General features: G+C 48.7%; 2 pseudogenes; both read left to right on the top strand.

The window, feature by feature from the left end:
* The first annotated feature begins 299 nt into the window (after positions 1-299).
* Positions 300-27,692, top strand: LOC147081958 (interferon-induced protein with tetratricopeptide repeats 5-like; annotated as a pseudogene).
* Positions 27,693-47,084: 19,392 nt separating this feature from the next.
* Positions 47,085-51,987, top strand: LOC147081959 (interferon-induced protein with tetratricopeptide repeats 5 pseudogene; annotated as a pseudogene).
* Positions 51,988-69,778: the final 17,791 nt, after the last annotated feature.

Consider the following 69,778-nt stretch of genomic DNA (forward strand, 5'->3'; position numbering starts at 1 on the left):
TGCGCACCCCCACCAGGAGTACTTTTAAACCGCAAGGGGATCCATTCCATCAATGTGCAGCTGGTGTCGTACCACAAGAAAAGGTTTATGCAGGTTTGCGCCAGATTCCCGGGGAGCTGCCATAATGCTTTCATCCTTGAGCCGTCTAAGCTCTCTGACCTCTTTGGACCTGCAGCAGATTTAAGGGGTGACTATTAGAAGACAAAGGATACACCCATCAAACTTGGCTGATGACACCCGTGAGAAATCCAAGAGCACTATAATAAAAGCCATATGACAGCTAGATCAGCATGCTCAAGATGCGCTTCAGGTGCCTGGACAGATCTGGAGGCGGCTTTCAGTACTCACCAAACAGGGTCTCCAGAATGATCGTGGAGGTGCAGGAGAAACAAAGTGCTGAGCACATATCATCTGCAGATAAATCTGAGGAGGAGGAAGAGGAAGGCGAGAGAGGAGAAGGAGGGTTAAGATGGCAACCCCAAAGCATCACCAGCTGTTCACATTGCTGCCCGTGATGATAGGGATTCCCTTACAGCTCTAGGGTTCAGTTCTCTCCTAGAAGAAGAGGCTACAGATTAGTTGCCACCACTGGACTGATGCAACAATCATATCCAATTGCCACTCTCCCCGCCCAATGCCACTGAGACAAAACAGTCCTATGACCAACCCTGCACCCATTGCACACCCTGCATTGCTCTCTGTCAATTCATGTCTTCCCATTCATCAACAAGCAACTGAATAGGGGAGTTGCCACCTAGCAACCAAGAATGAGCAACACAGGAAAGTGGTTCAAAGTAATAATTTTTATGTAATTCTGCTAAACAACGGAAACTTAACAACATACCATTTTGTCAACATCCATGTGCATTGTTTAAGGATGCTAATGGTCTGCTCTATCAGATTCCATGTGGCAGCTTGGCTCTCATTGTATGCATGCTCTGGTTGGGTTGCGAAGTGCACTCATGAGCCAGGTGGTCAGTGGATAGCCCTTGTCACCCGATAGGCACCTCTGTGGCTCAAAGACTGAGGGAACAGCGAACTGCTGCAGAATAAAAGCATCATGACTGTTGCCAGGATACCGGGCATTCAGCATCATGATGTGCTGAGCAAGGTCACACACCAACTGCACATTCAGCGAGTGATAACCTTTGCGGTTGTGGTACATCTCAGCATTTAGATGTCGACATCATGGCCTTGATGGAAACCAGACTGAGGGATGAAGGCCTCTTCCCCCTAAATGAATCTTCCCCGCCAGGCTATACCTTTCACCACTGGCTTCACCCAAACGGCTGTGGTGGTGTGGCTTATCACCAAATTACACCATAGTCTGTCTCCATGCTCCTCTGGCACCTTCTCCTCCTTTGAACATCTCACCTTGTTCTAACACTCTCGCATCTCATTTAAAATCCTCGTTCGTTAATGCCCAGCCAAATATCAAGCCAAATTTCCCAGCAAGATTTCTGCATTGCTTTCCTGCCTTAGTCACTACACCGACTGGCTTCTCATCCTCGGTGATTTCAACCTCCATCTCAACTCAGCATTCTCTCTCCTCTGAGTTCACTGACCCCCTATCCTCCCTTAATCTCTCCCTCCATTTAAACTCCCTGACCCATATTCATGGCCACCCCCTCGACCTTGCCACTTCACCTGGCCTCGCTACTCCCACCATGTCAATCGCAGATAAGGCCAACTGTGATCTCTTCCTTGAATTGCTCACCACCCACTTCCCCCTTTCCCCTCCCAACTCCACTTCTTTCTGTGTCCAGCCCTGGAAAAAACTCTCTTCAACTCACTTACAACTGCATTTTCAAATTCCCAACTGCCTAGCCTCCATTCACCACGACATTTCTGCAGCTACTGATCTGCACAATCACACCCTCACCTCCACCTTTGATGCCCTTGTCCCCATTTAAACCATTACTCTCTTTCACCCTAATTAATCTCCCTGGTATGGCCCTCATCGCCGTTACTTTAAGTCCAAGGGATGCAGACTTGAATTTTATGGTGGACAAATGGTTTAGCTATTCATCACCAGATCTGACTGGACCACATAAAGCACTATCGGGCCCTGCTCTCCTCGGTCAAAGCTGCTCACTATCCCAGGATCATCCTGCAATGATAACCCCTGGCTTCTATTCTCCATGACAAACAGTCTTCTTAAATCCTTCTCCCTGCCCATTCCACCCTCATCTCCAATAACAAGTATAAGAAGGTCATGAACTTCTTTGTCACGAACATTGAGACCATCCGTTCAGCGGCATCTGCCGCTTCCGTCCCTTCACCTAGCCCACCGGGACAAACTTCACCTATGGTTTCCCCCTGTCCTAGCCCTGAACTTGTATCTTTCTCTAGTTTCTCTCCAATCTCCCCTCATGCCATCTCTAAGCTCACCTTGTCCATGAGGCGCACCTCCTGCTCACTCGACCCCTATTTCCACCAAATTGATGACCACCCAACTTCCCTTCCTGTCTCCCATATTAGCTGATATTGTTAAAAGTTCCCTCTCCTCAGGTACTGTCCCCATCCCCTTCAAATCTGTTGTCATCACCCCTCTCCTCAAAAAATGATCCCTAACACCTCTGTCCTTGCAAACCACAGCCCCATCTCCAAAATCCTTTCCTCTCCAAAGTCCTTGAATGTGCTGTCGCCTCCCAAATCCATGCCGATCTTTCCCGCCACTCCATGTTTGAATCCCTGCAATCAGTTTTCCGCCCCAGCCACAGTATTGAAACGGCCCTTATCAAAGTCACAAATGACATCCTATGTAACTGTGACTGTGGTAAACTATCCCTATTCGTTGATCTCGATCTGTCTACAGCCTTTGACACGGTTGACCACAACATCCACCTGTAACGCCTCTCCCCCGTCATCCAGCTGGGAGGGACTGCACTCACCTGTTTCCATTCTTATCCATCCAGTCATAGTCAGAGAATCACCTGCAATGATTTCTCTTCCCGCTCCCACAGCGTTACCCCTGGAGTCCCCCAAGGATCTATCCTTGGCCCTCTCCGTTTCTCATTGACATGCTGCCCCTCACCGACATCATCCCAAAGCACAGCATCAGATTCCATATGTACGCTGATGACACCCAGCTCTACCTCACCACCACCTCTCTCGACCCCTTCACAGTTTTCAATTGGTCACACTGCTTGTTCAACATCCGGTACTGGATAAGCAGAAATTTCCTCCAACTAAATATTGGGAGTTTCCAACACAAATTCCGTTCCCTAGCCAGCGACTCCATCCCTCTCCCTGAGGCTGAACCAGTCCATTCGCAACCTTGCTGTCATATTTGGCACTGAGCTGAGCTTCCGACCACATACCCGCTCCATCTGTAAGTCTGCTTACTTCCACCTCGGTAACGTCACACCAATCCACTCCTGCCTCAGCTCAGCTGCTGCTGAAACCCTCATCCAGGCCTTTGTTACCTCTCGCCTTGACTATTCCAACACTCTCCTGGCCGGACTCTCATCTGTCACCCTCCAGAAACTTGAATTCATCCAAAACTCTGCTGCCCGTACCCTAACTCACACCAAGTCCCCTTCACCCATCACCCCTTTGCTCACTGACCTACATTGGCTCCTGGTCCAGCAACGCCTCAATTTTAAAATTCTCATCTGGTGAGAAGGCAGATTGTAAAACAGTGGTGGTTAGTTGCATTTAACAGGTTCAGTTTCTAGTTTCACATTCAGGAAACAAATAATCTGGAAATGATAACACACCGAGCACTGTGCTCGATCAACACACCATTGGAGCGAAAGTTGAAGAATGAATTTGTTGAATTTTCCATCCAATCAGAATTATGAGGTAAAGATCATTTAAATTTATTCTGTATTTAAATTTGCATTTGGACTACTGAGCAAGGAGTTTGTTTCCAGAAATAAAATAACATACACAGCAAGTCAGTTGCCAGCTCGGCTCTCCCTTTCTAACTGACTTTGTGGTCCCAATTTTAAATCCCTCCCCCGCCGCCTAGCGGAAACCGGGCAGGGGGGCAATTAAAATGGAGTGTGGTACTTACCACTCCTTTCCTGTCCTGATTTGTGGGCCAGAAGAGTCACAAAAGGTAAGTTTGCCAAAAAAAATGATTTGGTTTCCTTGTGGACCAGGACAGGAGGGGCAGAACTGCTCCTCAGGGCCCCACAATGAAATCTTGAATCTCCCTTGCCCCAGGACTCCCCCCTCACCACTTACTTGGCTGTCCTACTGGTTTTTCAGCTTCAACTACAGCGTGGTTCCTGGCCAATAATTCACTCTCCCGGGCCGTAGTCCATTTTTCCACAGCTTCTGGATCTTATGGTGAGCTCCAGCCTCGCCACTGATTTCTGGCCCGCGATCGATTCTACACACCTCCTGGCTCTTCATTCCCACGGAAATACCTCCAGCAGTGCATCCTCCGACACTCCACCCTTCAAATAGTTTCTAGACTCACTCACCCTCCACACCTGTCTCCGAACCTGGACATCAGTTCGTCGATGCTCCAAGCTGACTCCACCCAACTACCTCAAATTTATCCCACCACGGGACCTCTGAATTTAACTCTGGACTCCCTCCTATTGTCTCCTTTTTATTCCCCATTTATTACCAGGACAGATCAATCCTAACCTTGCTATGTAACCAAGGCTCTGTAAATGAGTTTCCCTGTGTCCATTCACGTGCGCATTTTGGCTGCCGCTCCAGACCCGAGCCCATCACTTCTATTTCTCCTTTTTTCTCCCCCTTTTTTTTTCTAATTGCAACTGGGCAACCTGGAAGTGCCTTAACAGACTTAGGAGCGGTGTAGGTTGCTCAAAGTTGTCACTAAGCAAATGGGGATATTCAACCAGCCGACAACTTGTGAATGTGGAACTGAGGCACAGACTATGCAACATCTCCTGCAGTGCCCATCGTTAGAGGAACCCTGCACTATTGCAGATCTTGCCGAATCCAACAGCAAGCCGCAAAAATGTGTCCAGTTCTGGCTGGGCTATGTATAGACTGTCCGTGGACATAAGAAGAAGAAGACCCCTCCTAGACCCCTCCCTCCTGTCATTTTTCCCCTCTCGGATACTCTGTGCTCCCAAATCCCTACCCCAACCCTTCAGCACTCCTCCACCTTCCTACTCTCCTGCCACCGTCCCAGGCTCGACTCCCTCTTAGATAAGCCTATTGCTCTCTTTGTGCCTCTTGTGGCATTTTCAAGGCACTCATTACCCCCTTCTTAGGAGCAGCAAACCCAACTGCCTCATCCTGCTCTCTCGCCAACCTACCCGCCCAGCGCAACCACTGGGGGGTCATCTTTCCAACTCCTTCCCGTCCCGCTCACCCCTCCCAAGGCTGAACCTGTGGACTCTGCCAGCGGATCAGCTATCAACGCCCCTCTTTGCATTTCCCTCGAGAATGTCTGTTCAATTGTGAACAAGGCCCTTGCCATCCACGAAATTATTGTGGATGATTGCATCGACATCATGGCCTTGACAGAAACCGGCTGAGGGGTGATGACAGTTTCCCCTTAACTGAAGCCTCCGCGCCTGGCTATACATTCCACCACTTAACACGCCCAAACCGCAGTGGTGACAGTGTGGTTCTTAGCACCAAATTACACCTTGGTTTTTTCACCCTGCTCCTCCAGCACCTTCTCCTCCCTCAAGCATCCCCCCTTGTTCCACCCTTTCGCCTATTATTTAAAATCTTCGTTCTCTATCACCCACCCAAGTACCATGCCAAATTTTTCACTGAGATATCTTCACTGCTTTCCTCCCTCAGCCTCTACACCAAGCGACAACTCATTCACGGTGATTTCAAGTTCATCTCAACTCCATCAGGCTCTCTTCACTGTCCTCCTATCCTCCCTTAATCTCTCCCTCCATATAAACTCCCCTACCCATATTCACGGCCACCCCCTCAACCTTGTCATCTCGCTTGGCCTCACTGCTTCCATCGTGTCAATCAAAGATAAGGCCATCTATGATCACTTCCTTGTATTACTCTCCACCCACATCCCCCAAACCCTCAAACCCCCCGGAATTAATTCTCCCCAAGTCACTTACAATTGCACTTTCAAATTCCCAACTGTCTAGCCTTTGGCCCTCCATTCACCACGACATTTCTGCAGCTACTGATCTGCTCAAACACACCCTCACCTCCACCTTTGAGGCCCTTGTCCCCATTTAAATCATTGCTCTCTTTCACCCTGGTCATTCCCCCTGGTATGGCCCTCATCGCCACTCCCTTAAGTCCAAAGCATCCAGGCATTTATAGCGGACAACTGGCTTAGCTATTCATCACCTGATCTGACTGGACCACATAAAGCACTATTGGGCCCTGCTCTCCTCTGCCAAAACTATTCACTATCCCAGGATCATCCTGCCATGATAACCCCTGCCTTCTATTCTCCAATACAAACAGTCTTCTTAAACCCCAATTCCCTGCCTCCTCTACCCTCACCTCCAACAAAACTATGAAGAGCTCATGGACATCTTTATCAGTAAGATTTAGACCATCCTTTTAGCTGCCTCTCTCACTTCCCTCTCTTCACCCAGACCACCAGGCTAAATTTCCGCTAAGGTTCCCCCTTGTCCTAGCCCTGAACTCACAGGGGCAATTTTCCCAGTCCTGGGGAGGTGGGTATGGAGGCCCGACTGCTGGGAAAATGGCAGAATCTGGGTGTGGGCACCCATCCTGCCCCCAACCCGCCTCCGTGCCATATTCCCATGAGGTGGGTACCCGACCCGTGCCGGGTCCTGTCTCCTCAAAGCGGGAAGGGGATTAGTGCCAATTAATTGTTTCTTAACAGGTAGTTAACAGGCAGTTTTTTTTACTAATCCCTATTTTGAGCCCTAAAGTGTGGGCTTCCCAATGGCTTCGAACCTCACCAGGGTCAGCAAGGCGAGCCGTGGGTCTGCAGGGGTTGGAGGGGCCGAAAAGTACACTGTGCAGGTGAGTGATGAGTGCAAGTGTGGAGAGGTAAGTGTGTGAAGTGAGTCTAAAGTGTTTTAATAAGATTACTTACCTTTGCTTCTTCCTCCAGGCTTCATCCCTTTCGGCTGTGGAGTTGCCTCATCTCCACGGCAGAGAAAGAAGAATGACCGCTGCATTCTTAAATGCAGCAGCCTTCTGCTTTCTGCTCAGGAAAGCTTTCTAAGTGAGCCTTGAGTAAAGGACTCAACTTAGAAGACAGATTGTCAGTGTTTGACAGCTTCACAGAGCTGTCAAACGATGACAATTCATCTGTCAAAAAATCTTGACAGATGAAACATCATAGGCTGACATTCTCTGTCACCAGCTTTCCCTTAATTGGCCTGCTAAGTCCGCTGGGCGGGCAAAACAAGGTCACTCAAGGGAAAATAGCGTGGGTTGGCCGGACATCAATAGAGGCGGGACTAATACCCGACAAGCAGCTTTCCCGCCTCCATCACGTCCCCATTGATAAAATCACCCCCTAGATCTTTCTCTAGTTTCTCTCCTTTTTCCCCTCATGCTCCCATCGAGCTCAACTTGTCCATGAGACCCACCTCATGCTCTCTCCACCCTATTCCCACCAAACTGATGATCTCCCAACTTCCATTCCTGGCCCCCATATTAGCTGATATTGTTAACGGTTCCCTCTCTGGTACTTCCTCCTCCCCTTCAACTCTCCCGTCATCAGCTCTCTCCTCAGAAAACCAATCCTTGTCCCCTCTTTGCATACCAGCCTCCTTTTCCTCTCCAAAGTCCTTGAACAGCTGTCACCTCCCAAATCCATGCCCATCTTTCCCACAACTCCATGTTTGGACCGCTTCCATCAGATTTCCTCCACGGCCACAATACTGAAATGGCCCTTATCAAATTCACAAATTGCATCGTATGTGGCTGTGACCATGATAAACTACCCCTCCTCATCCTTCTCGACCCGTCTGCAGCCTTTGACACAGTTGAACACTCCATCCTCCTCCAACACCTCTCCTCTGCAGTCCAGCTATGTGGGACTGCACTCGCCTCATTCCATTCTTATCTATCCAGTCATAGCCAGAGAATCACCTGCAGTGGCTTCTCTTCCCACTCTCGCACCATTGCCTCTGGAGTACCCCAACGACCTATCCTTGGCCCCCTCCTATTTCATATTTACATGCTGCCCCTCGGCAACATCATCCCAAAATAAAACATAAGGGCCTAGAAATTCCCTTGGGTTTGCGCCCATTTAGGGGCGCAAGAGTGGGTTGCACCGGAAGTTGCGTCGCCGCTGAAATTAGGTGGGCCTTTAAATCGGCGTAAGCCGGTAGCGCTGCGCCGGCACCGATGACGTCATCGGTGTGCGCAGCGCCCCGGTACCGCCCGAAACCACGCCGATCCCCATCTTCAGTAGCGGCCGCCTCTTCCTTGGCGGCCGCTAACAACGTTTTGAAAACCTGGCCGTGCTGCAGCCTTAGAGGCGCTATTTAAAGCGGAGGTGCGGCCGGCCGCTTTTTCGGCGGCCACCTGCCCGCACCTCCTTCCCCGGCCTCCTCCATCCCCCCCCCCCGCGGCATTGCCGGCTGGTTTCCGTGGAGCCCGGCACTTCGCCGTTGTGCCGGGCTCTTTTGCCGGCACTTTCAACGGGGCTCCGGCCGTTGCAGGCACCTCCCCCTTAAGAGAAGGGGGAGGCCTGCAGTACAGCAGCCTGCCGCTCCGCATCGGGTGGCGCAGCGGGACCGGCAGCGCTGAAATTCACTTTCAGCGCCCCAAGCGGGGCGGGCACACCCTGTACCAGCGCCCGCTTCCGCTTTGGGGCGCTGAAAGTGAATTTGGGGCGGGCACAACTGGCTCGGCGGCGGGCGCTAAATTTCCGGCGCAAACGTGCTGGTGGGGCGTCACCGAATCTATAGCCCAAGGTTCCACATGTACGCTGATGACACCCAGCTCTACCTCACCACCACCCTCACTTGGCCCCTCCACGGTCTCTAATTGGTCACACTGCTTGTCCAACATCCAGCACTGGATAAGCACAAATTTCCATCAACTAAATATTGGGAAGACCATCGGTCTCCGCCACAAACTCCATTCCCTAGCCACCGATGCTATCCTTCGCACTAGCAACTATCTGAGGCTGAACCAGAGCATTCAAACATTGGTGTTGTACTTGACCCTGAGATGAGCTCCCCACCACATATCTGCTCCATCACCAAGACCGCTTACTTCCACCTTGGTGACATTACCCAACCCTGCCTCTGACTCAGCTCATCTGCTGCTGGAACCCTCATCCATGCCTTTGTTACCTCTAGAATTGTGTAATCCAGTGCTGTCCTGGTCGGGCTTCCATCTTCACCCTCCATAAACTTTCGCTCATCCGAATCTCTGCTGCCCGTATCCTAACTCACACTAAGTCCCGTTCACCCATCACCCCTGTGCTCTCTGACCTACTCTGGCTCCCAGTCCGGCAACACCACAATTTTAAAATTCTCATCCTTGTTTTCAAATCCCTCCATGGCCTCGCCCCTCCCTATCTCTGTACACTCCTCCAGCCCTACAACCCTCTGAGATCTCTGCGCTCCTCCAATTCTGGCCTCTTTTATAACCCCGACTTTAATTGCTCCACAATTGGCGGCCGTGCTTTCAGCTGCCTTGGTCCAAAGCTCAGTAATTCCCTCCCTAAACCTCTCTGCCACTTTACCACTTTTACCTTCCTCCAATTTGAATAATTGTCCTTTACCCCTACACTTTGCTTTCTATTTTTTCACCAATTTGCTACTAATTCATCTATTTGTCCTCTGACTCCACATGCCCTAACCTTTATCATGAGCCTACCGTGTGGTACCTTAATGAAGGCCTTTTGAAAATCCAGGTATATGACATCGGCTGCATTACCCTTGTCTACTCTTTCTGTTACCTCTTCACAGAATTCTATCAGGTTAGTTAGGCATGACTTAGCCTTTTGGAATCCATGCTGACTATTTTTATTACATTTTCTGTCTCTAGATGCTCTACTATCACTTCTTTTAGTATAGATTCCAGTGTCTTTCCTACCACTGATATTAAGCTGACTGGTCGAAAGTTCCAAGGTTTTGTTCTATTTCCCTTTTTGTATTTTGGAACACCATAACTGCCAGCCCTCTGGCACTATCCCCTGGTCTATGGAACTTTGAAATATATAAACTAGTGCCTCTGCTATCTCCTCCCTAGTTTCCTTGAGTCTGTGTGGTCGCATAACTTCTGGACCTGGGGTTTATCATTTTTTAGTTCAGCTAGTTTGTCAATTATTTTCTCCCATTCTATCCCAGCTGTATTAATATTCTTTTTAAGCTCATCCTCTAGTGAAGTATCGATTTTGTTAGCTTCTTTTGTAAAACTGAGGCGAAGTAGTTATTCAATACTTCTGCCTTTTTCTGTCATTACCTGTGAGTTTATCTTGCTCATCCTTCAGTGGACCAATCACTACTTCAATTTCCCTTTTGTTATATATGTTTCTATAGAACACTTTATTAGCTCTTTTTATATTTCTGTTTGTTTTGCCATTCCTCTTTGCCTTACTGATTGTTATTTTAACTTCTCTCCTAAGTTCTTCATATTCCCTTTTGTCCTCCTCTCCTTTAATATCAATTTTCGTTATTCGTCCACGGTGCCCCATAATTAGCTTTTTTGTTTTTAACTTTTAGTGGAATATGTTTCTCTTGAATGCTATCGATTACCCTTTAACGATTTCCCACTGTTTTTCGGTCTCTTTGTTTTGCAAGATTTTTTCCCAATTTATCTTCTTTAGTTCCACCCTCATATCCTCATAATTTGCTCTTTTCCAATCAGTTACCTTAGTCTTTGACCTACTTATGTCACTCTCAATCCTATCTGGTTTGGTTCATTACCCATTACAGCAGCGATTCTTTTCTTGTTGGACTTCTTACGTACTGAGTGAGAAAGACGTCCTGTATACACGGTAAAAACTCAATTCCCTTTTCTCCTTTTGCTACTTCTTCCTGCCAGTTTTGTTGAGGGTAGTTGAAATCCCCCGTGATTATTATTCTATGCCTGCTACTCAACTTGTAGATTTGCTTACATATTTATATCTGAAATTCCCTTCCACTATTTGGTGGTCTATAATATTCCCCTATTAGAGTGATGGATCCCTACTTAGCTTTTAACTCAATCCATTTGCATTCTGTATCTATCATGCTAGTCACATCCTAGGCCCTAAACTAGTTCCATCCTTTATTTCTACTGCCATTATGTTTTCATTAACTACTACAGCTACTCCACCTCCCCTCATTCCTTCCCTTTCCTTCATGAATGTGTTGTATCCTGGAATATTTAGTTGCCAATCCTGTTCTCTATGTAGCCATGTTTCAGTCATCCCGACTATATCCGGGTCCTCTCTACAATTATTGCCTCCAGTTCATCCATTTTGTTTTGAATACTACGTACATTGCTGTACAAACAATTTAAATTGTTTTCATTTATTATTCCTCTCTCTTTGTTTTTAGTAGTTATTTTACCTTTATGCTCTATGTCTTGATCTGATCACTGGCCATTCGTGTTAACTTTGTTCCTTCCATTAGTTTGTCCTTTACTTTCTTTCCCTGGTTCTTTTATTGTTAGATTTCTGTAATTTCTAGCAGTTCCCTCCCCGCACCCCCCACCTCTTCCTCCATGTTATTAGCTTAAAGTCTTATTTAAAGCCCTCGTTATCCTTTCCGCAAGGACCATGGTCCCAGCCCAGTTCAGGTGCAGCCCATCCCAATGGTACAGCGTCTGCCTGTCCCAGTACTGGTGCCAGTGTCACAAGAAATGGAAGCCCTACTTCCCACACCACTCCTTTAGCCACGTGTTGACTTTCCTAATCTGTTTGTCTTGATGCCAATTTGCACATGGTTTGGTTAATAATCCTGAGATGGAGGACAACAACAGCATCCGCCCCCTCCCTTTCCAGATTCTTTTCCAGCTGTTTTGAGTTGCCCACCTGAGAGGGCAGGTGGGGCCTCGGTTTAATGTCTCATCTGAAAGATGGCACCTCCGACAGTGCAGCACTCCCTCAGTACTGCACTAAACTGTCAGTCTAGAATAAGTGCTCAAGTCTCTGGAGTGGGATTTGAATCCACAACCTTCTGACTCAGAGGCGACAGTGCTACCCACTGAGCCAAGTTTGCTTCAGCTTGTCTTAAGTTGTCCTTCATTTTGAGAATGTTATTGTTAATTTTTAAGCCTCATGAGCTGGTTTTACACTCAGCAGAAACATTGGCGACTTATTTATTATTTGGGTCAACCCAAACACTTTGATCCACAGAACTGGCTCATATTTTGTTGGGGGATTAAAGATTACCCCATTTCTGTTCATACATGTCACCAATTTTGAAATTCAACCAAGCGAAATTTAGCAGGAGGTTAGCGGCGGCACTAACCGTTAGCGCTGCACCACCGCCGATGATGTCATCGCCGTGCGCAGCGCCCCGCTCATGCCCCAGCTGTAATATTGGGTGGCGCCCCCTGACTTACCGCCGGACGCTATGTCCACCAGGGTCAGTGGGGCCTACCTGCGGCCAGGGCAGCGTTAGTTAAAGGGGAGGTGGCGAGCGGCCATTTTTGTTGCTGGCCGCCTTCCAACACCTGCCCCCATTGCTGTCCCCGGCCCCTGTGAAGCCCCCACACGGGGTTTCGGCTGCTCTCTGTGAGCCCGGCAGTACTCTTGTGTGCTGTTTGCTGGCACTCCCGAACCCTGGTGGCACAGCTGGGCGCTGGGACGCGATGCGCCAGGCCCCTCCCCTTTAATCTCCAAAGGGGGCGCTACCCAAGTTTTACCTGTAGATCTCTTTTCTCTAGAAACAAGAAAGCTGTTGGGTGACCTGCTCGAGGTCTTTAAGATTATGAAAGAGTTTGACAGGGTAAACAGGAGAATATGTATCCACTTGTTGGGGAGACCAAAACTAGGGCCATCAATATAAGATAGTGACCAGTAAATCCAATAGGGGATTCAGGAGAAACCTGTAGAATGTAGAAGTCTCTACCACAAGGAGTAGTTGAGGTGAGTACCATAGATACATTTAAGGGGAAGTGAAATAAACAGATGAGGGAGAAAGGAATAGAAGGATAGGCTGATAGGGTTTGATGAAATGGAGTGGGAGGAGGCTCGTGTGGAGCATAAACAGCAGCACAGGCCAGTTGGGCTGAATGGCCTGTTTCTGTGCTGTAGACTCAATGTAATTCTTTGTATCTATTAACCAACATCACTTAAACAGATAATCTGAACATTATCACAGTCACACGGAACATGGGGAGACTGGGGGAGGTGGCAGTGCATGCAGGAAGGTAAAGAGAGGCAAGAAAGCCCCGAAAGCTGTTTGGAGAGGAGACGAGTTCAAGGGAGAAACTCAAGAGAGCAGCGTAGAGATGACTAGAGACCCGAGAGCAGCCTGGAGAAGGACAGCAGCTGAGAAGGAGAGGGTCTCCCAGCGAGATCAAGGAACCTGCGCTGAATCGCCCTGCAATACTCATTGGCAATAAAGCACGATAATGCCAATCTATTCCTCCCCCTTCCCTCTCACTTTTTCTCTCACCATTTCCCACTTTCTCTACAACAGCAGCTCTGACAGGAAAGTGAAGGGAGCAAAATACAGGGGTTTGGCAGCGGGGAATGGGGGACAATGTAGGGAGAGGTAACAGGGAATGGGGGGTAATGAAGGGGGGGTAATGGGGAATAGGGGTAATAATGTAGGTGGGGTAACGGGGAATGGAGGGTTCTAGTGTTCATTGGTCTTTTAATAATGTATAAATATTAAAAGGGGAGTCAAACGAAGGGTGGGCCCATTAAGGATCAAAAATGAGATCTTCATGTGGAGGATGAGGTATTGAACGAGTACTTTGCATTTGTCTTCATTAAAGAAGAGGATGCTGCCAATGTGACAGTAAAGAAGGAGGTAATAGAGAAATTGGATAGGATAAAAACAGATAAAGAGGAGGTACTTAAAAGGTAGGCAGCACTCAAAGTAGAAAAGTCACCCGGCCCAGATGGGATGCCTCCTAAGTTGCTGAGAGAAGTAATATTGGAAATTGCGGAGGCTCTGCCCTCAAACTCATTGAAACTTATAAAATTCTAACAGGACTAGACAGACTAGATGCAGGAAGGATGTTCCCGATGGCTGGGGAGTCCAGAACCAGTGGTCACAGTCTAAGAATAAGGGGTAAGCCATTTAGGACTGAGATGAGGAGGAATTTCTACACCCAGAGAGTGGTGAACCAGTGGAATTCTCTACCACAGAAGGCAGTTGAGGCCAACTTATTGGCCCAGAAATTCAGGTCTCCACGGGTGAGTACGCACTGGGTACTCACCCGTAGGCCCAACGAAAGTGTCGGTTTCGTGCATGCACCGGAAGCTGGAAATTCCGTTCCCTTAAAGGAAGGGGTTCAGGGGTCAAACGCGTATGCCGGAGAGGCAGGGCGTGCGCCTGGAACTTACGTTTTTTTCCAAGTTTCTCCAGGAGGGTAAGTCTCTAACAGTTAGGCCTAGAAATTCGGTATAGCCGCGTTTGGGGCGCTAGTCCCGGCGATGCGCAAAGTTTAGTGCCAGGCGCAATTTAGCACCACCTAGCGCGATATTGGGTTGCAGCGCCCCTAAAGGTGATTGCGGCACTAAATCAGGTGCTGCACGCTACTCTTAAGGCGCTAACCTGGCGGCGCAACCCAATTTCGCGGCGGCGGGGCGCAGCAAAGATGCTTTCAATAATCACTTTCCCTGAGACACAGTGGCGCCGGCCAGCTCTTAAAGGGGCAGGGCAATTGGCATCACCAGACACACTCACTGCCTTGTAGGCCTTCAAAGCGGTGGGAGCCTACCTGTGGTGCACCAGCCTAGCAAGACATGGAAAGGGTGAGGCAGAGGGCGGAACGCCTCACTGATGGGGCATTGGATGCTTTGGTTGGCGCAGTGCAATCAAGGCCAAGGAAGATGGTCGTACTGTGATTTATGTTTTGGACAGTCTCCCGGGTGTGAGAGTCAGTTATGTGTCAGTGTATTACTTTTGCTTTCTGTTGCCATAGCTTTCTCATGTTTGAAGGAACCACATTTTGTGTAATGAAACACTTTCTTCATTTACAATGGCCATGCCTGCTATTTACATGCATTTTGCCCTTCACAGGCTTGGGGGTATCAGACCGGCTCCATTCCTCTTCTTGGAATGGCAGCAAGCATTCCATGAGAGGGGCCTAGAAGCTACATCTGATCAGCCTCTGACGCGCAGCCTGAGAAGAGCCGCTCGCGTAGAAGTTCAGGCCAGCAGACATCTTCTCAGCCACCGACAGAGATGTCCTGCACCTTATCTGAGGCTGCAGATCTGGCTGAAGCAGCTGGCACAGCTCAGTCACTACCTCCTTTCTAAATCGCAGCCTTCTGACACACTGCTCCTCCGGCATGTTCATGTAGGAAAACTGCTGTCGGAAAACCCTGCCAGCGTAAGGTCTGCTGTGGCGATGTCTGTTGGCCCTCCTCCGTCTGGCAATGCCTGCCCCCCTCTCCCAGCGTCTCAGTGCCCTTTCCAGATGATTTAGCAGCAGGACGTTCCCCTCCAATGCAGCCCCCATAATAATTGCCCACAGGAAGGTTCCCCATTGTCAAGGCTCACCAACAGCAAGGTGATGGTCAGAAGGCTGAAGATCATCTGCCTGCGCTGGCTCGGTGGTCAAATGGCTCTCAGTGTGCAGCTCAGCAACTGTTTGTAGCTCTCGAGGAAGTTGTGCTCCAAAAATGGCTGCCGCTTTTAAACCACACCAGTCCCCTTTAAATAACGCTCCTCCAGCCCGAGAGCGACTTGGTAAGGTCCAGGTAAGCTGTCACTATTAGCGCCAGGCGCTACGGAGGGGAGCGGCGCCACCGAATTTCCGGTCCGGGGCATCCAAAAGGCGTTGCACACTCAAATGACGTCACACTCAGCCTGCGCCCATGAGCGGGCACTAAGATTTAGCGCCGGCGCTAAATGCATGCTCAATATGGGGCGAGGCGCTAGGCGCCTTGCGCCCGCCCGGAAATTGGCTAGCGCCCCACTTGTCGGCCTCTTTAGGCGTTAATCGGTGGCGCTAACAACCGAATTTCTCCCCCTTACACTTTTAAAAAGCAGGTGCAATCCTTCTTAGATATGGGAGTGGTGCCAGAGGACTGAAGCATTGCAAATGTTACACCCATGTTTAAAAAAGGGAAGATGGATAAACCTGGCAAGTACAGGCATTTGATACAGTACCACATAATAGACTTGTTAGCAAAATTGAAGCCCATGTGATTAAAGGGCTGCATGGATACGACATTAGCTAAGGGACAGAAAGTAGAGAGTTGTAGTGAACGGTTATTTTTCAGACTGGTGTGAAGTGTACAGTGGTGTTGCCCAGGGGTCGGTATTAGGACCACTGCTCTTTTTGATATATATATATGACCTGGATTTGGGAATACAGGGCATAATTTCAAAGTTTACAGATGACACGAAACTCAGAAATGTAGTCAAGAGTCAGGAGGATAGTAACAGACTTGAAGAGGACACAGACAGATTGTTGAAATGGGCAGGCACATGGCAGATGAAATTTAACACAGAGAAGTGTGATTAATTTTGGTACGAAAAATGAGGAGAGGCAATATAAACTAAATGGTACAATTTTAAATGGGGTGCAGGAACAGAGAGAGCTTAGAGAAGGGTCGGTAACCAGAGGAAACAGTTTAAAGGTTTTAAGGACCTGTCCCACAGACTAGTCAAGCAACATAATCATACTCATAGAATAATACCTTTCAGCCAATGTCCCAAACTCCTCCATCACCATCCCTGGATATGTCCTGTCCCACCGGCAGGAGAGACCCACCAGGGGTAGCGGCACAGTGGTATACAGTCGGGAAGGAGTGGCCCTGGGAATCCTCAACATTGACTCTGGACCCATGAAAGAAAGAAAGACTTGCATTTATATAGCCCCTTTCACGAATGTCTCAAAGCGCTTTACAGCCAATTAAGTACTTTTGAAGTGGAGTCACTGTTGTAATGTGGGAAATGCAGTAGCCAATTTGCACACTGCAAGCTCCCACTAACAGCAATGTGATAATGACCAGATGATCTGTTTTTTTGGTTATGTTGGTTGAGGGAGAAATATTGGCCAGGAGACTCGGGATAACAACCCTGCTCTTCATCAAAATAGTGCCATGGGATCTTTTACGTCCATCTGTGAGAGCAGACAGTGCCTCGGTTTAACATCTTGAAGGGATAATTACTAGTCCTAACCCTTTTAGGGCTACCCCGGATCAGGCGTATTCCCCAGACGTTCACCTTCAACTAAAGTTAGAGGTAGCCGAATCCTAAAGACGCTTAATTGGGTCTAAAGGTCCGGACTACCTCTCCCTAAAGGAAAGGAACAACCTGAAGATGTTACAGTCCTCCAGAAAGCATTTTTAATAAGTTTAGCTATACTGTAACCTTCCGGATATTATGAGGGTCCAGAAAACTCCCGCAGAATTCTGCAACTCCTCACCAAAGAGTGTACAGAGATTGAGTTCGTGAGTTTGATACAGAAGTACTATGTGAGACAATTCTAAAAATATATAGGTTTAATAAAGAACCGACATGTAATTTACAGTTGGTGATTCAATCACAGAATTAACAGTTCCAAATACAACAAGCTTTTACAATCTTATTATCAGAGATCCTTATTCTCAAATCTTAACTTCGTTACATTTCTTAGTCTTATTCCAGGATACCACCAAAATCAAATACGGTACCTTTTTGATCCCCGAGACTCAAAGAGTTGTAGACTTACAAAGCTTGCTTCTGAAGCCGAGAATCGCTTTGCCCCTTTAAGCGGATCTGTCTTCCTATTTGAAAGTCTAATTTTTATACCCTTTCTCAGTGGTATTTCCTTTGAAGTTTTCTGCTGATGTAAGCTAATTATCTCTAGTCATTTTTCTGTTGACCTTTGCTATTCTTACAGTCAGATCAGCTGGTACCATTACAGACTCGTGTCTCTACCTTTAGGTGTTCAAAGCTTATCATAAAAAACGGTGTGGAGCAGATGCATCTACTGATGTCATTCTTACCAAAGCCTTCTGTTTGTGTCTCTTTCCAAAGTGTAAATTAAAAACAGCTCAATCAGGGGCACCATTATCTTCTTAGTTACCTCAACTGGTTGTAACACAGACTCATGTCACCGTGTTTCATTTGATGTTACTTTTACAAATATCCCCATACACAATGATGGAGCCCAGCATGTGAGTGTAAAAGACAAGGCTGAAGCGTTTGCAACCATCTTCAGCCAGAAGTGCAGAGTGGATGATCCATATCGGCCTCCTCCTGAGGTCCCAACCATCATAGAAGCCAGTCTTCAGCCAATTCGATTCACTTCACGTGATATCAAGAAATGGCTGAGCACACTGGATACAGCAAAGGCTATGGGTCCCGACAACATCCCAGCTATCATGCTGAAGACTTGTGCTCTACAACTAGCCGTGCCTCTAGCCATGCTGTTCTAGTACAGCTACAACACTGGCATATATCCGACAATGTGGAAAACTGCCCAGATATGTCCTGTGCACAAAAAACAGGACAACTCCAATCCAGCCAATTAATGCCCCATCAGTCTACTCCCAATCATCAGCAAAGTGATGGAAGGTGTCGTCGAGAGTGCTATCAAGCGACACTTACTCATCAATAATCTGCTCACTGATGCCCAGTTTGGGTTCTGGACCACTGGGCTCCAGATCTCATTACAGCCTTGGTCCAAACATGAACAAAGGAGCTGAATTCCAGAGGTGAGGTGAGAGTGACTGCCCTTGAAATCAAGGCCGCATTTGGCCAAGTGTGGCATCAAGGAGTCCTAGTAAAACTGAAGTCAATAGGAATCGGGGGGAGAACTCTCCACTGGCTGGAGTCATACCTAGCACAAAAGAATATGGTTGTGGTGGTTGGAGGTCCGTCATCTCAGCCCCAGGACATCGCTACAGGAGTTCCTCAGGGCAGTGCCCTAGGCCCAATTACCTTCAGCTGCTTCATCAATGACCTTCCCTCCAACATAAGGTCAGAAATGGGAATGTTCGCTGATGACTGCATAGTGTTCAGTGCTATTCACGACACCTCAGATAATGAAGCAGTCTATGCCCACATGCAACAAGACCTAGACGACATTCAGGCTTGGGCTGATAAGTGGCAGATAACATTCGCGTCACACACAAGTGCCAGGCAATGACTATCTCAAACAAGCGAGAGTCTAACCACCACCCCTTGACATTCAATGGCATTACCATCGCCGAATCCCCCACCATCAACATCCTGAGGGTCACCATTGACCAGAAACTTAACTGGACCAGCCACATAAATACTATGGCAACAAGAGCAGGTCAGAGGCTAAGTATTCTGCAGTGAGTGTCTCACCTCCTGACTCCCCAAAGCCGTTCCACCATCTACAAGGCACAAGTAAGGAGTGTGATGGAATACCCTTCACTTGCCTGGATGAGTGCAGCTCCAACAACACTGAAGAAGCTCAACACCATCAGGACAAAGCAGCCCGCTTGATTAGCATCCCATCAAAAACCTTAAATATTCACTTCCTCCACCACCAGCATACCATGGTTGCAGTGTGTACCATCTACAAGATGCACTGCAGCAATTCGCCAAGGCTTCTTCAGCAGCACCTCCCAAACCCGCGACCTCTACCATCTAAAAGGACAAAGACAGCAGGCGCATGGGAACACCACCACCTCCAAGTTCCCCTCCAAGTCACACATCATCCTGACTTGGAAGTATATCACTGATCCTTCATCGTCGCTGGGTCAAAATCCTGGAACTCCCTCCCTAGCAGCACTGTGGGAGTATCTTCACCACACGGACTGCAGCAGTTCAAGAAGGCAGCTCACCACCACCTTCTCAAGGGCAACTAGTGATCAGCAATAAAGGCTGGCCTTGCCAGCGACACCCACATCCCAGGAACAAATAAAGCAAAATTGGCAAAAGAACCAGAGGTGATATGAGGGGGAAAAAAATTAAACCGTGAGTTGGAATGCACTGCCTGAAAGGGTGGTGGAAGTGGATTCAATAATAACTTTCAAAAGGGAATTGGATAAATACTTGAAGGGGAAAAATTTCCAGGGTCTGTGGGGAAGGAGCAGAAGAGTGGGACGAGTCGGACAGCTCTTTCAAAGAGCCGGCACAAGCACATTGGGCTGAGTGGCCTTCTTCTGCGCTGTGTCATTCTATACTTCTATGATTCTGTGAAATATTGTGATGGGATCTTTCATGTTCACCTGAGAGTTTAAAATATCATCCAAAAGAATTCACCTCTGCCAGTGCAGGACTGCCTCAGTACAGTGCTGAAGAGGCAGCTTGGATTTTGAGCTCAAGGGCTCGATTTTCCAAGCCCTGAGGAGGTGGATTTGGGGGCGGGAGTGGTGGGAAAATTGCAGAATCGGGGGGGCAGGAACCCATCCCGCCCCCAACCCGCCTGCGTGCCAATGTCCCAGGAGGCGGGTACCCGACCTGTGCTGGGAGCCGCCTCCCCGAGGTGGGAAGGGGATTAGTGCCAATTAATTGCCTGTTAACAGGTAGTTAATAGGCAGCTTTTTGCCTAATCCCTATTTTTAGCCCTGAAGTGTAGGCTGTCCGACGGCTCCGAACCATGCCAAGTTATCGAGGCGGACCGTCGGTCTGCAGGGGTTGGAGGGGTCAAGATGTCCGTTGTGCAGGTGAGTGATGGGTGCCTGTGTGCAGAGGTAAGTGTGTGAGGTGAGTGTAAAGTTTTTAAATAAGTTTTACTTGCCTTAACTTTCTCCTGCAGGCTTCCTTCCTTCAGTTCTCGGGAGTCCCTCAGCTCACCGGCACAGAAAGCAGAATGGCCGCTGAACTGTCAAAAGCTGCAGCCTCTGCTTTCTGGTCTGGAGAGATCTCTAACTGAGTCTCAGTAGAAGGACTCAAGTTAGAAGACAGATTGTCAGTGTTTGACAGCTTCACAGAGCTGTCAAATGCTGATTTTTCATCTGTCAAAAGCTCTTGACAGATGAAATGTCAATCGCGGATGTCACCAGTAACCAGGTGTCCCTTATTTGGCCTGCTAAGCCCGCTGGGCGGGCTTAACAAGGTCAATCAAGGGAAAATAGCATGGGTTGGCCACAAGTCGATTGAAGCGGGAATACAACTCAAAAAGTGGGAGTCCCGCCTCCAAAAGCTCCCCATTGACAAAATCAAGCCCCAAGTTTCTGGAGTGGGACTTAAGTCCACAACTGTCGGACTCAGAAGTGACAGAGCTACCACTGAGCCACAGCTGACACAGGTCCTTGTTCAATTGAATGAGTTTGGTTTTCCCAATGGCTCATCTGGTTAAAGCAGTGAGTAGCTCAGCCATGTAATCAGAAAGATCCCAGGATCCGACTCTGGATTCCTGCTGGCTGCAAGTTCCCTAGTATCAGCGGCCTGAGCCTTTGACAATCTTTGCTGGGACCCTCTTGTGCCTATTTTCAGGGGGGCTGCGAGGCTGGCTGGTGGGGAGGGGCAATGGGGTTGTGTTGTTAAAGTGCAACATGATGGTATGGGACAGGCTCTATGGTCCAGCTGGTCTTTTCCTGTCTGTTGTTTTCATTTGTTCATGTGTTTGAGCTTCTGGTTGTAATTTGAGTTGTCAGCTTTTTTGGAGCTGCTTATTCCTTTGTTCCTAGGTTGGCCAGAGTGTAATCATTTCCCCATCACTATTCCTATCTGAATGTGTAACAAAACTGTTATAAATCTCATCGTCATAAAGAAACTACTCATGAAATAAAGCTGGACGGCCAGCTGGTGGCGCCGTCCAAGGAGTATAAGTACTCGGGCATGGGCCCAGCTTTTCAGGGACATTTTGTAAGACAGGAACTGGCGAAGTACAACTAAACCTCCATGTTCTGAAACAAGTTGATTAAAGCCTTGCTTTATACTCAAACCAAGTGCGTAGTGAGTTTTATTACGTCAAAAACTGATAAATATTTAAACATATTTCTTACAGTGATATTGAGAGGAACTCACTGAAAGCGAAATTACTTCAGCTACAATGTCACTTCACGTGGAATCTGCAGGTGGAAAAGGTTGAGTGGGATGATTTGCAGGAACGACTAAATTATACAATAAAGTCTGATATTGTGAAATATCAAGCCATGGCTTACAATCTACTTGCTTTTGTAAACTGTATGCGAGGCAACTGTGAGGAGTCGTTCAATAATTTATGGGAAGCTGAAGAGATTCTGAGGAAGAATCACGAATTTGAAATTGAAAAATGGATCATCATCACCTATGGAAACTATGCCTGGGTATATTATCACATGGGAGAACTGGCAGAGGCCCAATCCTACCTCGACAAGCTGGAGAGGATCTGTCAACAATTTACTGATGGCTCTCAGTATACAGCACTGATACCTGAAGTATACGGGGAGAAGGGTTGGTCACTGTTGAAATTTGGCAGGAAATATTATGAAGAGGCAAATGAATGTATTGTGGCGACACGCCACCACTGGACATAATCCGCTCACGGCGGCACAGACAGTCTAAGCAGAAGCCCCCAGCCGGGGGCCCTTTCCTCCAGCAACTTGTTTCCCGCAGGGACAGGCTGCCGGGAGCACTTCCTGTCTGGGAAGTATTTAAGTGGATGCGCGGGCTTTTCTAGTTCCTGTTTGTCATGTGGTTGAAATAAAGCAGTTGTATTTTCGATAGCTCTGGTCTCGACTCCCACGTTTGCTGCGGTATCTCAACACTGGTGACCCCGACGCTCAGGACGAATCCTAAGCTAGCATGGCGGATACAAACGCAGTCACGGTTAAATTACCAGACTTTTGGGAGAACCTCGCCGAAGCCTGGTTCATTCAAGCTGAGTCCAGATTCCGGCTGAAAGGCATTACAGTCGACGCCACGAAGTACGACTACCTCGTCGCCTCGCTCACCTACGCTACAGTCCCCAAGGTTTGGGCAGCGCTGCAGAATCCACCAACGGAGGGCAAGTACGAACATCTGAAGGCTGCGCTACTTAAAAAATTTCAAACGTCCTCTTACCAGCGCCACTGCCAACTCCTGGACCTCCCCGGCCTTGGTGACACTTCACCATCAGACCTGCTTTCCCACATGCTGTCCCTCTCAGACGACAAAAATCCCGGCGCCCTTTTTCGCACGCTTTTCATTCGGCAGCTCCCCGCCAGCATCCGCCCGCTCATTGTGGAGTCTGAATCCACGGACCTGAATGATATAGCCGAAAAGGCCGACCGGCTGCTCTCTGGACAGGCCGCTCGCGACGTCGCGCCCGACCTCACAGCAACGACCACGCGGTCTTCCCGGGCCGCTAGGCCCGACCGCCCTACCACTCCGGGTCACTGCTACTACCACACCCGTTTTGGCGCTAGGGCTCAACGCTGCACGCCACCGTGTTCCTTCAAACCCCCCCCCGCACCGGCCCCCGCGATGGCCGTGGGGCAGAAGGAGCCCCTACTGTACGTCACTGACGACAGAACCAACCGCCGATTTCTGTGCGACACAGGGGCCCAGCACAGCATCACCCCCGCCTCCGCCCTCGAGATCCAACGCGGCACACGGGGTATCACACTGGCTGCAGCCAACGGCTCTGAAATCCGCACATATGGCACCCGCATGGTCACGCTTGACCTCGCGGGCCGCCACTACCGCTGGGAGTTCCTCACAGCCAAGGTCCTCTGCCCACTCATCGGCGCCGACTTCCTACATGCCCACGGCCTCCTTGTCGACATTCCGAGGCACCGCCTCGTCGACATCAACACTATGGCCCACATCCCCGGCGCCTTTACCCCGGCCCGTTTGGCCGGCCTGACGACCTACTGCCTCGCCAGAGCCACGGACGACTACTCGGCACTCCTAGCTGAGTTTCCCGCCCTCACTAACCCGACCTTTTCGGCCAAAGCCGCCAAGCACGGTGTGGAAAACTATATCCCCACCACCGGCCCCCCAGTTTCTGCCCACGCCCGCAGACTCAACCCGGCCAAGCTGGAAATCGCGCGGGCCGAGTTCACCAACATGGAACAACTCGGCATCATCCGCCGCTCCAGCAGCCCTTGGGCCTCGCCCCTCCACATCGCCCCCAAGCCCGGCGGAGGCTGGCGCCCTTGCGGGGACTACCGCCGCCTCAACGACGCCACCACCCCCGATCGATACCCGGTGCCACACGTCCAGGACTTCTCGGCCCGACTGGCCGGACGAACCGTCTTTTCCAAAGTCGACCTGGTGCGCGGTTACCACCAAATCCCCGTACACCCCGCGGACATCCCCAAAACGGCCGTCATCGCCCCATTCGGCCTGTTCGAGTTCCTGAGGATGCCCTTCGGCCTCAAGAATGCAGCACAGGCTTTCCAGCACCTTATGGACTCAGTCCTCCGGGACCTGAACTTCCTATTCGTCTATCTAGACGACATTTTCGTGGCCAGCTCCTCCAAACAGGAACATCTCGAACACCTTCACATCCTGTTCGGGCGCCTAGCCCAACACGGGCTCATCCTCAGCCCGGCGAAGTGCCAATTCGGCCTAACCGAGATCGATTTTCTCGGTCACCACATCACCCCTGCTGGGGCCGTCCCCCTGCCCAACAAGGTGCAGGCCGTCCAGCAATTCCCCCGCCCCACAACCATCAAGGGCCTCCAGGAGTTCCTCGGGATGGTGAACTTCTACAACAGGTTCACCCCCAGAGCTGCAGCCCTCATGAAGCCCCTATACGACTCCCTCCGAGGAAAATCCGGCAAGATGGACGTAGCCTGGACCACTGACACGGCAGCCGCCTTCGACGCCACCAAAAATGCGCTCGCTGACGCCACACTGCTCGCGCACCCGAGGGCCGATGCCCGGGTCGCGCTCACCACCGACGCCTCCGACCACGCGGTCGGGGCCGTGTTCGAGCAGTGGGTCAATGGCGCGTGGCAGCCACTTGCCTGCTACAGCCACCAACTGCGCCCCCCGGAGGTCAAATACTCCACTTTCGACCGCGAGCTTCTCGCACTCCACCTGTCGGTCCGCCATTTCAGGTTCCTCCTGGAAGGCCGTCCCTTCACCGCGTATGTGGACCACAAGCCACTCACATACGCGATGGCCAAGCACACTGAACCCTGGTCCGCTAGGCAGCAACGCCAGCTCGCGGCCGTCTCCGAGTTTACTACGGACATTCAGCACGTCTCCGGTAGAGACAACGTGGTCGCCGACTGCCTTTCCCGTCCCGCCGTCTGTGCGAATCACCTCGCGGTCGAATACCCACAACTAGCAGCGGGCCAGCTCACGGACCCAGACCTCCTCTCGGCGGCTACCAGCCTGCCAGGGCTACGCCTAGCCAAGGTCGCGCACGGGCACGAAGCCACGGCAGTCACGTGCGACGTCTCACTCGGCCAACCCAGGCCGGTCGTCCCTGAGACCTGGCGCCGCCGCGTCTTCGACGCGCTCCACGGGCTCGCTCACCCGGGTTCCCGCGCATCCGTCAAACTCCTCTCCAAGCGCTTCGTCTGGCGCGGCCTCAGCAGAGATGTTCGGACTTGGGCCACCTCCTGCCTCGCCTGCCAACGGGCTAAGGTACAGCTGCACACCAAAGCACCCCTGGGAGACTTCGAGGTACCGAGCCGCTGCTTCGACCACGTACACGTCGACATCGTCGGTCCCCTGCCGCCATCGCAAGGCCAAACTTATCTCCTCACGATGGTCGACCGCTACACACGCTGGCCTGAGGCAGTGCCGCTGACCTCCACCACCACAGCCGACATCGCCAGGGCGTTCGTTAACACCTGGGTTGCGAGGTTCGGCGTACCGGCCGACATAACCTCCGACAGAGGCGCCCAGTTCACCTCCGAACTCTGGACGGCCACAGCACGCAACCTCGGGGTGACGCTCCACCGCACCACGGCGTACCACCCGCAGGCCAACGGACTTTGTGAACGCTTCCACAGGTCACTCAAGGCCTCACTCTGCGCCGGCCTGCAGGACAGTACCTGGACTGACCGCCTACCGTGGGTGCTACTCGGCCTACGCACCACAGTCAAGGAAGACCTCCAGTCCTCGGCAGCGGAGTTAGTCTACGGACAACCGCTGCGCGTCCCAGGCGAATTCCTTCCGGAGCCTACCAAGCCTTGGTCGGCCGAACAGCAGCGGCTCGACTCTTTCTCTTCCGCTCAGCAGTTCGCCCCACTTCCGGTCAACCGACACGGCGAACTCGCACCTCACGTCCCGCCAAATTTACAGCAGGCGCGCTTCGTCTTCGTGCGACACGACGCACACCGCGGGCCCCTGCGACCCCCGTATGACGGTCCGTACGAGGTACTACAAACCGGGGACAAGGTCTTCAAGCTGCGACTCGGCGACAGGGTCGAGACAGTCTCCATCGACCGGCTCAAACCAGCACACACAGAACCAGGGGAACAGGTCCCCGTGGCCCAGCCTCCAACTAGAGGCCGTCCCCCCGGCAAGCCAGCACAGCCGGCGGCGAACCGCCCGACCCAACCAACCAGACCGGCGACCACTCAGAGCCGCTGCGGCAGAACCATTAGACCACCGTCACGACTCGTCCACTCCTCCTAAGCGGATTCTGGGGGGAGCTCTGTGGCGACACGCCACCACTGGACATAATCCGCTCACGGCAGCACAGACAGTCTAAGCAGAAGCCCCCAGCCGGGGGCCCTTTCCTCCAGCAACTTGTTTCCCGCAGGGACAGGCTGCCGGGAGCACTTCCTGTCTGGGAAGTATTTAAGTGGATGCGAGGGCTTTTCTAGTTCCTGTTTGTCATGTGGTTGGAATAAAGCAGTTGTGTTTTCGATAGCTCTGGTCTCGACTCCCACGTTTGCCGCGGTATCTCAACAGTATTGAGAAGGGTCTGGAGGGGGATCCTGATGACATTGAATGGAATGCAGCTTATGCAACTTCTCTGTTTCGAATTAAAGAAACCTTTGGATACCCACAGCGTCCTGAACACTGCAAGGTAGTGAAGCAGTTACACCGCGCGTTAGCACTGAACCCAAATGACTCTTTTGTCAAGATCATGTTGACTCTAAGACTACAGGAATTCAATCAAACAGACGAATGTTACGGATTACTTGAAGAAGTAATGCTGAAGTCTCCTGATGATCCATATATAATTCAATAGGCAGCCAAAGCTTTAAGAAACAAGGATCTGTTGAATATTCCTTACAGCTATTGAAAAAGGCACTGAAGGTTAAATCATCTTCTGCACTCCTTCACCACCAGATTGGCTTATGTTACCAAACTAAGCTGATTGCACTGCAGAGAAAATCTTCTCAATACTTTGTTCGTGAAGACAGCAGAAAATTGATTAAACTTTGCAAGTACCATTTGCAAACAACGTTTGATCAGAAACCCTCGCTTACTTTTGCAATACTTGATTTGGCGGAACTCCATGCAAAATGTGGAAAATATTCCAAAGTCAATGATATCTACGCCAACCTGCTTAGAAATAAAGATTACAACCTTTTGAATAAACAATTAATACTTTGGAACTATCGACAGTACCACCTGTATGAGAAGGGATCCCAGCTGAATGCCATTCATCATTTCAAGGAATACTTAAAACTCAAAGTTAACACCTGGAAGAACGAGAAATGCCGTGCAAAATTGAAACAAATTGCTGAAGATCGAATGAATAAATATTCAAGAGACAGTGTAGCCTTTGGTATATTGGGGCTAATACACCAGGTTGATGACAAGAAATCAGAAGCCATTGAATTCTTTGAGAAAGCCCTGGAGTGTGATCGCGATAATGAAGAATTTCAAAGTGCTCTACGTGAGCTGCGTCAAGCTACATAGAGCAATGTTAAAATGTGTCTCCGATTTACCTGTGAAACTGAGTCCCATTTTCAATGTGTTGTTTTGTAGTAAATAGTTAAAAATAATCTTAAGATTAGTTGACAGACTTACCATTTGACACTGGGTTATGTTGCTATTCATTTACCCTGTCATTCTGCATTCACGTTTCCACTTGCTGTGGCCACAGTAATGGTAACCTCAAATTTCTGAATTTATGACAAGGTTTGAACATATTATTTTATACTGATTCCAATGACTAAAACTGAAATGGACATGGTTGGATCTTTGGTCGATGGTGTGAACGGGCACTATCGAATTAGACGCCCATTATACTCCACACCTGATTTTCCTTTCCATTGTAATCAATAGAAGAGAAAATCGGGTGGGGTGTGTAATGGGCGGCTAATTCAATATCGCCTGGTTTACCCCATCTCTCATAGTTAAAATTACCCATTGTGAGTTTGTATGCCTTCCAACTTTTATAGAAGAAAAGACCAGAGAGCAGTGGTTAGTCAAGGGTTAATTGATTGAGTTGCTTTGTCAGTTTGTGTCGGTTACAGTAAGTCTTTGAACCATTGTTAAAGCAGTTTAGTGACTAACCAGCACCATTGCCCTTTTGTAATCAAGGGTGTTTCTGTGGAAGGGTGAACCTTGTTTGGGCCGTCACTGCTGGTCACGTTGTTTCAATGTACTTTGAATAATCGTGTTTCATTTCCTGTTTTAGAAGGTTTGATAATATGTCAGGATTTGCTGTGGATGGAAATTTGTAAATATTTGTGAGGAGCCAAACGTGTGCCTGGCACTTGACTCTGTGAAAATTCCTCATTAGCATTCAATAGTATTTCCTCTAACATTGTATTTAATTGTAGAGAACTATTAGAAGGGGTTACACCTTTGTTACTGATCAAAACTAGAATGGTTTCTTTAATCTGCATACCTGAAGTCAAAGAGAATTTGAGTTTAAGAGCTGACCCTTGAACTTGTGATGGGAGAGAGATCATCTGACCTTTCACTGAGAAGAGGAGCTCCGGTAACGTTAACCAATCGGAAGCAGCAGAAAGAGGAGTATTTGACGGAAGAAGAATTTTGAAGCTAAATGGACTATTGTAGGAATCTCTGCACTCCTAGCAAAGAATCTATAAACTCACTAGTAGTTAACAAACTGAGTTTAATGTACTGAAACTTTACAAAACAAGAAAATGCAAGAGAAGCTCTAAACAGGCCTATTCACTATCACTCCACACGAGAACTGGCTGGAAACGCCCTCTACCACTGACATCATGACGTCATCACGCTTCCTGCCGTTGAGGACGTCACATGACCCACGTGATGACGTCATCGCATCAGATCGCGATTTTGTCGATCTAGCTCTGTTTAACCAGAGCCAACATTAAAAGGTAATAAACATGATTAAAGGCAATTATACAAGTCACTGTGAGAGTCTCTTAGTGGCTTTGCCACATACGCCCCCCCAGAATTGTCTTTAACGAGAAGAGTCAATCACTGAGGAGGTCGGACAAGTCTGTTGGACCAACACCTAAATTCCCGGAAGCGCCGATCGCCATCGTGGCCGCGGGGGAAGTACCGGAACCGTCGTGCTTGACTCGCGGTGGTCTATTCGACGGTCTGGTAACGAAAATGCACGGTGGGCGGCAGCAGCGGGCCTTCGGGCCGAAACGAGCATGGAGTAGTAACAGTAACCGGTCGTCGGAGGCACCGAGGTCGGAGCCAGATCCGGGCCCCTCGTGGCGGGGCATTGCGCGATGGCGCAGTTTTGTTGCCGGACTGCATAAGTCTTATCCGTCTCTTCGGCGAGCGTGACGCAGTCTGCGGTTTCTGCTTGGGCGAGGGCTGCCTGGACTTGCTCGGGCAGCTGAGTAAGGAACAGCTCGCGAAACAGAAAGCACTGGGGCTCGGACCCCAGGAGAGTCAGCATGTGGCTCATTAGCTCCGAGGGTTTGGAGTCACCTAACCCTGGTAGCGTCAGTAAACGGCGAGCGCGCTCCGCTTTGGTAAGACCAAATACCTGCAGCAATCGTGTCTTGATGGCTACATACTTGTCAGCATTCGGGGGACTCTCCAGAAGGCTGATGATTCTCGACGCCATCGAGCTATCGAGGGCGGAGACCATGTGGAGATATCTGGTCTGGTCCTGTACAACGTTGCGGAGTTAAAATTGCGCCTCGGCTTGCACAAACCAAGAGGCCGCCTGTTGTTCCCAGAATTGGGGGAGCTTCAAGGCCACTGCATTGGCCTCCATTACTGGCCCGTGTTCCGCGTTCGCCGCGAAAAACGATCGCGAGGATTCGGGGTCACCAATGTAGGAGTCTCTGCACTCCTAACAAAGAATCTATAAACTCACTAGTAGTTAACAAACTGAGTTTAATGTACTGAAACTTTACAAAACAAGAAAATGCAGGAGAAGCTCTAAAGAGGTCTATTCACTATCACTCCACACGAGGACTGGCTGGAAACGCCCTCTACCTCTGACGTCATGACGTCATCACGTTTCCCGCCGTTGGGGACGCCACATGACCCACATGATGATGTCATCGCGTCAGATCGCGATTTTGTCAATCTAGCTCTGTTTAACCAGAGCCAACATTAAAAGGTAATAAACATGATTAAAGGCAATTATACAAGTCACTGTGAGAGTCTCTTAGTGGCTTTGCCACACTATAACTATATTCTATGGTTGCAAAAGCACTGGAGAAAATGAACCAATCCCTTGTGATCTCTGTAAAGGGCAGTTATAATTAATCATTGTGTTCTACATTAATTAATTATGAATTTACTTTAAAGTGTAAATAAATGTTTGAATGATTCTAAGCCTCTTAATACTCAGATCTGTCTGTATAGGTTCCAGTGCCTGAAGATCTACTGCAAAGGTGGATATTATGTTGCACGAGGGTTGCCTTGTTTGCGAGGGCACCCACCCCCTAGGAAAACAGTGCAATATGCCTCGAGTTAGCCTGAGGTCTAAAGTTTAAGGGCCAAAGTGATCTTCACAGCTACTGGCAGTGCCCTGTCTGCCCTCATGTTTGCCTACAGGGCAGATTGCAGCACGTGGCACAACTCTGGCACTGCCTCCTTGGTGAATCGGAGCCTACACACACCGAGTTCCTCAGACAAGTCCAGGCAGGTCAGCTTCTGCCTGTGTTTGCATGTGGAAGGATAATAGCAAGTGGGCACAGGTCCCTGTGATGTAACTTCACATACCTGACATCCTGTATTCCTTCTCTTCTTCCTCAACAAAGCGTCAGCATAAGAAATAGGAGTCGTTAAAGGAGCAGCGAGTTTTTAGGAAAGCTCTTTTCCTGAGGACCGTTCCAAATAGGCTAACAAAGCAAATAACATTATCCACCATCAAAACTATCGCTGAGTATCCATTCCTCATCGATGGATCATCTTGGGACATTTACTGTAACATTAAAGGCACTAAATAAATGCCAGCTGTTATCCGTTATTGTGAAAAGCTACCTCAATATGGTATCTGTGTGACTCGCTTAATGAAAATATTGGTATAAAAGTCCATAAATTAACTGTTTCAATCTGCAGTTTAAGCAAAAAGTTACAGAGCAGGCTAGAATTACAAATGCACCCTCAGAGAACTGGAAACAACATTCCAAATGATTTACACTGGCAGAGAGACCCCTAGTGGAGAAACACATGGACTGGATTTTCAAACATAAGAACATAAGAAATAGGAGCAGGAGCAGGCCATTCGGCCCCCGAGCTTGCTCCGCCATTCAATAAAATCATGGCTGACCTGATCTTGGCCTCAACTCCACTTTTCTGCCTGTTCCCCATAACCCTTGACTCCCCTGTAGTTCAAAAATCTGTATATTTCAGCCTTGAATATATTCAATGACTCCACCTCCACAGCTCTCTGTGGTAGAGAATTCCAAAGATTCATGACCATCTGAAAGAAGAAATTCCTCCTCATCTCCGTCTTAAGTGGGCGACCCCTTATTCTGGAACTAAGACCCCTAGTTCTAGATTACCCCACGAGGGGAAACATCCTCTCAGCATTTACCCTGTCAAGACCCTCAGAATCTTATATGTTTCAATAAGTTCACCTCTCATTCTTCTAAACTTCAATGAGTATAGGCCCAACCTGCTCAATCTTGCCTCCTAAGACAACCCCTTCATCCCAGGAATCAACCGAGTGAACCTTCTCTGAACTGCCTCCAATGCAAGTATATCCCTCCTTAAATAAGGAGACCAAAACTGTACACAGTACTCTAGCTGTGGTCTCACCAACACTGTGTACAGTTGTAGCAAGACTTCCCTACTTTTATACTCCATCCCCTGTGCAATAAGGGCCAACATTCCATTTGCCTTCCTAATTTCTTGCTGTACCTGCATGCTAACTTTTTGTGTTTCATGTACGAGGACACCCAGATACCTCTGTACCGCCGCATTCTGTAGTCTCTCTACATTTAAATAATATTTTGCTTTTCTATTCTTCCTACCAAAGTGGATAACCTCATATTTTCCCACATTATACTCCATCTCCCAATTTTTTGCCCACTCACTTAACCTATCTATATCCCTTTGCAGACTTTTTGTGTCCTCCTCACAACTTGCTTTCCCACCTATCTTTATACCACCAGCAAATTTGGCAACAATACACTCGGTCCCTTCATCCAAGTCATTAATATAGATTGTAAATAGTTGAGGCCCCTGCACTGATCCCTGTGGCACACCAGTAGTGACAGTTTGCCAACCTTAAAATGACCCATTTATCCCAACTCTCTTTTTTCTGTTAGTTAGCCAATCCTCTATCCATGCTAATATATTAACCCAATGCCACGAGCTCTTATCTTGTGCAGCAACCTTTCCATGGCACCTTATCGAATGCCTTTTGGAACTCGAAATACACTGCATCTACTGGTTCCCCTTTATCCACCCTGTTCGTTACATCCTCAAAGAACTCTAATAAATTTGTCAAACACAATTTCCCTTTCATAACATCACGTTGACTCTGTTTGATTGTATTATGATTTTCTAAATGTCCTGCTCCTACTTCCTGAATAATGGATTCCAGCATTTTCCCAATGACAGATGTTAGGCTAACTGGCCTATAGTTTCCTGCTTTCTGTCTCCCTCCATTCTTGAATATGAGCGTTACATTTGCGGTTTTCCAATCCGCTGGGAAATTTCCAGAGTCTAGGGGATTTTGGAAGATTCCAACCAATGTACCCACTATCTCTGCAGCCACTTATTTTAAGACCCTAGGATGCAGGCCATCAGGTCCAGGGGACTTGTCAGCCTTTAGTCACATTAGTTTGGCTAGTACTTTTTCTCGAGTGATAGTGATTGTTTTAAGTTCCTTCATCCCTTTTGCCCAAACAAATGTAGAAACAAATACTAAAAGTTAATTTTAAGATGTAAAAACAAGAAGGACTATAACAATAAATGTGAAACACAGGACTCTGGCTTACTGGATATACCATGTGCTGCCATGAGATCTCATCGGTAAGTGGAAGAATAATATTATCAGATCACAGCTCAGCCTATAAAGCACAGGACAAATTCAAACAAATATGTGAACAGTTAGAACATAAACAATAGGTTTATAGTAAATGTAGACTTTATTCTTCCTCTGGGAATCAAAACAAGAAGGAATCTTCTCCGGCAATCTTGACATTAAATTTGCACTTGACACACTCTTGCTCTATTTCTTACATACCACAGAGTTCTCTCAATAGTCCTGTATTTCTACTTGCTTCAGACTGGGCAGGCGGCCAAACACAAGTGTTTCCTCTGCCCACCTGGGGCTCTCATGCCATGCCGGAGCTCCGAGTAGAGCGCTTGTTTTGGGAGTCTCGTATCGGGCATCCATCGGAGCTGATTGAGCGTGGTCCAAGCTTCGAAGCTGGGGATGTTGGCCTGAGCAAGAACACTGACGTTAGTGTGCCTATCCTGCCAATGGATTTGCAGGATCTTGCGGAGGCAGCGTTGGTGGTACCTCTCCAGTGCTTTGAGGTGCCTGCTGTATATGGTCCATGTCTCTGAGGCATACAGCAGGGCGGGTACCACTGCTGCTCTGTAGACCATGAGCTTGTTGCCGGGTTTGCGGTCCTGGCCTTTAAACACTCTCTTCCTCAGGCGACCGAAGGCTGCACTGGCACACTGAAGGCGGTGATGGACTTCGTTGTTGATGTCTGACCATGTTGACAGTAGGCTCCCGAGGTATGGAACGTGGTCCACGTTTCCAAGGCCTTGTCGTGGATTTTGATAATCGGTGGGCAGTACTGTGTGGCGGGGGCAGGTTGGTAGAGGACCTTTGACTTACGGGTGTTTATTGTAAGGCCCATGCTCTCGTACGCTTCGGTGAAGGTGTTGACAATGGTTTGGAGTTTGACCTCCGAGTGAGCGCAGACACACTACTTAAAGGCAGTCTACACGTCTTAAAGGGAAGGCGCATTCTGCCTACATTAGCTCATTCAACTGGCTGAGGACAGGGGGAAAAAATAATTAATAATGGCACAACAGGCAAGAGAGCATGCACAAAGTTTCTCTGATGCAGCACTGGAGGCCTTGGTGCAGGAGGTCTATAGGAGGAGAGGGGTCCTCTTTCCACAGGGGCCAGGAGGTCCTCCAGGCAACAGACCAAAGTGCAGCGGGAGCAGTTAGACACTGTGGTGAATGCCAGTAGCGTAGCCCCGAGGATATGGACGCAGTGCAGGAAGAAGTTTAATGACCTCACACGAGCAGTCAAGGCCAGTGAATTCATCATCAAATGCCATATCCCACGAACTGCACCAGTAGCCTCCAACACTGCACAAATCACCAAACCCCCATCAATCACCGACCGACTATCTCTATCAATCACAACTCATACTTCACATTCATAGCTTCAACTTACCCTCACGCATTTACCACTCCTGCAAGCCTCACGCCCACATCTCGCAGCTTACACACACTCACACACTTCCCTTTCTCTTGCAGGAAAAGGTGGCACATAACCGGAGCAAGCAGAACTTAGCCAGTGGTGACAAGCTCACCTGCATCACCCCACCCCCTTGGAGGAGACGGTGCTGGCCATTCTTTGGAGGGGCTTGGCTGAGCACATGGACAGGGGCGTGGCGGAAAGAGCACAAGATGCCGGTATCCTCATACGTTATCCTCCATCTCAAATCTCACTTCTCCCTCATCCTACAATCTACTCTGATTTACAATCTGCACATGGTGTAAACATGCACCTCTTGAATTCCCCCCTCCCCTTACCACAACCTACCTTTGTGCCTTTTTCAGATACCCAAGTAATCCAGCCTGCTCAGCCAGTGGTTGTAGAAGAAGAGGGAGAGGAGAGTGATGAAGAAGAAGACACACGATCACTCGAACTGAAAGTCGCAGCCCCCAGCTCAGATTCTGACACTCCGTGCCATTTAAATGGTAGATTAGAGGCGGAATCTACATGTGGTGAGTCACCGGGCACAAGAGGGCTGCAGTGAGGGCAGAGGACAAGGGTAGCTCAGGTGCTAGCTCCTCGGAGGGCGAGGTCACACACGAGTTCTGCTTCACAGGACTCAGATGAGGACTTCGATGGGGCGGCCTACAGAAGAACACTGATGGGTATGCATAACAAAATGCTTGGTGCAGTGGTAGGCCTGCCAGAAAGCCTGAGTGCAATGTCAAGGAGCATGGAGGAGTCCAGCACCAAACTTGCACAGGGCTTTGCACACAGCTTGGAGCCCATCCTTTCCAGCATGGAAGGGGTGGACAGATACATTAGCACACTTGTGGACCCAACCATGATGCAGCATCTGATGACCGATGTCTCAGCTTCATTTGCAGCACAAACACAAGCCACCCAACGTCTGAGTGCTACAGTGGAAGCTCAGACTGAAGTCATGCAAGCTCAGACTGCTGCCATTGTGGCTGGGTTTACCAGTGTTGAAAGGGGCTTGCAGAGTGTCACAGCAGTCCAGCAATCTGTCCTCCAACAGATGGCTAGGAATGCTGAGACTCCGTCCCGGGGGAGTGGCAGTGGCTCCGTGGAGCAAGAACCTGATGTCCTCTCTCAGGATGACAGCATTCATCCTCCCACCCCTGCCACTCCACCAGTGGCCTTGCTGCTGCCTGTCAGCCAGCCAGCCCAGACTGCTGCTGCCCATGCTGAAGTGGTGCCCTCCGCAGTCGGGCCTTTTGTGAAGGAATAGCCATGATTCAGAGAAATACACGATACCATGAACAGAATTCTGATATTATTAATAAAAGACATACTGGGTTTAAAAGACACAAGTCTCAGCAGATAAGGCTGTAAACAGAATTCAGGCTTCTGAGAAAAGATCAGTTGATAACAAAGCTGTAAACAAGCTTTGAAATGGGAATTAGTTAAATATTCTAAAACAATGAAAGATTGAAGCAAACCATTGGTGGTTCCAAAAGGTCTATGGTTTGCAACGAACACCATGAGAAGGCCCAGTTTAAGGTGTTACAAACTAACACGTTGAAACAGAAATACTAACATTAAAAGAGGCATGTGCATTTGAAACATGACATCAAGAAAAGAAACATCTGCTGGTCAAATAGTTTTATGTTAAACTTAGAAAGCAGGAACCATAAGATTAAATATGCAACCAATTGAGATAGCTAGAAATGCATGAAAAATTCAGTTGAAGTGTCTTTAATTTAGATATAGTAAAAACCATACCAACAAGACTTTGAAGATATAACTTCAATAGAGACACCAAGCAACTGCATTGTGTCTTTATGCATTTCTCCACTTCACCTGAAGAAGGAGCAGCGCTCCGAAAGCTTGTGATTTCAAATAAAGCTGTTGGACTATAACCTGGTGTTGTGTGTTTATATTGAACATGGAGAATAAGGAAAGACACATGTCTGCAAAAAAGCAGTTAAGCCAAAATTAAGAATTGAATGAAGAATCTTCGCTAAGAATGATATCAAACAGAAACCATAGCTGTCATTGTTTTTATGATGGTTTTTGGAACACCTAAAATTAGAGAAATAATTATGCATGTAATAGTTGAATTGATAGTAAAATAGAAAGCATTCAAACAGAGGTATTGATTAAGACAATTAACTAACATCAACAGAGAACATCATAGAAGAAACCAATGCCAAAAGGGTATAAAAATAAGACCTTTTTAGCAGAACGTCAGAACACGCTGAACGGGCAGGGCGTTTCTCAACTTTCCAGAGGCATCTCTGTAAGTTTTTAACTATTAGTCTCGGGAAGTTAAGGGGCTAGATTTTCAGTTGCTTGCGCCAGCAGTTAGCGCCTTAAGAGAAGTGATTTCCGGGCGCTATGCGTGTAGCGCCCGGGCGCAGCGCAGTTTGCGCCCCGCCCCAAATTAAGTTGCCCGTTAGCGCCGGCGCAAAGTTTAGCGCCCGCCCGGATGCGCGCGCAGAAAATGACGTCACATCCTCGTGCAACGCCCTTTGGCCGCCCCGATTGCAAACTTCAGTCGGACCGCCCCATTGTGCAGCGGGCGGCCGGAGCGTTTGGAAAAAGGAACGCAACACAACCAGCGCGGGCCCCGGGGGGCGCTAATTAAAGGGAACGTCCTCTCCAGTATAAAGGCCATCCATTATTTCAGAAAACAGTCTTGTGCAACGCATTTCTGGAGACACAACAAGGAGGATAGCTAACTGGTTTCAAGCAGCAAGAGCCAGGTATTTTTGGACTCAGGCAACAGCGCTGCAAGTGGCCATTTGGAAATTAGAGTGTTTGCCAGGATTTGATGGGGGTTGCATGGGGTGCCAACGCGGAGCTGCAGCTCCATGTCCGTAGGGCTCGCAGACGTATTGTGAGAGGGGCAGCCCTGGCTAGAGGCAGAGGGGGCTACAGGCGTCGGCCACGTAGGCCTTACCCAGTCAGGCTATACCGCCAGCAGCGCTCCTACCTAAACATGAGTGCCGTGCGATGTGTTAAAAGGCTCCGATTCCGGAAGGGGGTGATTGCAGAGATCTGCCACCTGCTTCGCCGAGATCTGCGGCCAAAGCTCAGGTGCAGGACGTCTCTGTCGGTGGAAGTGAAGGTGACGGTGGCATTGAACTTCTATGCCACCGGCTCCTTCCAATACGCTGCTGGGGACATAGCAAACATCTCCCAGTACGGCGCGCATCGCTGCATCCGCCAGGTGACCGAAGCACTGTTCAGAAGGAGAAGCCAATTCATCTCCTTCCCCATGGCCCTGGAGAGCCAGCATCAGCGCGCATTGGGATTTTCCAGACTCGGGGAATTCCCCTTGGTGCAGGGCGCCATTGACTGTACGCATGTGGCTTTGCGGGCCCCTCTGGAGCATGGCGAGCAGTATCGCAACAGGAAGGGCTACCATTCTCTGAATGTGCAGCTGGTCTGTGACCACAAGCAGCGCATCATGGCAGTCAATGCCAGCTTCCCAGGCAGCAGCCACGATGCCTTTATCCTGCGGCAGAGTACTGTGCATGACATGTTCCAGGCACAGCCTCCCCCAAGAGGATGGCTACTCGGGGACAAAGGCTATCCTTTGTGCACCTGGCTCATGACCCCGCTCCGCGCGCCCAGGACCGCTGCTGAAGAGGCCTACAACGAGAGCCATCAAACCACCCGCAACATCATCGAGCTAACTATTGGGGTCCTCAAGCAGCGGTTCCGCTGCCTTGATCGCTCCGGAGGAGCTCTCCAGTATTCGCCGGACCGGGTCTCCCAATTTGTGGTGGTTTGCTGCATGCTACACAACCTGGCTATCCGCAGGACTCAGGCACTGCCACCTGACGTTGGACCAGCACCTCAGGAGGAGGAGCAGGAGGAGCATGAGGAGGAGGAGGAGGAGGAGGAGGAGGAGCAGGAGTACGTTCCCAGGAGGGAGCGACCAGGGCCAAGGGCCGCACGACGCCACCTTATTACACGGTACTTCTAAGCCCCCTGTCAGGGAATGGCCAGGGGCCATGAGGGAAGATGAATGCAGCCGCTCCGCAAGCCCTCAGCCGGCGAAGCCAACAAACACTAAGAAGAACAACCATGGAGACTGCATGAATAAAGATAATTTTTTATTAAACAAAAATGGAAAGCCCTTCCCACATGAATCCCCAAAAACAATAAACGGGCCCCACAAAAAGCCCAACAAACGACTCACTCCCACAAACTGGGGAGGAGCCACTCCACCTTTATTGAAACCGGGCCTCAACGTCGGCCTAACGCAAAAAAAAAGCCCTCCAAAAGCACAACCATGGGCAAAATAAAGATGGCCACCGCCATATTAAAGGAAAGCTGGCCACACCCTCTACTGAGTGGCCCGCGAGGGCGAGACCTTGGCCAGCATTTTGCCTCCCCTGCCCTGCCTGCTGCTCCTTCGCAAGCTCTGCCCAGTGGCTGCTGCGAGGCTGGGGGAAGGCGCCTGAGGCTCAGATGCCCTTCCGCCAGATGCCGCTGGGGGGCGGCCTACACGGCGTTTGGGCCTCGAGGGGCCGTCTCCTGAGTGGCGCGCCTGAGCCTGGCCACCATCAGCTGCAGCCGCTTGCCCTTGACGCCCCAGAGGGGGAATGGCGGCGACGGATGGTGCAATGTGGGCCAGCTGGCGTCTGGGATGCGCTGGCTGGTGCTGTGGCGCGGTGGCACTCGGCCGGGCCCGCACTGCAGGATCCGCAGCAATCAGCCGACGGCCGGCTTGCTGGGATGGTCCAGCGCGGCGCCTGCCCTGGCGATGCCTGCCTGAGACAGCGCGTGTGGCAGCAGTGAGTGGCCCTGTGGTCCTGGTGTGCGCGCGCATCACATCCGCCAGGGTCTTGACGGCATCAGTTAGCATGCGGCCAGTCGCGGCAGTTGCTGCCCCGAACTCGCGCACACTGGTCGCCAGCGACTCGATGGCCTCAGGCATGCGCCCCACCACGCTCATGAGCTCCGTGTGGCGCCGGTCCGAGTCGTCGGCCATCTGATCGAGCTTCCGCACCTCCTCCGAAGTGAAGGTGTCCGGACTGGAGTCGCGACTCTCCCGCTGGGGAGGAGGGGGCCGAACTAGGGGACCCTTGCCGCGTTGGTGACGGCGAGTGTGCCGAGCAGCAGCACTCCCCTCTGATCCTTCCCCCCTTTGGGGGGAAGGCCGCGGGCCACGCGCACGGCTGCTGGGTGGCTGGACGCCACTGGTCCCAGAAGCTGCATTGCCCTGCGACAGTTCCTCCAGGCACTCGTCCAGTGAGGAGGTGTCGAGCATTTCCTCCTCTCCTGCGGGACGTGACTGTTCCCCCGAAGGTCCGGCTTGCTCCTCCTCCTCCTCCTGGTTGGAGGTGCTGTCACTGGCAGCCTCAGGGTCCTGGTCGTCACCAGCTGAAAGCAGGAATGCACAAGAGTAGCTTCAGAGTGAGGAGACGGCGTCAGCGAGGGAGTTAGGACTGGTGGGATTCAGCGCATTGGTGGGACAGTGGCAAAGGAGGTAGCTCGGATGGGCCAGTGCGACGCGAGAGGGCCAAAAGGCGAGGTCCTTACCATTGCCGGGCAGTGGAGGGTCGGATACACCGCACGCTGTGGGGACAATCACACGTGCTCCCATGAGCACACACACGCGCTCCTCCAGCCGAGTGAGCTTCTGCAGCTTGGCGCGGCCACCCCTGGCACGGGCCTGGCGATTAAATGCTACTTTAGCCTGCAAGAGAAAGGACGGGCTGTAAGTGCGCAGTGAAGCCCTGATGTAGTGTGCACTGCCTCCCATGGTGGAATAGCTTGGACAGAGTGAAGCCCTGATGTAGTGAGCACTGCCTCCCATGGTGGAATAGCTTGGACAGAGTGAAGCCCTGATGTAGTGTGCACTGCCTCCCATGGTGGAATAGCTTGGACAGAGTGAAGCCCTGATGTAGTGTGCACTGCCTCCCATGGTGGAATAGCTTGGACAGAGTGAAGCCCTGATGTAGTGTGCACTGCCTCCCATGGTGGAATAGCTTGGACAGAGTGAAGCCCTGATGTAGTGTGCACTGCCTCCCATGGTGGAATAGCTTGGACAGAGTGAAGCCCTGATGTAGTGTGCACTGCCTCCCATGGTGGAATAGCTTGGACAGAGTGAAGCCCTGATGTAGTGTGCACTGCCTCCCATGGTGGAATAGCTTGGACAGAGTGAAGCCCTGATGTAGTGTGCACTGCCTCCCATGGTGGAATAGCTTGGACAGAGTGAAGCCCTGATGTAGTGTGCACTGCCTCCCATGGTGGAATAGCTTGGACAGAGTGAAGCCCTGATGTAGTGTGCACTGCCTCCCATGGTGGAATAGCTTGGACAGAGTGAAGCCCTGATGTAGTGTGCACTGCCTCCCATGGTGGAATAGCTTGGCCAAAGTGTAGAGTGCCGAATGGCCATTTGATGCTCATGACTGTCCCAATGCTGCTGGCTGAGGGCTGGCCAAAAGGACTTTCAGGTCCCTTTGCCCATCATGTCAGGTGTACATGCAAGAATGAGGAGGAGACTGGAAAGGCTACTCACCCTCACAATCCTGGTCAGATCGTTGTACTTCTTACGGCATTGTGTGTGGGTCCTGGGGGCCTCGCCGGTGAACGTCACCCTCTGGGCGATCTGCTTCCAGGCTTTGGTGTAGTCGTGGTGGGTTGGATTCCTCCCACTGTCTGGAAACAAGATCTTGCGCCTCACCTCCAGAGCTGTGAGCATGATGTCCAGATCACCCTCTGAGAAGCGCAGGGCACGCTGACGGGCCTTCTCTGGCGTTGCCATGACTCCCTGGGGCTGAGCAGTAGTGTTGAGGCCTCTTTGCAAGGCTGCAGTGTGCAGGGCGTGGCAGCAGACCAATTCGTCCCTTCCCCCTTTAAGAGCTGGTCGGCACCACGGGGTCTGCTGTCAGTGCAAAAATGACCGCACCCGTGCTGCGCCCCGCCTGGGCGCTATCCCTCTGGACCGCCGGCTTAGCGCCTAAAGAGAGTAGTGGAACGCCTCTTTTAGCGCTCCACCAACCTCTTAGGGCGAAGCCACTGAATTCCCGGCAACGGGGCGCTACTTTGGGGCGGGCGCTAACTTCGGGCGGGCGCTAAAGCTAGCGCCCCAAAACTGCCTAAACTGAAAATCTAGCCCAAAGTATTGATTTTTGGTGGATGTTCTGGATTTAGAAATAAGAAATAAGAAATGTAACAATGTTCTGGATTTAGAAATAAAAAATAAGAAATGTAAGGATTTAGAAATAAGAAATAAGAAATGTAACGATGTTCTGGAGTTAGAAATAAGAAATAAGAAATATAACAAAGTAAAGATTTGAGAATAAGGATCTCTGAGAAATAAGAAATGTAAGCTAATTGTACTTTGAATTGTTAATGTTGCGACTGATTCAACAGATGTTAATTGAATGTCGGCTCTTAAATAAAACTATATATTTCTAGAATTGACTCAAAGAGTGAATCTGTATAGACTCGCGAACCCACAAATTCTGTACACTCTTTTGTAAGGAGTTGCAGAAATCTGGGGGGTATTCCAGACCCTTTTAATATCCGGAAGGTTACAGTCTAGTTCAACTTATTAAAAGTACTATCTGGAGGATGGTAACATCTTTAGTCATTCCTTTCCTTTAGGGAGAGATAGCCTGAACCTTTAGACCCATTTAAGCGTCTTATGGAATTCGGCTATCTCTAACTTAAGTTGAGAGTGAACGTCTGGGGAATACGCCTGATCTGGAATAGCCCAAAAGGGCTAGGACTGTAATTAACCCTTCACTTTGTCATGCAAGGCCTTCTGCAGTTTCCCCCACTGAATGTCAGCAGCCTTCCATCAGTCATGCTGCAGCCACTGGGGTAGCACTGCGTAGGAGCACTAGGACAGGCTAAGGCAGAGGGAAGACAGGGACTAAGGGAATGCACAAGGGTGATTAGTTGACTTTATTTGGTTATATTGGACGGATTGATGGATAAAGTTGGATTGGAATATTTCTTTTGTGGGGGCTTTTATTTCCTCATTGTGGCCAAGTGAATGCTGTGATGGTCAGTAACAGAGGGAGGTAAGGAGTGGGACTATTGTTGAATGAGGAATTGGGGTTGCGTTCACTGGTACCATAGACACATGAATCGATCATGGATAGTGTGGGCAGAAAGGGGATGTCTGGGTTGCCTCCTTCCTTCCGCTTCCTCCTCTTCCACTTCCCCCTCCTCTTCCTCCTCCTCCTCTTCTGATTCGTCCTCCTCCCCCTCCTCAGCTGGTTGCCTTATACCTGGTGCCAAGGGCTGTGCTCTCATGATGGCGAGGTTGTGGAACATACAACACCACGACGAATCTTGAGACACATTCGAGTGGGCTCTGCAGGGCAGCAGAAGCCTTGTTTAAGGACACAAATGGTCTGCTCTATCCGATTCTGTATCGCAGCATGGCTCTAATTGTACACATGCTACCCATGTGTAGTTGGGTTGCGGAGCGGAGTCATGAGCCAAATGTTCAGCGGATAGACCTTGTCGCCCATTAGCCACCCTCTGGTTTGTGATTTGGTGGGTTGTTTTGCAGCTCATTTACACTGTCCAGTCATTGATTGCTGCAAATCATTTCCTGAATGTGATTAGAAACATAACCTGGAAAATGAAACTAATATCCATTAGTTTCCAAAACTGAGTGAACAGTGGACTGGTGCCGAATGAAAGCATCATGACTGCTGCAAGGATACCGGGCATTCAGCATCATGATGTGCTGAGCATGGTCACACACCAACTGCACATTCAGCAAGTGGTGACCTTTACAGTTGTGGTACATCTCAGCCTTTGGTGTGGCACCCGTAAAGCCACGTGCATGCAGTCGATGACACCCTGCACCATGGGGAAGTCTGTTATCCTGACAAAGCCACGTGCACGCTCTGCCTGCTTCTCTCTAATCAGAGAGAAGACAATGAAGTCGCCTCTCCTGGCATAAAGAGCGTTTGTCACCTCTCTTATGCAGCAGTGGACAGCGAACTGGGAGATGTTACAGATGTCACCTGCTCCAGGCTGGAAGGATCCTGCTGCGAAAAACGTAGGGCCACAGTTGCCTTCTCAGCCACTGTCAATGTTGTCCTTGCCCTGGTGTGAGGCTGCAGGTCTGGTTGCAAGAGGTGTCAGAGTTCAGTGAGCACCTCCTTCATAAAGCGCAGGTGCCTCACACACTGCTCCTGGCTCAGGTTCAGGTAACAGAATTGTTCTCGGAAGACCCTTGGTGGTTAATGCCTCCTGCTGAGAGACCTTCTCCCGCGCCTCTTCCTCCTCCCTCTGCGAACAGATTGTCCTCTTCTTCGCTGCCTCTGCTCCATCTCCCTGTCATGTTGCAGCCCAAGGGAGATGACAACTAGAGCAGCCATGACTGGGAGCAAGTGGTCTGACTAGAACCCTTGAATTCAGAACCAAGGCCCTCTCCACTTGCAGCACCACTCCCTGTCACCTCACCAACTTTAAACATCTCTAAAAAGCTCCAAACACTTCCACAAATTTACACAGAGCCAGTAGAAATGAATCAATAACTGACCTGAGAGTGGTTGATGATCTCTTTAAGTATCACTGGTAGGGGGTCCATGCAGCTGCTGAACCCTGTTCAGCTGTGCGAGGGTAACACAGGGCATTACCTGCATCATTGAGGATGAAAATGGCAGCATTGGCATCAAATCAGCATTGCCCACTGATTGAACTCACGATCTGCCTATTCTACATACACTGGCACCGCTCCCAGCGCCGACGCTAATGCCCTCAGAAAGATGGCATCCAGCGCGGCCCGCACCAGAATTGTGCGAGCGCGGCTCAGACACCATTTTTGACCCAAAGAGGCACCCGTAGCGCCCAAACAACAGGTGCTACACAATCGAATTTTTAGCCCCAGGTGTCTGCTTAGCACCTCCAGGCAAGTTCAAATTATCGTTATCACCAATTAGGAACAAAATTGCGTGCTAAAGCTGGACTTTCAAACAGGCGTGTCTTACTAGCACGGCACCCATTTAGCACCTGTTTTCATCCTTTGGCCAAAATAATCCCCGTTGGATCTTCGTTTCATTTTCCAGGTTTAGTTTCTAATCACAGTCAGGAAATGATTCATAGCAATTGAAGACTGGACAGTATAAATGAGCTGGAAAACAACACACCAAACACTCTTCTCGATCAACTCACCTTTGGAAGTACAGTTGAAGCTGCAGAAGGAATTCAACGCATTTTCCATCCGATCAGCATGATGAGGTAAAGATCATTGGAATTCCTCCTGTATTTAAATTTACATGTAGACTATTGAACAACGAGCTTGTTTTCAGCAATAAAGTAGCATACATTACAAAGCAGTTGAAATGCAGAGAGCTGGGATTATCTGTTCACAGTGAGACATACCGATAAGGGTATACTGCTGCACCAAGACTGGTGATAGTCAGAGGATAGGAGGCAAAAGTTTGTTCTGTTCACAGTATTATATTTGGTAATAATTCAAATTAAAATTAAAATTAGTTTCCACTCAGAATTTGTATCAGGTACAAAGTTAAACTTGAATTTTACACTGTCATAGATTCCCTAGATTCTAGAATGGTCCCAGCGGATCGGAAGGTCGCAAATGTAACACCGCTATCCAAGAAAGGAGGGAGAGAAAAAAAAGGGAACTGCAGGCCAGTTAGCCTGACATCAGTTGTCGGGAAAATACTGCAATCCATTGTTAAGGAAGTGGTATCAGGGCACTTAGAAAATCATAACATGATTAGGCAGAGTCAACATGGTTTTATGAAAGGGAAATCGTGTTTGACAAATTTATTAGCGTTTATTGAGGATGCAACAAGCAGGGTAGATAAAGGGGAATCAGTGGATGTAGTATATTTGGATTTCCAAAAGGCATTCGATAAGGTGCCGCATAAAAGGTTATTAAACAAGATTAGGGCTCACAGGGTTGGGGGTAATATAATAGCATGGATAGAGGATTGGTTAACGGACAGAAAACAGAGAGTAGGGATAAACTGAGCTTTTTCAGGTTCATAGCTGTAACTAGTGGGGTGCCGCAAGGATCAGTGTTGGGGCCTCAGTTATTTACAATCTATATTAATGACCTAGATGAAGGGACCGAGTGTAATGTATCCAAGTTTGCTGATGATACAAAGCAAGGTGGGACAGTAAGCTGTGAGGAGAACACAAAGGTTATGCAAAGGGATATAGATAGACTATGTGAGTGGGCAGTAAGGTGGCAGATGGTGTATAATGTAGGGAAATGTGAGGTTATTCACTTCGGTAGGAAGAATAAAAAATCAGAATACTTTTTAAATGGTGAGAAACTTTCAAATGTTGGTGTTCAGAGAGATTTTGGTGTCCCCATGCAAAAAACACAGTAAGCTAGCATGCAGGTGCAGCAAGCAATAAGGAAGGCAACTGGCTTTTTGGCCTTTATTGCAAGGGGGTTGGAGTATAAGAGTAAGGAAGTCTTGCTACAATTGTACAAGGCCTTGGTGAGACCACACCTGGAGTACTGTGCACAGTTCTGGTCTCCTTATCTAAGGAAGGATATACTTGCCTTAGATACGGTGCAACAAAGGTTCACTAGATTGATTCCTGGGATGAGAGGGCTGTCCTGTGATGAAAGATTGTGTAGAATGGGCCTATACTCTGGAATTTAGAAGAATGAGAGTTGATCTCATTGAAACACATGATTCTGAAGGAGATTGACAGGGTAGATGCTGAGAGGTTGTTTCCCCTGGCTGGAGTGTCTAGAACTAGGGGTCATAGTCTCAGGATAAGGGGTCGGCCATTTAAGACTGAGATGAGGAGGAATTTCTTCACTCAGTGGGTTGTGAATCTTTGGAATTCTCTGCCCCAGAGGGCTGCGCATGCTGAGTCTTTGAGTATATTCAAATCTGACATAGATAGATTTTTGGACTCATGGGGAATCAAGGGATATGGAGATCGGGTGGGAAAGTGGAGTTGAGGTCGATGATCAGCCATGATCTTATTGAATGGCGGAGCAGGCTGGAGGGGCCGTGTGGCCGACTCCTGCTCTTATTTCTTATGTTCTTAGAAACACGTATGCTGTAAGTGCCCTCAGGCCATGTGTAGACTTTGAAGAGAGAAGGTTTTACTTTGTCCTCCATAGAAGGGATCTACTAATGTAAAACAGTGATTTTCAGAACTTTCATATATCCAAATTAAAGCAAGCTGAACTATAAAGCAAAGGGAGAGTACAGCATGAACTGGGATGGGGGAAGAAGCTGGCATGAAATGCAGGGGGAGAGTGCCAGCTTAAAGTGGGTAGGAGCAGGAAAAGTGCTTACTTAAATTGAGAATGGGGGGGGCGGGAGAGAAGAGTGCTCACATGAACTGGGGGAAAAGGACAGGCGTACCAGTTTGAACTGAGCAGCAAAGGGGGGAAAGTCACCATGAACTGGGGCAGGGGTAAGAATGACAGCTTGGATTGAGGGGGGAAGGGAGACGAGTGCCAACATGAACAAGAGGCAGGTGGAGTAGAGTGCAAGAATGAGTTGGGATAGCTGGGAGATGAAGTGTATCGACACAAATTTAACAGGAAGAAAGCAAGAGAGAATTTGCATTGATAGAACACCTTATCACACCACTCAGAAATGTCCCAAAGTGCTTCACATTCAGTGAATTATTTTGAAGTGCAGTCGCTGCTGTTTTGTAGGGAAATGTGACAATTCAGTTTGCATGACAACAACAACTTGCATATACATAGCACCTCTAATGTAGTAAAACGTCCCAGGGCACTTCACAGCAGCGTAATCAGACAACAATTGATGCCGAGGCAAAGAAGGAGATACTTAGAGGGGTGAGAAAAACCTTAGTCAAAGAGGTAGGTTTTAAGGAGAGTCTTAAAGGAGGAGAGTGAACTGGAGCGTTTTAGCGAAGGAATTCCACAGTTTCAGGCTGTCTGGGCTGATGGCATGGCCGCTATTGGTGGATGAGCTGGAGGATGGACAGGAGCCAGAGTTAGAGGAACGCAGAATTCGCGGAGGATTGTAGAACTGAAGGAGTTTATGGACATAGGGAGGGGTGAAAGGAATTTGTACACCAGGATGAGACTTTTAAATTTGTGATATTGGTGGACTGGGACCCAATGTAGGTCAGTGAACACAAGGATGGGTGAGCAGGTCTAGGTGCAGCCAACAGAGTTTTAGATGAGTTGACGTTTATGAAGGGTAGAGGATGGGAATCCAGCCAGGAAAGCATTCGAGTAATCAAGTCCGGTGAAAATGCAGGGATGAGGTTTTCAGCAGCAGATGTGCTGAAGCGGGGACCGATCAGGTGATGTTGGAAAGTACAACTCCCTGCTTTTCTTCAAATAGTGCGATAGAATCTTTAGCATCCACCTGAACCACTGGAACAGGCAGATGTTGCCTTGGTTTAACACCTCACCTGGAGGGTGGCACGGTGGAAGGTTTTTAGCAGGATAAGAGTCAGTTCAAGAAACACAGTCTTTCAGAATGCTGAGGATACCTTTGTGATGGGCCTTCTTTTCTGCTTTAAGGATAGGTTCTCCTTCTGCATGTAGGAGTGGGGAATGATCTGGTTAACAGCCAGCAGGGGACCTGTAGAAGACCAGGTTGATGATCCTGTTTAGTAGAGAGTTAATGAGACTGTTAACATGAGAGAGAGAGTGTTTTAGAATTAGCACTAGGCATTGCATTGAGGGGCTCCCATTTCAGAATGGAATACAAGAATGAGAAGGAGGTGTAATGGGCCAACCAACAGACAGACTGAGTACTTCAACCAATGCTCCTGTTCATATCATTGGGAGTGGGGTGGTTGAGGTGTTGCTGTGCATTGGGTGAGAAGACAAAATGGCCAGGAGCTAGTACATCAGCCAGCATGAAGTAGATAAGTGCAAGTACAGCTGAGATTTTGCAGTCATACCCTTTCCTTTTACAGTGCTGTTTGCAGACGTCATCATTGTGTGACCAGAGTCTTCATGGTCAATGGGTCCAGGAGACAGGAGCAGACCTTAGTTAAAGAAACCAGATGGAGGGGAGGGCGTGACGCAACTAGGCTGAGATGAATTTTGATGAATTTTGTTCTCTTGCAGCAATGTACAGAAGGATTTGTTGAAAGAGAAGCTCGATCAGCTTCAATGTCACTTCACGTGGGGCCCACAGAAAGAAAACATTGACTTGGATAATATGAAGCAAAGATTGCAAGATTCAATACAGGCTGGTGTGAAATATCAAGCCATGTCTTACAACCATCTTGCTTTTGTAAACTGTCTGCAAGGCAACTGTGAAGAGGCAATTCAAAACTTAAAGGAAGCTGCAAAGTTTCTGAGGGAGAATCATGAACATGAATTTGAAAGAAGAAGCATCATCACCTATGGAAACTATGCCTGGGTATATTATCACATGGGACAACTGACAGAGGCCCAGTCCTACCTCGACAAGCTGGAGATGTTCTGTAAACCATTTACTAATGGCTCTCGGTATACAGCACTGATACCTGAAGTATACGGGGAGAAAGGTTGGTCACTGTTGAAATCTTCTAGGAAATATTATGACGAGGCAAAGGAATGTTTTGAGAAAGCTCTGGAGGAAGAAACTGATGACACTGAATGGAATGCTGGTTATGCGATTGCTCTGTTTCGCCTGGAAGGAGATTCTTGTACCCCAGAGAGCTGTGAACCCAGTCAATCAATGAAGCAGTGGCGACGTGTGCTGGAGCTTGATCCAGATGACTCTGTAGCCATGGTGCTGTTGGCTCTAAAATTACAAGAGTTCAATCAAAAGGAGGAAGCTCTCAAATTAGTTGAACAAGCATTGCAGAAGTCTCCTGATCTTCCATATGTAACTCGTTATGCAGCAAAATTTTTGAGAAGAGAAGGAGATGTGAAAGAAGCTTTGGAGCTGTTGAAGAAAGCATTAGAAATTAGCCCAAACTCTACCTTCTTACACCACCAAATAGGTCTGTGTTACAGAAACAAACTATTTCAACTGATCAAATATCCTGGCAGCAAAAATCCTCGCAATCCTGCTTTTCAACAGAAAGCGGAGTTGATCAAACTATGCAAGTACTATTTTGAAAAGGCATTTGAACTGAAGCCATCATTTATTTTTGCACAATTGGATTTTGCACGAATCTGTTCAGTAAATGGAGAATATCTCAAAGCAGAGGAGATCTACAGCAATCTACTGCAATTAGAGGATAATCGTCCTGATAATAAGCAGGCAGTATATTTGCAGGCTGGGTTATTTGAACTGTATCACAAAAGATCTGAATCAAAGGCCATCACCCATTTTCTGGAAGGACTTAAAATCCAACGTGGCACAAAAGCTTGGGAATTGTGTCACTCAAACTTGAGAAAGATTGCAACAAAACAAATTGACAGGAATTCCAGAGACAGCAAGGCCTTTGGTGTTCTTGGGTTACTGCACCAGCTGGACGGGGAGAAGTGTGAAGCTATTGAGTGCTTTGAAAAGGCCTTGGAGTTTGATCATGACAATGAAGAATATCTAAGTGCTCTTTGTGAATTACGCCTTTCTATCTAGGTCAACGCTGACTTTCCCAGCTGAAACTACACACAGCGGGGTAGAGTTTCTGCTTCGGGCGCAATCGGGAACATAGGCGCAAATTGTGCTTGAAATTGCACTAGATAGGTTACAGTTCAAGCTTCCGCTAGAATGTATTTGCATAATCACAAACAAAAAATCTTCAATGAACCAGTCCAAGCGATCAGTGTAATAAAATGTAACCAGTTATTTTTATTTCAATTAAAAAATATTCATTGTTGTATTTAAGAGTGATAACCTGGTGCCGTTTTATTAATACAGCTGAAAATAGATTTGCCACAAAAAAATAAACATTCTTTAATAGAAGTGTCCAGCATTTCACCGGTGAGAAACCTGATGTAAAATGACTGAAAATCACTTTAAAAAGCCATACTGAACCATTTATTAGTTTCATAGTTGTCAGTTTGTAAGTAAATTAAAATATTTAATATGTAAAACTTTTAAATCGTGCCCACTACTGCCTGGGTGCCTAAGAAAACGAGCTCAATTTGAAAACCTTCCTCGAACGGCCACAAACAGAAGCAATCAGCGGAAACTCGCCATCCTTGGGATTCTGATCTGGGGGCGTGGCCAGTTTTGGGGGCGGGGCCGGCTTCGGGTGGAATGATTTTTAAACCAGCGTTAAAGATCACAGAAAACTCGATTTACACTTGACGTAAATCATGCCCGAATTTCCGTGATCTTTTGCGCTGGTTCGGCTGATTTCACCCGGATTGTACGGATAAAACTAACGCAAATTAGCGAATACTCTACCCCAGTGTTTGAAAGATGCACTGATGCTCGCTGATCTATGGACAAGTTTGGCAGGATACACATCTGACTTAACTTGTTTAATATAGACTGTTAGTACTTTCATTCCAAGCAGCCTTTTCTTTGTAAACGCATAAATATTTGTGAGTACAGTCCCCACCGATTTGCGCACTATACGTGATGGCCAGTATAATGCCTGAATAAAGATTATTTTCTCTTTCTCTCTGTAATGAACCACCCGCTTAATAATAAAGCTTTGTAGCTGCAGATACAGCTTTTCCAATGAGAAATGTGTACGTAATGCTGATATTTAGAGATATTTAGTAAACGAAAATCATAAATGTATAAATTCAAGTGTAGCCATTGACCAACTAATATTACCCATAATTATTCCTGGGTAACTAAAATGCTAAAGCTCGTTCAGAATGCAGCTGCAAAGACAGTCTAAAGCAGTTTTGACTAAGCTTTGATAACAAACAGCCACAGGCTGCGAGTGAAGGTTAAATTGTTAAATGACATATCCTAACACTAAGTAGAAATTAGAGTTCGCTTAACAAAACTGATTGCAAAGATAATTAGTATAAGGACATAAAATGAGAGAGATCATGGGAGTTAAGGTATTTATCTGGTAGATTAAAGTAAGACAGTCTGGATACCGTCAAGCCTAGGGAGACAGCGCTGATATGGGCCCTAGGTAGAGAGAGGCCTTGTACCGCTTGTACCAGGAGAGGCAGAAATGAAAGAGATAAAGTGAATTCCAATGGGGTGAAACACGACAAACAAGATAACAAGACAGCAGGATAGGGTTGTGGAAAAGTACTGGAAAAGGGAGTGGCCAAGATGTTAGCCTTAGTCTGAGTGACAGTGGTATTTTGACCAATTAAAGAAGGTGATTTTGTTAAAGACCATATATGGACACTGGCCAAACCAACTTTTGATAAGAAATGGGTTAAAACCTTGATACTCGAAAAAAACTTCACACAGACTTACTGCGAGATCAAAGGAACAGACTTAAGATGACGTCATCTGTGTCCGAGAGGTTCCAGAGACCAAGGGCTGCGAGCTATTCATTAAAACTATCGCCTATTGTTAAGTATATTACACTGTAAGCTTAATAAATCTTGATCTATTGCTCAAACATACTGACTGCTGCCTATTGGTGTCTTGTCCAAGAACTCTGAGAGATCATTAAGGTCTCACAAATGTTAATTTGCTGTACTATCAGAGGCTGAGGGGGAGTAATTCGGTTGTTAGCGTCACCGATTAACGCCTAAAGAGGCCGAGAAGTGGGGTGCTAGCCAATTTCCGGGCGAGCGCAAGGCGCCTAGCGCCTCGCCCCATATTGAGCATGCATTTAGGGCTGGCGCTAAATCTTAGCGCCCGCTTATGGGCGCAGGCTGATTATGACGTCATTTGAGTGTGCAACGCCTTTTGGGCGCCCCGGACTGGAAATTCAGTGGCGCCACCCTCCGTAGTGCCTGGTGCTAATAGTGACAGCTTACCTGGACCTTACCAAGTCACTCTCGGGCTGGAGGAGCATTATTTAAAGGGGACTGGTGTGGTTTAAAAGCGGCAGCCATTTTTGGAGCACAACTTCCTCGAGAGCTACAAAGAGTTGCTGAGCTGCACACTGAGAGCCATTTGACCACTGAGCTAGCGCAGGCAGACGATCTTCAGCCTTCTGACCATCACCTTGCTGTTGGTGAGCCTTGACAATGGGGAACCTTCCTGTGGGCACTTATTATGGGGGCTGCATTGGAGGGGAACGTCCTGCTGCTGAATCATCTGGAAAGGGCACTGAGACGCTGGGAGAGGGGGGCGGGCATGGCCAAACGGAGGAGGGCCAACAGACATCGCCACAGCAGACCTTACGCTGGCAGGGTTTTCTGACAGCAGTTTTCCTACATGAACATGCCGGAGGAGCAGTGTGTCAGAAGGCTGCGATTTAGAAAGGAGGTGGTGACTGAGCTGTGCCAGCTGCTTCAGCCAGATCTGCAGCCTCAGATAAGTTGCAGGACATCTCTGTCGGTGGCTGAGAAGATGCCTGCTGGCCTGAACTTCTACGCGAGCGGCTCTTCTCAGGCTGCGCGTCAGTGGCTGATCAGAAGTAGCTTCTAGGCCCCTCTCACGGAATGCTTGCTGCCATTCCAAGAACAGGAATGGAACCGGTCTGATACCCCCAAGCCTGTGAAGGGCAAGATGCATGTAAATAGCAGGCATGGCCATTGTAAATGAAGAAAGTGTTTCATTACACAAAATGTGGTTCCTTCAAACATGAGAAAGCTATGGCAACAGAAAGCAAAACTAATACACTGACACATAACTGACTCTCACACCCGGGAGACTGTCCAAAACATAAATCACATTCTGACCATCTTCCTTGGCCTTGATTCCACTGCGCCAACCCAAGCATCCAATGCCCCATCAGTGAGGCATTCCGCCCTCTGCCTCACCCTTTCCATGTCTTGCTAGGCTGGTGCCCCACAGGTAGGCTCCCATCGCTTTGAAGGCCTACAAGGCAGTGAGTGTGTCTGGTGATGTCAATTGACCTGCCCCTTTAAGAGCTGGCCGGCGCCAGTGTGTCTCAGGGAAAGTGATTATTGACAGCACCATCGCTGTGCCCCGCTGCCGTGAAATTGGGTTACGCCGCTGGGTTAGCGCCTTAGGAGTCTCGTGCAGCGCCTGATTTAGCGCCGCAATCACCCTCAGGGGCGCAACGACCCAATATCGCGCCAGGTAGCGCTAAATCCCGCCTGGCGCTAAGCTTTGCACTTCACCAGGACTAGCACCCCAAAAGCGGCTACACCCAATTTTTAGCCCTGAGTGTTAAAATAACCAATAAAAGAAACTGTAGCTATGATTTTATTTGTGTCATTGATCTGTGCTAATGCTGACAGTGTCGCTCATAGTCCATAATTAGAGTTGATGAACTGTACCAGCTCTGTAAGGAACATTGGGGGAGAAATTCGGTATCGCCCCGTTTGGGGCGTTATTATCGGCCGGGTGCAAAGTTTAGCGCTTGGCGCTATTTATTTCCTCCGACTGCAAAATTGGCCTCTATTGCCCCTGGAGGTGATTTGAGAGCTAAATCAGGTGCCACACACCTCTCTTAAGGTGCTATCGTTGAGGAGCGAGGCGCTACCTCAGAGCACTGGTGAAGCTCAGGTGATGTCAGTTAGCAAAGGAACACAGACAGACTGGCGCCGGCCAGTTCTTAAAGGGGAGGGTCCATGTTGCTGGCCAGCCATACTCTACTCATTGCAGCCTTGAATCTCGGCCTGGAGAGACCTCAAAAGCAATTGTGCTGGAACCACTAATGGATAGGCCCAGGGAAAGAGCTCAGTGCTTCAGCGACCAGGCATTGGTGGCTCTTGTTGGCGCTGTGCAGCGGCGACGGGCACTGCTCTACCCACAGAGTGTCAGGAGGCCATTGCCCCATGAATACAGAAGAGTCTGGAGGGAGCTGACTCAGCACGTCTCCTCGAGGAACCTGGTGCTGAGGACCTACACCCAAAGTCGTAAGAAGTTCAACGACCTCACTCGGGTGGTGAGGGTGAGTGGCTGCTTTTCAATACCTCTACATCCCTCCATCTCAACTTCACTCTGTGCCCAGAGGGTTTATAAACCCCAAATTCCCAACACACATCCAAGACCTATGGCCATCTCGTAAAACACACACGTACATTCCTAACCTTGCATTCATTAAGGGCTACTCAACTATGGGCGGCGCATCAGGGAAGCACATGGCTGCATGTTCACTCAGACGCCATCCTTTTTCTTGCAGGCCAAGCTCTCTCATAACAGGCAGCAGCAGCAATGCACGGGAGGAGGACCGGCTGACCTACGCACCCTCACCGATTTGGAGGCGCATTGCCAGCCAAGTCATAGGTGCCGTGGCCGCAGGAGAGGTCGAGCTAAAGCCACTCTTGTACCTCCCTGCTTTCAGATAGTGAACCACCAGCTGACCAGCCTGTCCCTCAAACTACCAGTGGCAGCGACGCCCCAGGCGAGGAGTAAAAGGAAGCCGGAGCCTCACCATCTGCGTCTCCTGAGGGAGCCCATTCCAACACTGGGACGACACCTTATCTGGAGAGGAGCAGGGGGGCAGGGTCTGATAAGGGTGAAGCTCCTGGACCCAATGAGCTGCAGCAACACCATGAGGGAAGGGAAGCTCGGGGGCCCGCTCCCCAGAGGGTGAGTAGGCAAGTGAATCCTGCTGCACGGTACTCAGATGAGGACCTCGCCATAGTGACCATTAATAGCCAGGCCTTGAGCATGCACACTGAGCTCATGGGTGCAATGGCAAGGGTGCCCGAAAGCATGGATGGAATGGCTAGGAGTGTGGAGCAGTCCGCTGCAGCACAGGCCGACGCAACACAATGGCTTCGTGCTGCAATTCAGTCATTGGCTGGTGCCATCCAGTCTCAGACTGCTCTCATGCAGTCTCAGATTGATGTCACGCAAGCACTGACTGCTGCCATCCTCGCTGGGTCAGCCACATTGCCCTGGGGCTCGCACGGTGCCACAGCAGGCCAGCAATCTGTGCTCGAGTAAATTGCTCCGGATGCTGAGGTAATGCCCCGTGGGAGTGCCAGTGTGTCAGTTGAGCAGGAAGGTGCTGTCCTCTCTCAGGATGACAGCAATCCTGCTGCCACCACTGGCACTTCCCCATTGCACTTGCCACGGCCTGCAACACAGCCAGCCCAGACTGTTGCCGCCCATGCAGAGTTGGTGCAGACTGCAGCCAGGCCTTCCAGGCCCAGAGCTGGTCGAGGGCATCTGCAGTCTCTGGATCCCAGGCTCAGCAGCCTTCCACCAGCCTTGCTGCAGCCACTGGGGCCCCATAATGGAGGATCAGTAGGGGCCCCATAATGGAGGATCAGTAGGGTGGGAAGGGGGGGAGTGCACAGGGGATGGAGATCACCCTCGAAGGGCAAACAGTAGGAGGTCTAAAGAAATGGTGGGAATGTTTGTGGTAAAGGTCGAGGTTTGTGTGATTACATTTGTTTACTGTTTTGCCGTTTATCTCCATGTTGTGGGAACGAGTTCTTTTAGTTCATGATTTGTTGTGTTGGTTTCTGATTGTTTGTCCTGAATAAATGACACACACAGAGTTTGTTAAATAAAAAAGCTTTTATATTGATTAATTTACATTTTTGGTCTTTGGAATCATTCCAGCTTTGGTCAGCAATAGTGGGTGCGGGTTGGTTCCCATGATGTTCTCCCTGCCAGAAGCCATCTTCTGAGTAAGGGCCTAGAAACAGCCGCTCACGGACAGCCGTTGAACTGGCAACATTGTGCGCCTCCTCCTCATCCTCCTCATCCTCCTCCTCCTCTTCCTCCTCCTCCTCCTCCTCAGGTGGTGCACCAATCTCTGGTGGCATTGGCTGGGTCCTCAGGATTGCCAGGTTGTGAAGCATGCAGCACACAACTATGAAGAGGGAGACTCGTTCAGGAGAGTACTGCAGGATTCCTCCTGAGTGGTCCAGACAGCGGAACCATTGCTTCAGCATGCCCATCATCTGCTCAATTATGTTCCTGGTGATAATATGGCTCTCATTATACCGCAGCTCGGCAAGGGTGTTGGGGTTACGGAATGCTGTCATCAGCCAGGTGCAGAGTGGATAACCCTTGTCCCCGAGAAGCCATCCACTTGGGTGATGTGATGCCTGGAAAAGGTCTGGCACACCAGTCTGGCGCAGGATGAAAGCATCGTGGTTGCTGCCATGATAGCAGGCATTGACGGCGAGTATCAGCTGTGTGTGGTCACAGACCAACTGCACATTTAAGGAGTGGTAGCCCTTTAGGTTTCGGAATACCTTTGTAATTTCATGTGGTGCCCGCACTGCCACACGCATGCAGAAAATGGTGCATGGGGAAGCCCGCTATCCTAGCAAAGCCACATGCGCATTCATGCTGTTTGGCCTGGGTCATGGGGATAGAGATGTACTGGCGTCTCCTTTTATAGAGGGCATTTATCACCTCCCTGATACAACAATGGACAGTGAACTGGGAGATATTGGCGAGGTCCCCAGTAGAAGCTTGAAAGGAGCTGCTGGCATAAAAATTCAGAGCCAATGTCACCTTCACTGTCACCGACAGAGATGTCCTGGGCCTGAGTTGAGGCTGCAGATCTGGTTGCAGGTGTCAGAGTTCAGTGACCACCTCCTTGCGGAAGCGCAGCCTGTGGAAATACTGCTCCTCAGACAAATGAAGGTATGAGAACTGCTCCCTGAATACCCTGGGAGGTGTAGGAATTATTAGCGGGGATGGGGTTACTGTCTCTACCCAGTCAGAAGCCTCTGAGCTGCTCCAGAGCTCCATGTGGTTTCGAAGCGCTCCCCTATTCCTGGTTCTGACCGCCGGACTTATTCGGCAGCGATGTAGACAGAAAACGTGACTCGTGGTTGGGTGCAAAACAGACCAGTATTTATTGAAACAAAAAGAAAGAAACAACTTAAAAATAATCGATACAACACACCTATGCCTGGTACAGCACTTCTGCTTAACACAGTTCACTTATCGTTTACTACAGCACTCTTTTGCTTAGTAAAACACTGTTACTTAAATACTGCACTTTTAATACAGCTACTTAGTGTCCACTACAGCACTCTTCTGTTTAGTGCAACACTGTTACTTAAATACAGCACTTTACTTCTCACAGTATACTTTAGTGTCTACTACAGCACTCTTCTGCTTAGTGCAACACTGTTACTTAAATACTGTACCTTTAATACAGCTACTTAGTGTCCACTACAGCACTCTTCTGCTTAGTGCAACACTGTTACTTAAATACTGCACCTTTAATACAGCTACTTAGTGTCCACTACAGCACTCTTCTGCTTAGTGCAACACTGTTACTTAAATACTGCACTTTTAATACAGCTACTTAGTATCCACTACAGCACTCTTCTGCTTAGTGCAACACTGTTACTTAAATACAGCACTTTACTTCTCACAGTACACTTTAGTGTCTACTACAGCACTCTTTTGCTTAGTACAACACTGTTACTTAATAGGGGAGGAGAAAACGGACACAACAAGGGAAAATTGACTAAAATTACTGTTTAACAAGATTCCCCTTAATTCCCACCCCTTAATACCTATTCTAAGTTGCCTTGTAATGGGCCAGAAAATGTATGCTCACCAGTGAAACGCCTGCTCCGTGCCCTTGCAGTCTTAGATTCTTCACCACCCCGAAAATGGAAATACCCCAGTGTTTAAAAGTAACTGCTGGTATTCCACTCCTTTGGGCGGGCTCCTGAGTAGTAGATGGGGCACGGAAGCGAGGCTGCAGAGAGAGAGAGAGAGATGGCTTCTTGAGAAGCTATCTTATACCCCATTTGGGGCCGAAATCTACCCACCCAAATCCGGATACATCTGGGCTGAACAAAAGGGATCCGATGTCCCCATTGACTGTGATGGGTTTTGGATGAATTACCCATTTCCCTTGTGATGGGTAATTGAATGTATGATGGGTTTTTGAATGTATCCCCATTCATCCTGATGGGTTTGGATAGAGCTGTCTTGGTTTGAAAAAAAACCTGTCTATTTCCTTAATTGCTGAGTAAACAGCCCTTGGGTGTTAGTGTAAACAATCTGATTGTCCTGTGGTCACTGGAACCAAAATTGGTTGGCAGTCTCAAGTGGTTAATCCTTTGTGTCAACATTGTAGACTCTCTGTAAACAAACATCGATTGTCCTGCAGGGAAACTCCCTGAACTGCCTTTGATTGACAGTTTAAATACTCCATTGCTTCAGGGCTGGGGTTTTTTCTAAATCCTTTGTCAGCCATCTTTGATTTTCCCTTTTCATATGCACACAGACTGTGTGGTGTCTTCTGCCACGAGGTCGGACAGCCATCTTTGATTATCCTTTTTCACAGGCACACACAGGTTGCCTTTCAAGTCCTTTTTGTCAGCCCGTGCTTTGAACAGAGACTGTCTTTTGTCTTCTGCCATGAGGTCTGACGGCCATTTTGATCCCTGGATTTTTAACGGTACATTCTACCCAGGTATTCTTTAATCAAAAATCAATCTTCGGAACTGTAGAAAATTTCAAAATTATTGCAAAATCTTACAGAGGGTAGGGTCTCCTGTGGAGAGGCCTATTGGCCCTCCTCCCTCTGGCCATGTTTGACACTCTCTCTCTGTGTCTCTGCTGCCTCCGATTCTGCAGGTGCAGGATGACGCCCCGATTCAGTGCAGCCCCCATAGTCTCCTCTAAATTGCTGGAATGAAGATCAAATCAAAATGAACCTACAGAGTGCTGCTTCAGCACCCAAAACTCCTACACACAGTGTTGAATCTCTCCAGAAGTCTCTCTCCCTCTCAGAATGCGTGGTGCAAAAATTTCACCGACAAGAAGAGGCAGGAAGTGCCCGCCATTAAATAGCGCTCCTCCAACCTCTTCCCAACTGCAAATGTTCCCTCTACCTGTCGTTGCTAGCGGCAGGTGGAAAGGCAGGGGGCGCGACTCAATATCCGGTCTGGGGTGCTACTGGGGCATTGTATGCTCAACTGACATCATGATTTGCGGGCACAGGAGATTGTGGTGGTAGTGCTTAGCACCGCCACAAAATGTCTGGTCAATTTCGTGAGCAGCGCTAACATCACCGCGCTTGGGTGCTACCTTCCTAGTGCCCCATTAGCGCACCCCAGAAGTGCTAATGGGAGGTGCTAAGCAACCAAATTTTTCCACCATTCAGTCCAGCCTTTAACACAGGCAGTAATCTTAACAACTGATGATTGTGGAGTGAAACAAGGCCCTTGCACTGCTCGCTGTAGCCATAGTGATATTAGAGAAAGTTTAGGAAGGAATGGTTTGGAAGGTCCAGAGGATTCAGACAATGGAAGAACCTAACATTGGGAGAGGCTGCAGAGGCCTCATGCCACACTTGCACCAATTGGAAAAGCAGCACCTGGAAGGGTTCAGCCTTTCTGTGGAGGTATTGTCTTGGGTATGTGCAATGCTAGAAACTGATTTTAAGGTAGTGGAGGTGCTACACAGACACCTGGGGGGTTAGATTGGATAGCCCCGAAGATGAGCGCAGGGATCGCGAAATACGATTAATCCGCGCCCGTTGATTGCAATGCAAGCAGCACGCCAACTTCATGCTACCTGCTCATTTGAATGATCCCTGCGTCCAACCAGCGCTAACCGCGCTGTTCATTGGCTGGGCGCATCAGCAGGGGGCCGATACAGTGAGCACCACTTAAAGTTAGCCTGCACTGCTTGAAGCTAACCTGCACCTCTTAAAGGGGTGGGGCATTGTGGCTGGAGCATATGCTGGAAGCTGTGGTTAAAGAGAATCTGCCCTGGGAAAGAGTGAGGAATGGCCTAGGTCAGTAAATGCATCTTCAAATGCCAAATATTAGCAACTGCAACACTAGCCTCACACGTTGCTCAAGTCACCACACCCCCATCACTCATCTACCAACAATCTCTATCAATCAGGCCGCATACCTAACATTCATAGCTTCACCTCACCCTCACACACTTTAAACTGCCGCAAGCCTCACACTCACAGCTTGCACGCACTGCCAGCTATTCAACCATGACAGCCACATCAACCAAACAGATTGCATGAGACTCACTGATACACTCCCCTCTCTCTTGCTGGACAAGGGGTGCACAACCAGAGGCAGCAGGAGCCAACTGGAGGTGGACAGGTGTGCCTGCATGTCCTCACACCCATGGAGGAGATGGTGCTGGCCTTTATTGGAACAGCCAATGCTGAGGCAGTGGCCAGCGGTGGGGCTGAAACCATCCAAGATGACAGTATGCTCATACCTAATCCTCCTTCTCACATCCCACTTTCCTCTCATCCCACATTCTGATTTACAAGCAGCGGCTGGTGTAAGCATGCACCTCTTGACTTCCCCCATCCCCACTCCACAACCTACCCTTGTGCCTTTTTCCTTTCAGATACCCAAGAGTTGCAACCTGCCCAGGCAGTGGAGGAACACCAAGAAGAGAGTGACCGTCACTTGATTTCGCACTCGCAGCCACCAGCTCAGATACTGACACTGCGTGTATGTTAGATGATAGATTAGAGGCAGGATCTGCACATGGTGAGACACCGGGCATGAGTTGGCTGCAGCCAGGGCAGGTGGCAAGGATAGAGCAGGAGCCAACTCGCCAGAGGGCGAGTCGCAGACAATTTCCGCTGCAGAGCACTCAGATGAGGAATTCCATGGGCAGCCTACAGAGGAACACTGATGGGTGTGCACAATGAAGGCTTGGTGTATTCGCAGGCCTGCCAGAAAGCCTGTGGTCAATGTCAAGGAGCATGGAGGAGTTTTCATCAACGTGGCACAGGGCTTTGAGCAGAGCTTGGAGCCCATCCTTTCCAGCATGGAAGTGGTGACAAACTCCGTTCACACATTTGTGGACCCAAACATGATGCAGCATCTGATGGTCAATGTCGCAGCTTACATTGCAGCACAAGCAGCAGCCACCCAACGTCTGAGTGCTGCAGCCGAAGGTCAGTCCACTGAGACTGCTGCCATCGTGGCTGTGGATTACTGTGTGCAAAGGGGCTTGCAGTCAAATCTGCCTGCTCTGCATACCTCCGGCGGACGGTCACTGCATGCGCACTAACGCCTGCACCTGTAAGGTGTCCGGCGTGTATGGTTCTCAAAATTCCAACATTCCCCGAAGTTATTAATTAAAAGGGACCCTGGATGGACTTGATTTAAAACCCACGGACCACGCTAGCAAAGGCTGCGGTCCGAGCCAAAGGCCCACCCGCCAAGAAAACCCCACCCGTAGCACCTCCTAGAAGGTCCCCTTGGACACCCCAGCCTAGGAAACCATGGTCACCCGCTCCCCAGTTTAAAAGGGCAGCCTCCCAAGTTAGGGATAGGTCAAAGGATAGAGGTCCCCAGCCAGCAGCCACAAGCTGCAAGGGACCGGAAGTGCAGGTCAGTGCGACCACGCCGCAGGAAGCGCTGTGCCGCAGCCCAAACAGGGATTAGGCTGGCCGCCCGGAGATGGGCGGTGGATGTATATAGTTTAGGTAGTTTAAGTTTTAAGTTTATATAGTGTTAAGTTTAGGGTGTTTCATTTAATTCTAATTAAGGTGATGGTTAGTTTTAAGTAATCTGCTCAGAGAGTGTGTACATTTGAGTCGAGGTCGCAAGACCCGACCATGCATTTTTACACTCTAGAGCAGAAAACAGTAGAAATAGGGGCTAACATATTAGATATTGTGATCCCACCTTGGTGGGATATTTTCAATAATATAGAGGTCCCGTCGTGGATCAGGCTGGCCTCCCACATTCTTGTGGTTTGTCAGTTAGGGATAGTGCTGTACTTAGTATGATTCCAGTGTAAGAGAAAGGGTCGCATACGAGAGTTTAGAAACCAAAAGACTTGGAAGGAACAATGAAATTCGGGTCTCCACGGGTGAGTGCGCACGGGGTACTCACGCGTGGGCCCGATGGAAGTGCCGGTTTCTTGCATGCACTGCGCATGCGTGGGAAACCGGCACTTCCGATCCTCTGAACGAAGGGGTTCAGAGGTCGAACGCGTGCGCGCGGGAGTCTGCGCGTGCGCTTTGAACTTACGTTTTTTTACAGGTTTTTCCGTGAGGGTAAGTCTTTAGATTTTAGAAATATAAAAACCAGGTGTAAGGCCTGCATTTTAAAAGGTAAGTGGTCAATTAATTAAAATTAAAACTATATAAAATTATTTTTTTCAAAAATTTAAATTATTGTTTAAAATTGTTATTTAATGTAATTTATAGTTTATTTAAAAAGTGTGCTAATTTTTCAAAATTTATTTGAAGGTTTACTACTATTTTGGGGCCGTAGTATTTATAAGTTTTGACAGGTCTTCCTGTCACTACTTATGAATGGGCTTTTCCCTGCGCCGATTGGCTGCCCATGGCCCATCTGATCCCAGGGGACGCATCGCACTAACTACACCCCTGGGACACGCAAGCACTGCGCACCGGCAGCTGGGCCAGGCCCCGGATCGGAATTCCACGGGGCCCTACAGCTCAACTGCCGGCGCGCAAGGTAAGTGCAGGTCGGGGGTTTGCACCCATGGGAAGCCCCTGACCCAAATTTCTGGGCCATTACATTCAGGTGTAAGGAGATACACCCGTTTAAGTTCTGTTTTGTATCATTAAAACATCATTGTTGTTTTGCCATGTTGTAATGCTTAAAGGTTGTTTTTGCATGTTCCTTTTATTAATTTTAATAAAGATGTTTGAAGTATGGTGTTTTAAATAAAGATATGTGTGTACCAAGTGGTGCAGGGGTGTTGGACCCCCTCCACACTTGGATGTGTGTAACTGACTGTATTCTATCTATGGATGCTTAATGTACACTACTTTTTTTCTAGAATGGGAAATGCATGTGTCATGGGATCGTAGCTAGGTAAATACAGGGGAAGGTTGATTATGGAGGGTTAGAAACTTTGCTCACCTAGTAAGTATGATACTTCATGCAAGTTTTAGGATCACAGGGAGGACTGTAAGGTTCTCAAAATTCCAACATTCCCCAAAGTTATTAATTAAAAGGGACCCTGGATGGACTTGATTTTAAAACCAGGGTATCCAAAATGGCTGCGGTAAACCTCGGGACCAGGCCAAATGGGATTTTAAATCAAAGGTTCTGCAAAACAAGCAGGTCAAGGAGTTCAAGTTTTAAACTAATCAAAGACTTTGTAAGGACAGATAAAATGAACAAAAGACTACATTCCAGTCATTAAGTTGGAATAGGTCCATCAAGCCATTGGGCTTTCTGCATTTTAAATCGGGAACCGCTCACCAGGGACATTAAGCCTGAATGGGAGCAATTCACAACTTGTCTTTAACAATGGCTAGGGTTTCGAGGCTACTTTAGACATAAAAGCTATCATTCTACAGGTCACTTTTATAAATGTTTTTAAACATTTAAACGAGCTCACCCAAATCAGACAAAGGACTCAACTGATTTGGAGCACAGATAAGGGCTCCCGATGGGGTTATAACTATGGGCCCATCAGGAAGCCACTCTCTCTCTTGCCTCTTCTCTCCTGCCTCCTGCCTCTCAACTCGCTGCCAGATTACAACCAGGACGGGTTGTATGAAGAAGACTGCGTGAGGCTTCGAATAAACGGGCCCTCAGTCCAGCTCATTCAACCCAACAGGATCAACCAAGGAAGAACATCAACTGAAGAAGAGCCCGTCCTGCGAGGTAAAATACCCAGGCAGAGACTTTAATATTGGGGTAATTTACCTGGACGGCACCCTTGCAGCGCGCTGGAACCACGTGACGTCAGCAGGCCACAGAGTGCACAAGGAGTGAACCCAGAACCTTCAACTGCTTTTTTAAATGTAACAAGTTCTTGGATTGGTGAGCATGAAGTCCTGGCCCCTCATAGTCTAATCTAGTTAGGTATAGGGGGTGGGAATTAAGGGGATTGCTAATATAGTTGTTTTCCCTCGATTGTGCCGTGTGTTCTCCATTCCCTTTAAGTATAAGCATTTTATGTCTGTAGTGTGCTGTACCAGTAATTTTCTCGTGCAAGATCGTTATAATTTTTCAGTTCAATAAAATCTTGGATCTTTTACACCAAACCACTTGTCTACTCGATTTTCTGTATCGCTGCCTGTATCTAAGTCTGGTGTCCAGAACCCAGGGGGCGAGTGATTTGAACCGCTCAAAGAAAGTAGTCAGAGGCAAAGCTGACTGACCAAACACGCCTGTGCAAACCCCCTACAGGAGGGATTCGCCTCACAAGTGTGCGCTCATGCCGCGGACACCATTTTAAAGCTATAAGGGAACTTATAGGCCTAGAAATTGGCCTCAGGTGCCCAAGCGGCGCAAAGTTCGCCTGGGCGCTGAAATTTGCGCCGCGATCGCCGCATTAGCGATCGCCGCAAATTCAGTTGATGTGCCCCTAGAGGGAGATGGGGCGTGGCTCGAGGCGCTCCGCGTCCCTCTTAGGGCGCTGAAAGTGAATTTCGCAGCGCTATGTGCCGCAGCGCCACACGCTGCGGCACGGCACGCTGTGGTACTGCAGGCCTTCCTCCCTCTGTTAAGGGGGAGGGGCCTGCAACAGCGTGAGCCCCGATCGTGAGTGCTGGCAAAAGAGCCCGGCACCAAGGAGAAGTGCCGGGCTCTTGGGAAACAGTCGGCATTGCCGCGGGGGGTGGACCAGGATGGCTGGGGACGGAGGTGCTGGCAGGCGGCCGCCGAAAAAGTGGCGCCCCGCACCTCCACCTTAACTTGCGCCTCTGCCGGCGCAGCAAGGCCCCGTGAACCGGGCGCGGGTAGCGAACGGCGCTACAGCGGCATTCGCTGCCAAATATCGTGATTAGGGCGCGAATGGGGCGCTGCACACACCGATGACGTCATCGGTGGCGGCGCAGCGCAAAAGGCTAACGCCACCATTAGCGACCCTGCTGAATATCACGGGAGGCGCAGCCAGTGGCGCTACAGCCACTGACTGCCTCTTTAGGCGCTAATAGGTGGTGCTACTCCCCAATTTTTCCCCCATAGTGCCCAACAAATTGGTGCTAATGAGCCCAATTGCTCATCTTAATTGCCTTTCATTTTCCAGCCTTTGAGATGGTGATCTGCACCAGCTCTGTAAGGAAGATTCAGACCATCCTCTAACACTGGCAATTAAATTTACAACTCTTTGTTTGTGGAGTGAAACATGACACATATTTCAGGTGGTGGCAGACATCTGCAGCCTCCTAAAAGGCCTGCTCCCTGCTGGACCTGGTGGCCACGCGTCACCAGTGGCTGTGAAAGTGACCACCCCCCTCAACTTTTTGTCTCCGGATCATTCAAAGCGCTGCCGGAGACATTTCCAGGATCTCCCAGTTGGCTGCACATAAATGTTTTTTTTTTCAGGGCCAGCAATTATATCAACATCACCTCTGATGAAGTTAGTCAGTATTAGCGGGCGCTCAGCTTTGTGTCTCTGGCTGGCTTCCCACAGGTGCAAGGCATCAACAACTGCACACACATGACAATCTGCGCACCCCCAGAGCAACCAGGAGTGACTGTAAACTGCAAGGGCTTCCATTCATAGAAACATAGAAACATAGAGATAGGAACAGGAGTAGGCCATTCGGCCCTTCGAGCCTGCTCCGCCATTCAATGAGATCATGGCTGATCTTCGTCTGAGATCATAGCTGATCTTACCAGTTCAGTACCCCGTCCCCGCCTTTTCTCCGTAACCCTTAATCCCCTTAGCCTTCAGAAATATATCCAATTCTCTCTTGAAAATATTTATTGAATTAGCCTTCACAGCCCTCTGTGGCAGGGAATTCCACAGGCTCACCACTCTTTGAGTGAAGAAATTCTTCCTCATCTCTGTTTTAAATGATTTGCCCGCTATTTTTAGACTGTGGCCCCTGGTTCTGTGCTCCCCGGCCATTGGAAACATTCTCTCTGAATTCAGCCTGTCCAGGCCTGCCATAATTTTATATGTTTCGATGAGATCCCCTCTCAATCTTCTAAACTCCAGTGAGTACAAGCCCAAACTATTTAATCTCTCTTCGTAGGTCATTCCCGCCATTCCAGGTATCAGCCTGGTGAATCGCCGTTGCACTCTTTCCATGGCAAGAACATCCTTCCGCAGATGGGGCGACCAAAACTGTACACAATACTCCAGATGCGGTCTCACCAGCACCTTGTACAGCTGTAGTAAGGTATCCCTATTCCTATACTCGAACCCCCTTGATATGAAGGCCAACATACCATTTGCCTTCTTAATCGCCTGTTGCACCTGCATGCTCTCCTTCAGTGACTGGTGCACAAGAACACCCAGGTCGCTCTGCACTTCCCCATCTCCCAATCTATTGCCATTTAGATAATAATCTACCCTCCTGTTTTTACCCCCAAAGTGGATAACCTCGCATTTATCCACATTATAGTGCATCTGCCACGTATCCGCCCATTCCCCCAACCTGTCCAAATCGCACTGTAGCCTCCTGACATCCTCATCAGAGCCCACCCCTCCTCCTAGTTTAGTGTCGTCAGCGAATTTGGAAATATTGCATCCAATTCCCTGATCCAGATCATTTATATATATTGTGAACAGCTGGGGTCCCAGGACAGATCCTTGCGGCACCCCGCTGGTCACTGCCTGCCACTCCGAAAACGAGCCGTTTATTCCAACTCTCTGTTTTCTATCCGCCAGCCAGTTCTCTATCCACGTTAATACTTTGCCCCCAATTCCATGAGCCTTAATTTTGCATGATAATCTTTTGTGTGGAACCTTATCGAAGGCTTTCTGGAAGTCAAGGTACACCACATCCACTGGCTCTCCCCCATCTATTTTACCAGTTACTTCCTCAAAAAATTCCAGCAGATTAGTCAAACACGATTTACCCTTTGTAAATCCATGTTGACTCTGTCCGATCCTTTCCCCATTTGTCAAGTGCTCCGCTATTTTATCCTTAATAATGGACTCTAGCATTTTGCCCACAACCGATGTAAGGCTTACTGGTCTATAATTCCCTGCTTTCTCTCTACCCCCCTTTTTAAATATTGGGGTAACATTAGCTACCCTCCAATCCACGGGTACTGTTCCCGAGTCAATGGAGTTCCGGAAGATGATCCTTAGAGCATCTGCTATCTCCAGGGCCACCTCCTTAAGTACCCTAGGATGTAGTTTATCAGGCCCCGGGGATTTGTCGGCCTTCAGTCCCCTCAACTTACCCAACACCATATCCCTAGAGATACTAATTTCTGTCAGCTCCTCCCTCTCATTAGTCCCTATGTTTGCCGATATTCCTGGGAGGTTATTTGTGTCCTCCTTTGTGAATACAGAACCAAAGTATGAGTTTAATTGGTCTGCCATTTCCTTATTCTCCATTATATATTCTCCCGAATCGGACTGCAAGGGACCGACTTGGGATTTTACCAGTCTTTTCCTCCTGATATACCGATAAAAGCTTTTGCAGTCTGTCTTTATGTTTGCTGCAAGTTTACTTTCGTATTCTATTTTCCCCTTCCTGATTAATCCCTTTGTCCTCTTTTGCTGTATCCTGTACTGCCCCCAATCTTCCGGTCTGGTGCTTTTTTTTGCCAGTTGATATGCCCTTTTTTTTGATTTTATGCTGTCCCTAATTTCCCTCGTTATCCACGGTTGAGTCACCTTTTTAGGTTTATTTTTATGCCAAACCGGTATAAACATGTTCTGGAATTCTTCCATTCTATCTTTGAATGCTTGCCATTGTCTATCCACTGTCAATCCCCCCAGAAACACCACCCAATCAATCTTACCCAATTCCCGTCTCATACCCTCGTAATTCCCTTTATTTAAGTTCTGGACCTTAGTCTCTGATTCAATTTCCTCACTCTCCATCTCGACTGAGAGCTCGATCATATTATGATCGCTCTGACCCAAGGGGCCTCGTACAAGAAGATTGCTGATAAGTCCCTTCTCATTGCACAATACCCAGTCTAAAACGGCCTGATCTCGAGTCGGCTCCTCGACATATTGGTCCAGATAACCGTCCCGAAAACATTCCAGGAATTCCTCCTCCTCAGAATTTTTACTAATTTGGGTAGTCCAATCAATATGTAAATTAAAGTCACCCATGATGACAGCTGTGCTCTTATCGCACGCTTCTCTAATTTCCCTTTTTATGCCTTCCCTCACCTCCATATTACTATTTGGAGGCCTATATATCACACCCACTAACGTTTTCCTCCCCTTGCTATTTCTCATTTCTACCCATACAGATTCCGTTTCATCCGAGTTAATATCCTTCCTTTCCATTGCATTAATCCCCTCCTTTACCAGCAATGCTACCCCACCTCCCCTACCTTTTTGCCGATCCTTCCTAAATATTGTATATCCCTGGATGTTAAGTTCCCAGCCTTGCCCACCCTGCAGCCACGTTTCTGTAATCCCAATCAAATCATACTTGTTTAACTCTATTTCCACAACTAATTCATCCACCTTGTTCCTAATGCTTCTAGCATTAAGATACAAAGCCTTCAGGCTTGCTTTTTTCACACTCTCATTATGAATTAGTTTGGCCCTTTGTGTTCCTCTCCTTTGCTTATTGCTTCTCACCTTTTTACCATCTATTTCTGACTTCATATGACTTCCCTCTTTTCCACTACCTAGGTTCCCATCCCCCTGCCAAATTAGTTTAAATCCTCCCGAACCGCCCTAGAAAATATTACCCCGAGGACATCGGCTCCCTCACAGTTCAGGTGTAGACCGTCCCCTTGGTACAGGTCACTCCTCCCCAAGAACTGGTTCCAATGCCTCAAGAATTTAAATCCCTCTCCCTTGCACCACTGCTCAAGCCACGTATTTAGCTTATCTATCTTACTCTCTCTAAACTTATTAGCTCGTGGCACTGGTAGCAATCCAGAGATTACTACCTTTGAGGTCCTACTTTTCAATTTAGCTCCTAACTCCCTAAATTCAATGTGCAGCTGGTGTTGTACCACAAGGAAAGGTTTATGTACGTTTGCGCCAGATTCCCGGGGAGCTGCTATAATGCTTTCATCCTGCAGCCGTCTAAGCTCTCTGACCTCTTTGGACCTGCAGCAGATTTAGGGGGTAGCTGATAGAAAACAAAGGATACACCCATCAAACTTGGCTGATGACACCCGTGAGAAACCCAATCAAAGAATCCCAAGAGCGCTATAACAAATGCTATATGAGAGCTAGATCGGCATGCTCAAGGTGCACTTTAGGTGCCTGGACAGATCTGGAGGCGTCTTTCAGTACTCACCAAACAGGATCTCCAGAATGATCGCGGAGGTGCAGGAGGAACAAGGCGCAGCACATATCATCTGCAGATAAATCTGAGGAGGAAGAGGAAGACGAGAGAGGAGAAGGAGGGTTAAGATGGTAACCCCAAAGCATCACCAGCTGTTCATATTGCTGCCCGTGATGATAGTAATTCCTTTACAGCTCTCGGGTTCAGTTCTCTCCTAGAAGAAGAGGCTACA

The sequence above is a fragment of the Somniosus microcephalus genome, unplaced genomic scaffold (genome assembly GCF_052327205.1).
Source record: "Somniosus microcephalus isolate GS21.2 unplaced genomic scaffold, FLI_Smic_1.0 scaffold267, whole genome shotgun sequence".
NCBI lineage: Eukaryota > Metazoa > Chordata > Chondrichthyes > Squaliformes > Somniosidae > Somniosus > Somniosus microcephalus.